The 69,910-nt window shown below is 32.1% G+C and overlaps 2 protein-coding genes across 2 annotated transcripts; one reads left to right on the forward strand and one right to left on the reverse strand.

Annotated features, from left to right (window-relative positions):
- Positions 1–17,677: 17,677 nt before the first annotated feature.
- LOC124362393 (60S ribosomal export protein NMD3) lies at positions 17,678–36,747 on the reverse strand. Its single transcript, XM_046816837.1, has 10 exons — positions 36,583–36,747; positions 33,274–33,408; positions 28,692–28,977; positions 28,178–28,286; positions 27,590–27,740; positions 26,036–26,178; positions 23,015–23,166; positions 21,611–21,723; positions 18,985–19,167; positions 17,678–17,907 (listed from the first exon to the last, which is right to left on the reverse strand). The coding sequence occupies exons 1-10, from the start codon at positions 36,621–36,623 to the stop codon at positions 17,697–17,699; spliced, it is 1,524 nt and encodes a 507-aa protein (XP_046672793.1). The 5' UTR covers positions 36,624–36,747; the 3' UTR covers positions 17,678–17,696.
- Positions 36,748–42,940: 6,193 nt separating this feature from the next.
- LOC124362394 (probable DNA-3-methyladenine glycosylase) lies at positions 42,941–52,078 on the forward strand. The gene is made up of 2 exons (XM_046816838.1): positions 42,941–43,695; positions 51,592–52,078. Exons 1-2 carry the CDS (start codon positions 43,281–43,283, stop codon positions 51,984–51,986), a joined length of 810 nt encoding a protein of 269 aa, XP_046672794.1. The 5' UTR covers positions 42,941–43,280; the 3' UTR covers positions 51,987–52,078.
- Positions 52,079–69,910: the final 17,832 nt, after the last annotated feature.

Genomic DNA, 69,910 nt, shown 5'->3' on the forward strand with positions numbered 1-69,910 from the left:
TACACAGAATATATGCAATGAAAAACATACCTGCAACCCTTTCTGTAGCAGTGTGACCCTTTATCTGAAACAAAAGAGGGATAGGATGCCAAAGGTTGGGTAGAAAAGGGTAAAAAGCTCCTTGGGTCTTATATTTTTTTCTTGATCTCAGTCAAAATGTGTTGGATTTTTTGCTGAGGTTCTTTGAATGTTACAATTTGTTTAGGTTTCCTATTTAATTCTTTTTTAATATTGATAAAGTGCCCAGACTTTAACAGAGGGTTGACAGTGGTTAACCAGATAATTTTATGTATAAAACCTCAATTAGTTTATGTTTGAAAAACTCTCTTTGCAGTTTCCAACTTTACTTCATGTGATGATTTTCAGGCTAACAATGTTTTGCAAATTTTAGACTTTACTACAAACACCTACTACTACTACTTGTATTGTCTTAAGTTGGCACAATCGATTTTGGTTTGAGTACATTTTTTTAAATATAATATTCACAATCCTTCAAAATATTTTTCCTGAAGATAGAAAAAGAACAACAAAATTTTTGTCACTTAACGACAAATTATAGACATTTAAAGTAGTCATTCTGGGTATTTTTATAATCAGGCTCAATGGAAAAACGTCTTATAAGGATTTCAAATTTTTACAGTCAGTATTTGAATTATGGATTGACATATTTTTTATTTTGAAAAACGAGTTAATTTTTCCACCATGTTCAAAATATTATAGAAAAATATTAATTTTATATATTTCGGAATTAAAAATATGTTACTCCCTCTAGGAGAATTATATATAAAATTTAGAGTTTTTAAATTGTAAAAAACACATTCATATGGAATCTGTGTTGATTCTTAAAAAGACACTGTGTGCCTTCGGATTTTCAGTCTGCTTCCTGCCGCACTGCTTGTGAATGCACGAGCAGGAGCGCACTCGACCTTCTCCCACCAACAACCATTCCCTTATCCCTCCAACCCCTCAATTAGTTCCTCTCTTCCTTCACTATGCACTTGATGTCTCAGTTCTCGCTACTATCATAACCAAACAAATAGTTTTACAGCAAGGCTAATCTCACTGAGTCTTGCTTGTGTTAAGTTGAGCACAGACTTATTTATTCACATTCTGAATGAAGATATATGTATATAATGTTATAGTAGTACATTTAAAATAACTAAACCACTCAAAACATCATTAGATGTAACAATTACATTGGATTGAATGACTTTAATGCTTGACAACAAGGGCACTTTTCGAAACCTGGGCTACATGTTTTAAAATTTAGCATTCTTTTTATGATAACGTAAAAGAATAATGAAAATTATCGCTTTCTCTGATAACATAAAAAACACTAATTTTTTAAAAGACACTGATAACATAAAAAATTTTAATTGGAATCAGTCAGGTTAGAATAAATAGTCTCTCCATCTAATTAAAAAATTATCTATCTATAAATGAAGAGGCAGGAAAAAAAACTATAAATTGATCAATTAACGAGGCTATGCATTTGATGCAGAATGTAGAATTATCTTATAATTTGGCTCAAAGTAAAACTGTTGAAGATAACGATGAGATTTTTACGAGGTGTATGGGAAAGATAAATTCATATGAGGAAATAGACATTTGTTTTTTTTTTAATAACTAATTTCTTGAAGAATAACTTTATTAACAAATATAACGTTTTCTAAAATTATAATTATAAAAAATATGATTTCATCTAGACATAAATAATTAATAAAGCGTCACTTCCTGAAGGTACAATAGTTGATTGTATTTGTTACACAACTAATATTGTTATTTGATCATGATTAAATATATATAAATATATATAAAGTTATGAACTCCACATTATAGGGTTATCTTTATGTTAGAATAATAATATCGTTAAAAGAGTTTTAGTTTACGATTTATTATTCTAATATATATATATATATACATATATTATACAAGTAACATAAAATATATATAATGAAAAATCTATTTTTTAATGACATTAGAGTCCTCTAAAACAAAATTTAATTTGCAGGCTGCTTATCGCAGGAAAGATACAAGACAGGAACCGATGTTGCTCATGCGATTTATCGGTCAGAGTTTATGATACTGACGCAAGCACAACCTTAATGTAATATTGGTTCACTGAATGACCAGCCACTGACAACTGATATTTGGCCTGTGATCTGTATTCTTCAGTTCAGTTTTAATAAGTGTTTTGTTTTATTGAGTGCATGTTTTATAGAATGTCTCCATGGCGTTGACACATGTTTATTGTTATTCCTGACTTTTGTGTGCCACAATGCCTTGGTACGATTTGTTCAAGATTCAAGATTCAAACATTCTTTATTCATATTACGTACAAAGGTACAATAAATAGCGTCAAATTACAAATGGTCAAGACTTAATACTAGATAGGACTTTAATATAGATTTTATTTATATTAAAATATATTATGTTATACCAAACATAGAATGGCCCCTCCTACAGTCCTTACAACAGTTAGGTCAGAATTGCTTAATTCTAGCTGAGAAAATATTCATCTAGCGAATAAAGAGATAAATTTATTAAATAATCTTTCGCTTTAGATTTGAATTTACATAAATTATTTTCCAGTAAAATATGCCTTGGTAGCATATACAAAAACTTTGTTCCCATATATTTACTTTTTTTCTTAAAAAAATCTAAATGATGTGTTTCAACCTGTCTATTTAATTGAGTGTTGTGAACATGATTATTTACAGATAAAATCGGGTCAAAGTTCTGTTTTACGTAAGTCATAGTTTCTAAAATATAGAGCCCATATACAGTTAATATTTTTAGATTAGCAAAAAGATGTTTGACTGAGTCTTCTCTTTTTAATTTGCACATAATTCTTAATGATTTCTTTTGTTGTATTAAAATTCTATCTAAATTTCCCTTTTTTGTTGCTCCATATATGCTTATCCCATAAGCAAGATGTGAGTGAACTAAAGAAAAATATATTATTTTTAATGTTTCCAAGCTACAGTACTTTGCCAATTGTCTCAGAGCAAATAAGCCTGTTGACATTTTGCCTACCACATGATCAGTGTGCTTGTCCCAACTTAGGTTTTCGTCAATTAAAAGCCCTAAAAATTTTGTTACTTCAACTTGTTCTATTATTTCATTATTTATAGCTACTTGTGGGTTTATTTTATTCCTTGTTTGTTTTGTACAAAATGATATAAAATTAGATTTACTTGAGTTTAGTAGAAGATTTTTATGATCCAAAAATTCTTTGACAATTGACAAAGTAATAAATGATGAAACTTCAACATTTTCTTTAGTGTCTCCTGATATTGTTATATTCGAATCGTCAGCAAACAAACAAATAGTACTACCAACAGGAATCGCTCCAGGTAAACCCTTCAAGTAGCAAAGAAACAAGAGAGGCCCCAGGACAGACCCCTGCGGCACACCATGTTTAATTATTCGTCTCTGGGAATTGAACTTGTGGATGTAATTGTATTTTTCTGAAAATTCTGATATTGAATGTTCAATCTCAACATACTGCTGTCTATTTTTGAGATAAGATTCAAACCATTCCAATTGTTTTCCAGTAATCCCTAGTTTTTCTAATGACTTTAAAAGTTTTTTATGAGACACACTGTCAAAGGCTCTAGTCATATCTAAAAATACACCTAAAACTTTTTCCCCTTTATCAACTGATTCGATTATTGTTTGGATGAACTCAATTCCTGCAGTAATTGTTGATCGACCTGACTGAAAACCGTGTTGTTCTTTATCTAGGAGTTGGTGTTCGACTAAATAATCTGCTAACTGAAAGTGAACAACTCTTTCAAGTATTTTTGAAAAGATGACACATCTATTTGTATTGACACAAGTATTTGTTGGGAGCATGACACATCATTAGGATTTCCTTTTTTTTAAATGGGAATTACTCTAGCAATTTTTAATGATTCAGGGAATATTCCAGAGATAATAGAAGAGTTTATCACATGCAATTAAGGGTTTCAATATATCAGGGAGGACTTTTTTTTACAATATCAATGGAAATATCATCATTGCCAGCAGAAAATTTATTTTCAAAGGAGTTAACTATTTTTTAAAGATTTTCTTCTGTTATGGTTTTAAACTTAAACCTAGATTGGGTTGAAAAATTGTCTTCTAACAGTAAGTTACTATTACCCTGGGGAATCTTTGGTAAAACAGATTTTTCAACTACTGATACAAAGAAATCATTGAATAAATTTGCTATCTGAATAGGGTTCTTTACTAAAATTCTATCTTGTTCAATGTTAATATTATGCTTTGCAGTTGATTCTTTATTTATCTCAGTTTTAATCAGATTCCAAGTCATTTTAGATTTGTTTTTAGAATTACTTAATTTATTATAAAAAAAATGTTTCTTATTCCTATTTATACAGTTTTTTTATTCTTGTTTGGAATGTTTGATTAAAACTTTAGAATGTTCATCCTTATTTTTTCTAAATTCTTTTTCAAGTTGATGGATTTCGTTTTTCTTACATTTGATTTCGTCAGTGATCCATTGATCAATTTTTTTATCTTTGATATCTACCATAAGTTTTGGGAAACTATTACTAAAATGGTACATAAAAATATTTAAAAAGGTTTCATACTTAGTGTTAACTGTTGACTGATATACCTCCATAAAGGATTCCTGAGATAAACATTTACTAAAGGTAACAATATTATTTGGGTTAAAATTCCTGCAATATTTTTTTGAAATTTTCTTTTTTATATTTAAGTTAAAAATCTCAAGTAATTGAGCATCATGGTCTGAGATGTGTGTTATGAGTCCTGTTACTTGCTGTTCATAATCTTTAATACTACTAATTATATTATCTATAGCTGTCTCTGATTGTAATGTTACTCTTGTCGGAAAGTCAACTTTATATTCTAAATTGTGTGATTTAAGTACACTCACGAAGTCTTTGTAATAATTATCTCTTTTTAAAACGTTAATGTTCAGGTCCCCAGTTAATATTACATTTTTGTATTTGTTAGTTAAAATAGAACATAAAACTTCAAAATTTGACATAAAATTGTGGAAAAACATTGGTATTGGGGATCTGTAGATACAGCATAATACACAGTTAAAATTTTCTAGTAATACCTCAACCAGACAGCATTCAAATATTTTGTCAATCAACAAATTTTGAACTGAAGGAATTATTAATTTTTTAGTATTGAGATGTGTTTTGGATAATATCATTACTCCTCCGCCCACTGAAGATCTAGAATAATAAGAACATATATTATAACCCGGAACTTGTAATATATTTAGTTTGTTTTCACTCATTTTGTACTCAGAAATTGCCATGATGTCTGGCTTTAATTCGTCCAAATTAATTCTTAAAATTTCCAACCGTGAGGGTAAATGTTGCACGTTTTGATGCATAATTGTAAAATTAATCTGAATGTTGTCTTGGTTGTTACGATTTAAAGAGGGGCCATTTCCAGAGCTACATTGGCTAAAAAAGTTTCTGTGATGGTTGGTTGAGGAGTGCTGCACGAGTGAGAAGAGTCATTTTTGAGTAGAGAACTGTTAGACTCGTTTGAGTGAAGTTCTGATACCTCATCTTGAAGTGTTCTTCTTACATTAATTAAAAATTCTTTATGTGTTAGTCCATTTTTTAAATTTCTTGCTGATTCTTCATTGTATGTAACTATGGTAATTTTTGCCTCTGTACTTTAATAATAATTTTATAAATTTAATAATATTTTTTATAAAATGTTCAACTTGTATTTCATCCCTAACACAGCCCACATTGTATATCTTAACCTACATTGTAGTTATATTATTAGGTAAGTGATTCATCTGAGGAAAAGATCGGATTGCAGATTTTGAAATGTAGTGTTACTGATTACTTGTACCATAAACAATACCAAATCTCAAACAAAAATTCTGTTATCTTCACAATTCTTCCAATTGTCAAAAACAAGTTTATACAATGAATAGAAATTATTGTATTTACAGCTACATACTTGTATATGGCTAAGAAGTTATTGAAATATATTTACCATATATTTATATTTATTTACCATATATATATATATGGTCCACATAAAAACTAAAAATATATCATCTTACCATGTCATCTTTAAATTCTGAATCTTCTTCCACTTTGTCTAGAATGTCTATAGACCAGTCCACAACAGGCTTTGTTGCACAATATTGTTCAAATACAGTCCCACAAATATGCTCTGCTCTTAAGTCTGATTTTCTTTTTGCAATTTCAATAAATATTGGCTACAACATACATATATTTGAAAAAAAATGTATTAGAGATATGAGTGATAGAGCAATTTGTAATTTTAAATATGACTTATTTCAAACAAACTGGGGTATTTTAAACTGTTTTAATGATGTAGAACAAGTCTTTGATTATTTTATGGAGTTGTTGACGATTTCTTTTGAGAAAAATTGTAAAGTTAAAGATGTTAAGGTTAAGGATAAGCAAAAGAAGGTAAAATTAAAATGGCTCACACCTGAGCTGAAACAAATCAATGAGTACAAATTAGCCCTCTACGATAGATATAAAATTAGCAAAGGTACAGCCCAGGAACCAGACTACAAAAGATTACATAAAAGCTAAAAGATTGTATGAAATACGAATAGATCAAGGCAAACAGTTGGATAATGAATGTTACATAGCAAACTCTAGTAATAAGTGTAAAGCTGCTTGGGAGACAATTAAAAAAGAGTATAATTCAACAACCCAGAGTTCAGAGTGTATTATAGATTCTAGTACCTTTAATGATTATTTTGTTAATATTGTAAGTAGTTTAAATCTTAATAAGAGTAAAAGTGTACCTGATAATAAAGCTTTAAACCTAGTTAATAAGTATATTATACATAAAAATATTGATACAAACCTAACTTTTAATTGGCATGAGATTAAAGCAGAAGAAGTTTTAAACTGTGTCTCTAGATATATTACCAGAGGTGTGCCTCAAGGCTCGATCTTAGGTCCTTTTTTATTTGTAATGGCAGTCAATGATTTCTCATTCAATGTGACATGTAAGTCAGTGTTATATGCTGACGATACTACTCTGATTAACAGCACAAAATATTTAGATGAATTAATGGACACAGAAAATCAAACCACTTGGTGTCACTCTAGATGAAAAACTGTCTTGGAGCCACCACATTGACGAGATGTGCCACCAACTTAGCTCGGCTATTTTTGCCATAAAAAGAGTGAAAGCTACAAGTACATTTGAGGCAACAAGGATCACTTATTTTGCACTCTTTGAATCAAAGATCAGATATGGCATAATCTTATGGGGAAACAGTTCATGCAGTAATTTAAATAGGATTTTGGTCCTTCAAAAAAGAGCCCTTAGAACAATGGCTAGCCTTCAACCCCTTGACAGCTGTCGTGAAGTCTTTAAGAACTTTAATATTTTAACTGTGACATCCCTGTATATTTTAGAAGTTGTTTTATTTGCCTGCAGACTCAAGTTACCAAAAAACAAAGACATACATGGGCGACAAACTCGCCATGCCGACGATTTCATCCTTCAATCCCACCGGACTGCCTTGTTTGAAAAAAAGCCTTCATATGCAGGGGCAAAACTATTTAATGTTCTACCTGACGAGTTGAAGACTCAAGATTCAGCTACAATGAGAAGACAACTTCGAGAATGGCTAATCAATAAATCAATTTACACAATGGACGAGTTCATGACACATGCTGGAGGGACTCCTCAGCATTGACTACAAAATACCGGAAGAAACACTTTGTAAACCATCTTATTCTGGTTTTCTATTCTACCTGTCTTTCTTACTGTAACTTGACGCTTATTTCTGTTCTTTATGATTATGATTAAAGTATTATTGATTGATTGATTGATTGAAAACATTAAAAATGGCATTAGAATGGTTTGAAGCAAACTCACTTGTTATAAATAGTAATAAGACGGAGAAAATAGTTTTTTTCTTTAAACAATCTATTATTAACTTACTTACATTAAAACATAAAACCAATATTTAATACTTTTATTATTTTGGTCTGAAGAAGATATCCTTGATATCGAAAGGCCTCACAAAATAATAAAAGTATTAAATATTGGTTTTATGTTTTAATGTAAGTAAGTTATCAGTATCAATATAAGCTCCATCTACAACAATCTATTATTAGAAGAGAGTACTTCAACTGCTAAGTTATTAGGTATTTGTTTGGACACTAAGTTGGATTGGGCCTATCATATTGATTACCTTTGTAAAAATCTATCTAGAATAGTTTATCTTTTAAGAAAGTTAAGAAATTATGTATCTATTGAAACATTGTTTATAAACATTAGTTTATAATGCCCTTTTTCAATCGCAATTAAGATATGGTGTAACTTTATGGGGAAACAGTACTAGTGCACAAAGAGCATTCATATGGCAAATAAAGCGGTTAGGTTAATAAAAAATTTATCAGACAGAAAAACTTGTGTTCCTGTATTTAGAGAGTATAAAATTATGACACTGCCAAATCTTTATATTTACTGTTTTTTAGTAAGTGTTAAAGAAGTCCTCCGCAGCTTTAAAATTAGGGAACAAGTACATGGGTGTGATACGAGGAGGAAGTATTTTTTAGATCTCCCTCAAGTAAGATTAGACAAAACTAGAGGTAGCCATATTTTTAAGAAAATTAAACTGTTTAACAAATTACCACAAAATGCATGGATTGTACCTTTAAACAATTTTAAGAGAGTATTAGAGAACTGGTTCAAGAATAATGTTTATTACTCAGTCTCAGATTTCTTAAGCAGCTATATTACATGTTTATGCTTTTAAAATTAATTTTCGTTGTGTGTCCCATTGATTTGTTACATTATAAACCGTAATTTTTTGTTTGTATTTGTTTTATTTATTCGTGATATAGTATGTGTTTTATTTATTAATTTATCTGTATATACATAAATAAATAAGCTGACTTTGTCTATCGCTGTACTTAAGCTTAATGACAATAAAATATTTCTGATATATCACGTGTAATAAAAATGTTTTGACACACGTTATTAATTTATATGAACTTGTACTTTTGCAGTAGGTATGCAGTAATATTTTTATTAAATTTTTGCCACTGTAATGTAAAATAAAAATAAAGTTAATCATTGATGTAGTAACTAATAAGCTAGATGTTCCTTATTCACCTGTTATAATCATTATACAGGGTGGCGCAGAGAAACGGGAAATTTTGAAATTGTTGTTGGTACACCTGCAAGTCTCATAGGAGTTGGGGACGGAAGTCATGATGCCAAGTAGTAACGGTCATTTAGTTGAGATGGAATAGTGGAGTGGTGCGGAGCGTGCCGTTGCCGTGAGAGCTTATTACAAAAATGGCGACATTGTAACAGCTGCACAACGAGTGTTCCGACACCATTATGATATTCCTCCCCGCGGTTGAGTTCCTTCTTCACATGCCATATCATCATGGGTTTGGAATTTTGAAGAGACTGCTTCGGCCTTAAAGACGAAACCTCCTGGGCGTGTTCGAACCTCATAAAATGTTGATGTAGTGCGAGTTACAGTGGAAAGGAGTCCGTGTCGTTCTGTACGAAAAATCGCCTTATCATTGCAACTTGAGAATCGGAGTGTGCAAAGAATATTGCACGGCCTGCAGTTTCATCCTTACAAGCTTCAGAGTGTTCAAGCTCTAAAACCAAATGACGGTGAATTACGCTTACAATTTTGTGAACAGCTACTGACTAAAATCAATGAGGACGCAAATTTCCTTGAAAATCTTTGGATGTCTGATGAGGCTCACTTTCATTTAAATGAGCATGTCAATAAGCAGAACATGCGTTACTGGGCTCGCAGAAATCCCGGTGAACTTCATCAACGTCCGTTACACAGCCTTAAAGTTACTGTATAGTGTGCAGTGTCTTGTCGAGGGATACTTACTTCTTTGAGGATGGTAATGGTTCCACTGTAACTGTCACATCTGAACGTTACATTCATATGCTGAAGACATTTTTTTGCTCCACGGCTTCATGCTTTTCCAGATATTGACATTCAGCAAACCTGGTTTCTACAGGATGGAGCCACCTCACACACTGCCAATCTGTCAATGGCAGCACTGAGGCCTTTGTTTGGGAAGCACATCATTTCAAGGAACACTAACATCACTTGGCCTCCACGGTCTCCAGACCTCTCAGTATGCGATTTCTTTCTATGGGGACATCTAAAGAGCGTTGTGTACCAGACTAGGCCAAGAAATCTTCTTGAGCTCAAGACTCAGATTGAATAACACGTCGCCAACATCCCAGAGAACACATTGCGTCGCACAATGATAAGTTTTCTAAATCGATTGAATGAATGTGTTAGGCGCAATGGACAGCACTTAACTGATGTTATTTTTAAAAAGTGACTTTAGATTTATTATTATTTCCAACATTACTCTTGTAATTTCCACTCTTATCTAACACATTCTAAGCATTAAAAAGCTGTTTGTACAAATCATTGGTTTATTATGATTATTATTTTCAAAATTTCCCGTTTCTCTGTGCCAACCTGTAACTCCATATTCATCTTAATATCAATCACATATACAGATATGTTGGTGTTGTAAGTAAGTAAAATTTACTAAATCTATTTCACCCACTCTCTGCAACACAACTAACAACAACTTACCATGTTTAGATCGATTATTCCTTGACAAACTGATCGTGTCTGTAAGAAGGAACACAGTGTCACCATGGCAGTTTTTAACACTTGATCGGGCACATAATATTTATGAGACGTGATCAAAAAATCAAAAGCGAGTGTACAAGTTCTGCATAGAATATCTTTTCCATAAGGGATGCTGTGTATATCAATGTCTTCTACAGTTTCTACTTGGGAGAGCTCTTTCACAGCTGCACAAGCTGATTCAAACTGTGGTCTAACTGTAAAATATTCAGATTTATTAGGAGAACATCATACAGTAACAGAATTAGTCCTATAAACATGCTGAATTTAAAGGTGGAAGTCATAATGATGAAAAGTCAAGAGTTACATATGAAATTTCTTATATAATTCAACAAAACAAAACAGTTCTTTAGATGCTATGTGTATGCAATATAGAGTATACATATGATATGCAAACTATTCTACACACAGCTTGTGCAAGGTCTAACAAGACATAGTTCACTACTCATAATATCCTATGTATTCAAATGTTCATACGTATATAGTGATGTTCAGGGTCATATGCAGCTTTGACTATAAGATCTTTGGCTATACAACTAAGGGGTTGCACCCTTTTTTCCCTTTGATCTTCTTTATTGTTGTATAAAAATTACCAGGAGATAATCAAGTGTGCATCTTGAATAACCATACAAAAAATCCAAAAAATATACATACAAAAAATGTAATAGCTTGTACACAAAACACTATGCAATCAAGGTATAATGTTTAAATTTTAGGTGTTAAAAATAAAAACTCACAGAACATTGGAAATTAACTAGGCACAGCTACATTACTTATTTGGTTGCAGTCATATACAACAGCCGTTAACACACCAAACAATACCTGCACAAAATAACCACCACAATAAAAGTATAATTTGATTAAGAATACAGTATTTATAAATTTGTATTTACAGTAATATTGGACATACTATCAAAATTAAATTTTACAAATTGTATTTTCGAGTTAATTGTTGGTGGTGTCAGTCTTATGGCCTAAGATCAATTCACAGATAATAGAACATGGCATTGATTTCACTCAGAGATAGTCGTGTAGATCATAATAGATAGATTGTAATATTATGACAGCGCCATAAAACATGTACGTTCAGCAAGAAAAAAAGTGTAACCGATTTTGTCTATTCTTCGTACGTTATTTATTTAATTAAAAATTGATTTTCTTAAAAGTTTACGTATAATTTTTATTGGCTTATTTTACATCATTATCTTAAGAAATTAATTCTTTACAAGTTTTGTTAAAGAATTTTACGTGTTTGTTACACATTTAACAAAGTTAATCTACTTGAAACCTAAATGAAACTTGTTTTTGGACACCGAATTTTGCGTATTTCTTCAGATATCTTAAAAATTACTGCAGCTAGAGGTCTGGTACCAATTTTTCAGTTCAATTTGCATAATATACATTAAATTTTACGTCCTGGGTAACGCCCAAAATAATTTAATAGGGCTCCCTTTTAACGGTGGCACTGAAATCTGGGCGAAATCTTTCACCCTGTATAGCTCGCTAACTAAGCGTTTCTGGACCTATGTGTATATGAACTTTTTTCGTTATTTTCACCGTAAGAACAAGTCCTGACAGTTTCTCCGTTTCTTCATAGGACACCCTGTATATGTATATATATATCTAGGGAGGAAATTTACTATTATTCTATAAATATATTATTAAGGAGGAAATAAAACTGAAAAATATATGTTTGGTTTTTTATTTAAGCAGTATTTTTTTCTCTTAACAATAACAGAAATCCATCATTAAAATACTATTTGTGCATACCTGTTGTGGGAATATAATCTTGGATACCACAGTCTAAACAAGAAACAAGAACACACAAACAATAGAAAGTTACCCATAGCAAAACCATTTGTTCGTTGGAAATCAATAGTGAGCAAGCAATATCAGTTAAATTGTTTATTTTCCTTTGAACTAGTGAAATGTACTTTGTGTTGTCCACATTAACGGTTTTCAGATATGCTAATTTGGGATGGTTTTCATTTACATTATTAAATATCAAACTTTCCCTACTTAGATAAGCAGGCAATGTTACATGCTTGACAAATTTACATAGATATATTTCCTGATACATTTTGGTGACAGTAGAAGAGTTTCGGTAGCTGGGCAGTTTTCCAATGAAACTGTAGAGCTTACTATATGTACTATAAAATTGTAGAGAAAGACATCTTTTAGACAACTTGACTATGAAAACAATAATACTATTCTTTAAATAAAAAATAAACTAACTTCACAAACTTGTAAACATGTTAGTAGTAGAAAGGAATTAAACAATAAAATAAAAATTAATTTGAGCAAACAAAAGTTATTTTTTGTAAGTAGAGTCCATTTCCCTCTGTACTACAAAACGTTTTAAGATGCTTCTAAATTTTAAGAAATATGTATGACAACTATTTTGAAATTGATATCAAATTAAAATCTCTTTAATTGCCTTAAAAATCAAAAAGATTATTGACAAAGTCACATTTTCAGCTACGGTAAATTCTGTTTCTAAATTTTTAAGTAGGTAAAAAATTCAACAAAATTAAATTTTGTAAGTACAGATTCGGTTTCCAATACAATAAATTTCAATCAAACTGATATCCATTGGGTAGAATTTGTTGATCTCTTAGAATTTAGGTCAATAAAATCTAGTGTTAAAGAGTTTGTGCAAAATAATTCTTCCAGTGGATAAAAAGGGTTATCTCAAATCCATACATAATATTTTTTCAAGAAAAAGTTATTGTCAAACTTTTAAACAGATTATATACTTTTAGAGAAGTGTTTGATTAGTCTGTTAAAATTTATTAATACCAAACTCATGCCTTGTGTTGTATGAGTGATTATCAACACTGTGGGGTTTTAATAGTTCTGAGGTATGAAACTTATACTTCATTAAATAAAAAATATTCAGATTTATAACAGTTGGAAAGTTTAAAAAGAGGTTTTACAATATTTCTAAACTATGTGAATTAGTAGTTATTTATATGGCCTTATTTTGGAGAATGAGTAAATTATTAATTTTGTTTGCATTTCTCCACACAATCAGCCCAACCTAAGAATGGATTGAAGAAGGCAAAATAAACAGTTTTGACATATTCATAATAGACACGCTGAGTAAGTCACCTGAGGCGAAACGTTACTCATAATAATTTAGTAGATATACAATTAATATAAATGTCACAATGTAGGTTTTTATTAAGAAATATTCCTATGAATTTTGCATAACTAGATAAAGTACTGTGGAAGTTATAATTTTCATCTGACGGCCTTGAACTGAATAGAAAATGTTGAGTTTTTTATTCATTAAAAAAAACCATTGCTCTTAAACCAATTGGAAGATTCTGAAATAACACTTTATGCAAGTTCATTTAAATTTTTACCAATACTTAAAAAAAGTTATGTCATCAGCATACATGATTGTTGTACCTAAGACTGAAAAGAGTACGTCATACATATGAGAAACATCAGTGGGCCAAGTATGAACCCCTGAGGTACTCAATATTTAACTGCTGCCTCCTCAGACCCATCAAACCATACCATCAACGCATACTTTTTGTTTTCTATTATTTAAGTAAGATTTTAGAAAATAAATTCCTCTATTACCAAATCCATAAAGATAATTTCACTGTAAGATTGTCCACATCCACACAATCAAAAGCTCTGCTCAAGTCACACAATGTGGCCTGAGTAATCCTTTTGCTCCAAAGCTTGAGAAATTGTAGATTTAATTCTCCAAAAACCTAACTGTAGAGGATTCAAGAGATTGTTTCAAAGTAAGCACAAATTTGTCAATATGTTTATTGCCTCTAGTAGGGACATCACTTCCGGAGTCAAAGAGGAAAAGTGATGTTTCCTATCATTTCTAATGTAAGTTTTATTTAGAAATCCACATTAATCAGAAATCTCTGCAAATAAGATTCCCTGCCTTCTTCATATTGTTTTACAAGTAAAACCACTATGGGGCAACCATATTTTATTTTAAAAGACTCATCAAAATCAGTTCAGTAGTTCTGGAAAAAAATGGGTAGACATAAATAAAAAAAAAAGACAGAAACAGGTTGAATTGTAACCTCCTCATTTTTGAAAGCTGTTAGTAACAGAATACTCTTAATGACAGAATCATGATCATGCAGATAAAACAAATTCACATAAAAAACTTCCGTAAACTGTCTGTTGAAATGATGAGATGAGAAATGATAAGATTTATTAATCGATTGATGTGATGTGCGGCATGCTGGTATAACCATACAGCGTGCCCAGATATATGGTGCATCTACATGTAAAACCGATAAGCTTTTTAAAACAAAATTTGTTTTTATTTTCTTCTTCCAAGAAATATAAAAAATTTAACTTAAGCAGAATATTTTTATCTCTGAATGCACACTAACTGAATCAAGGCCAAATTTTCTTTAGCACTTTAAAAATTAATATCCCGTGTCCTTCATATACAATATTAAAAAAAGGCAAGACTTGTCTACCCCATAAGATTTGAGTTGGTGTGTTTAGAACCTCTGTGCATTGAAATCCTGGATACACCACTGGTTAAAATATGGCTAACCTAAACGAAATTCACTTTAGCACAATAACTTGTAGAGTATTTATTCACTCTTTAACTGAGTGGTCGCAGGTTCAAATCCTGGGGAGGTCAATCAAAATTTGCAAATAGGTTGGTCAGTCTTTCCTTAAAAATTCTTAGTATAATCATTGGCATAGAAAGAACAAATCTAGAGTACCTGTGTGGGAAGTTTGCAATTGGGAAGAGTATTTCCATTATGAAGCACCCACTATGATAAACACATAAATTTTCCAAAAGTGAACCTTGAAGAAGGTAAAAACTTATACTTTCTTTAGACGTTATTTTTACAATTTAAAAATAATTTATTAATTAAATAAATTATAATTATTAATTTTGTGGTAAATCTATTGATTTATAACAAATCTAGAAATTTACCGACACAAACCTTCTTCAGCAGCACCCACTATTTTTGGAGTTGAGATAAAATATATTTTATACTACTGTAGAAATAAGATCAATGTAGGTTTTGTAATGTAATTTTGTATTTTGTTCTAAGGAATGCTGCTAAAATACTGACCACTTGTTAGGTACTGGAATTCAGAATTATTTTCAATATATTTTTGTTGGGAGATACTGGATAATTTTGGCCTTAGCTATCATGTGGTGGCCACTAGCCTTTGGTCCACTATTCTTAATGAAAAGTAACAAGAGCACATACATTAACTGGATTAATATTTAGGTCTTTCAAGGAACATACACTGCACAAAACTGTAGCTACAAAGAAATCTTTGAGAGTTGTATTTATGTGATAATAAAATCACTTGTATTAATAAAAGTCAATGTTAAAAGAATAAGTGGGTTTATTTAAAAACTTTTCTGGTCATTAAATTATTAATGTGTTAAAACCAAAAGTTTGTGAATTATTTATAGGCACTTAGAAATAAAAATCTGTAAAGTTATAGTAAAATATGTACTGTTATTGTATATGGTTATATATTTTCTTTTAAATAACACTTTTCAATTCTTTTATGTGATTTTAATTACATACTTATTTTCCAACATTCATCTATCAGATGAAAGCCATGCCCATTTAATTGTACAAACACAAAGACTGAGCTGTATATAAATAAGAGCAGAATATTATGAAACAGTTTGATCAGAAATCAGTAGTTAACATTGTCATCCAAATATTGCAACTAATTTGTACATTTGTTCCGTTTTGTAATTATTTACTTCTAACAATTGAACCATTGAGTGGATTGTTAGATCACGTTACTGATGTTCGATTGTACAAATTAAAAGTTATTCCCTGATACAATGAAAGATGTATAATCGGCATATGACAGCCTTACAGGGGATGCTGCTAGGAAGATCATTTTTAAATAATACAAAAAGCAGGGGGTCCAAAACTGATCCTTGCAGCACACCTGCATAAACTAAATCAGATTTTGGCAGCTGGCTATCCACAAAAGTTTTCTGTTGCCTGTTGCATAGATAGGTTGTGAAGAAATTAAGCTCCTTGCTCCTAATTAAAAAAAATGCCATTCTCTCCAAAAGTATCCATCCCTGTGGGATACACTGTTAAAAGCCTTTTTGAGGTCAATGAGTGCAATTTCAAGGCACTCATGCAATTCAAAGCGATGAATCCAAATTGATGGATGTAACGTACAAGGTGTTTATTTGGCTTGAAGTGTTGGATCTGACTTTTTACATGTTTTGTTTCCATTACCTTGGAGATTACTGGAACCATGGATATTGGGCAATAATTGCAGATGTAATCTCTACTACCCTTTTTGTAAAGTGGAATCACTTTAAACATTTTCTACCAAGACAACACATAGATGGACTATCCTTTAGACTTATGGACTACAAAATACCTTTCTTTATTGGACCAAGAAACCTATTATGTAGCAAGTTTCAAGTCTCTAGGACCTGTCTATCATGAGTTATCGCATAGACAACAACAACATCATAAGTTATAATTCATTGTGGTTAGCCCGGGATCGATTCTAATGACTAAAAATAAAATAAGTTTTATATCCTACCGTCAATTGAGTCCAATTCCATGTGGTCTTAATGGATATGGTGACATGTTTTGATTTTGAATTTTACACCAAAACAGTAAACAAAACTGATATTATATTTTATGATGAAGAAATGAAAATTTTAGACAAGGGCTTAAAATATAATTCACAAAGGCACTTATTATATGTCAATGTTTTCAGAATATTACAAATAATAATAATAATAAATTATCATCATTGACATTTTCTTACATTCAAAAGAATTTCGGTGTTTGAATATTTTTGATAAGAATTATTGACGGTAATTATATAGCGGTAGGATATAAAACACATTTTATTTTTAGTCAATATCATAAGAATGTTTTCACTACTGCTTTATAATTGATTATCAAACAGGATTTGTAATTTCCCATTCAAATGGGTTAGTAGCAGTTTTTTACATAAAAGAAATATGTATTGAGGTTTATAATAAAACACAACTTGCACATTTCCCCTTCTATATTTATTCATACACCTCTGCCATATCGGCATCGTCAATAGTCAAATCATCCAGCATCTCCTCCAGCGTGATGTCAGGCACTGAAGGGTCTGCCTGGTCATCAGCATCCACTGCTATTGGTGGCTGCTTGAACTTCAATGGGTCCTTGTAGATGTTGATCTGCTGCCGGGTTGCAGGCTCCTCTTCCAGCTCCGCCAGGAATTCCTCATAGTCCCTGTGGAAGGAAAATGCGCATTAGTGCCGCAATAGGCTTGCTACTCATACTTATCTGGACCAAATCCTGTCTTAATTACATACATAATCCGTCATACTGTAGTCAAATGTAAGTTGGAGTCAAGTATTTTGTAAGTTTTACAATATACAAAAAATTAAGTTCGTGTTCAGTGCAAAAACTTCCATTGGTTCAGTGCAAAATTTATTACTGGGACAAAGTTGGTTCAGAAGAATATAATTTAAAGTTTCCAATAGTGCCTATGAATCTGTACCATATAACAGAGAGTGATGTCAGAGTAAAAGCTTTAGAATCAGCTTATTAGTCACAGTTTTGTAATTATTAAATAAATGACAAATTTAATATAATTATATTTATTCTTGAATGTTTGAGATTATTGAAAATAAAACAAACTACCTAACCTTAAAATAACATATCACACTTTACTTGGAAGTATATCACTTGTATGTCACATCACTGTGATTAGACAGTCAGGATGATGTATCTGTATGGACACAAGCTGTATGAAGGGTTAAGTTCATCTAGTTTTTTTCAATTCTGATTACCTAGCTTAATTAATATTATCAAAAGCATTTTAAAATTAAATAAAATTCAAAACAAAAAGATAGTTGAATGAAATAGTTTACACACAGAATTAAATTGTCGGTCAATATTAACGCGAATAAATATTTCTTCATTCATAAAAAAATATTTTTTTGTAATGATTTAGATCCTTAATATAAAGGTATAATTTAACCTATTTTATCGGAGAACAACACAAATTATCACAGAATTTGGTCAACTCTTGTTTTTTTCATTTCATATTCAAAAGCTTCAGAGACAAGTTAATGTGCTAACCAAGGCCAAAGAGATATATTTCCTTTTATATAATTTCAGCACAACACTTTCACATTGCTGTACGTTTTTGTTACATTCAGAGATGCAAAGAAATTAATGTAAGATCTACACAAACATTTAAAACATGTCTAATCAAAAAGATTGTCTGAGTAAATTCTCAGAACACATGTTTAACTGAAAATTTAAGTCCTTATTCATGTTAACAAGAATAAAGTCTATTACTTTTCTTCAGTGTATGGATGTGCGTCTTCTTCCAGGGGCAAGTGTTTGAGCTGCCACTTGCGCCTCTTCTTACGAGCAGCACGGTCAGTGTACATTTTCTTCACAAGTATCACGTCCGCAACTCCATCAGTATTGAGCTTGTTGAAATTTGCATCATTTATGTTTGATTCTCCTACAGCATACCTGGTAACGACAAATTAAGTGTTGTAGGCAAGTTAAGATGATCAAGTTGAGTTAGAAGTATAATTATTATTATGTACTAGATCCATTATTATATTAGTAAAAAAAGTTAAGTATTATGTACAATTACTTGTTATGATACACAAGTTGAATTATAAGTAAGTTGATTATATATTATATACTATATATATATCAATTATTAGACTTCTTGATATAAAGTTCCTTTAATATTTCGGCTTTGCCGTTTTCAAAAAGGTATAATAAGGTATAATAAAAAATAACAACACACCTTTATTATACCTTTTTGAAAACGGCAAAGCCGAAATATTAAAGGAACTTTATATCAAGAAGTCTAATAATTGATATAATAGAGCAATTCTGCTTTTATACACCCGAAGTGAATATATATATATATATATATATATATATATATATATATATATATATATAGATAACCCTATAAGTGGAGTTAATAACATAATATATATATATATATATATATATAATCAATATACAACTGGTTAATATACAATATCTACAGTACAGAATATTTGATGTCAGTACAGTTCAATACAAACCTTTATAATAGTCCTGATTACACTTTGGTCCAAAGTTACAGTTAAGTTATACAAATATTATTATAATAATATTAAAACTAAAAACTGATTTTCATTAAGTGCATTTAAAAGTAATAAAATAAGTTTGGTCTACATGTAATTTTCAAATCAAAATACTTAATGTACAGTACATTTTTACCCAATTTTTTAAGTCATAAAATATTGATAAAAACAAAAGCTGATCAAACTTAATTTATACAAAAATACTGTAACTATCCTCTCCTGGTCATGCACTGTTACAAAAAACCTGACGATAAAGACCAAGTTAAACAAACAAACTCAAAATACCATGTTATACTTCTACTTTGTGTTACTACCTTTTAGCATTTATTCACAATTTTTATTATTCGATCCATTAGTAGTAATATTTCTTAAGAGAAATATTTGAAATAAGATTTTTATCTTGGACCATTGATGTACATGTATTTGTCCTGTATTTTCTATCTTTTTCTTCTTTTACTTAATACATATTATACTGCTTACGGGTCTGATCGGAAACGGCAGCACGTGGAAAAAGTTTGGCCATTGTTTCTATATACACTTAAGTTTTTAGCATTCTAATGAGTTCCAATATATTTGTAAGCAGTAAATGCGTTAAATCCTTGTTAACTTATGTTTGATTTACACCAAGTTTTTTTTTACTTTTTCTCACTATTTTATTAGGTTATCGGATACAATTGATTGTATTATCAATCAATTGATTAATTTGAGCTATAGATAATTTTTATACAATACATAAAAAGTAGTAGTTTTGTTCAAAAAACTTGTTAATATTTGCGGAATACAAATATGTATACTCCCCAGTCAGAACAGCCAACTAATTACGGTCCCGTTAAAAATTACACAATACAAATATGTATACTCCCCAGTCAGAACAGCCAACTAATTACGGTCCCGTTAAAAATTACACAATACAAATATGTATACTCCCCAGTCAGAACAGCCAACTAATTACGGTCCCGTTAAAAATTACACAATACAAATATGTATACTCCCCAGTCAGAACAGCCAACTAATTACGGTCCCGTTAAAAATTACACAATACAAATATGTATACTTTCCCGGCAGAACAGCAAAATTAATACCGTCCTGTAGTGTCAGCGACTTTGGTAATAATTTGGAACAGGATAATGTTAATATTATAATAGATAAATTGTCTTGTTTTACACAGAAAAAAATCTTACCAGAAATAAATAAATACATTTTTTTTAAATGATTCTAGAAAATATTATTGCTTTTAAAACAAAATTATATTGGGTATATCTAAAATTGAATTAAGAGAAGGAACAAATAGCAGTAAATTATGGATCAATTTTAACCATGAGTAAAGATTGAAATCATTAAATTAGTCTCAAAGATATTACATAACACTTAACACAGTTTATTTTTATTACATTTTGTTCAATGCACTGTCCATCAGTCATTTGCAAACGGAATAGCTGCAAGGAATTAATTTATTATAACAATTAAATTTCCATCATGATTTAATATTAATCAAATGATCACAATATAATATTCCAACAATACCAGAACTATAATTTATAAATATTATAAGCTTTTGTAATCTTATACATTTTTGGATTTATCTCATTGGATTAATTGTACAAGGCTGCCTTTCACCTATACTAATAGATCAATAGTTTTGAGAATAGATCAATAGGTAACATAACAATTTCCAAATTATAAATGTTTTATAGAGTCAATAAAGTAATTTAGGAAAGATTAGTTTTTAATTTTTATTTATTTAACAAAAAAGGATTTTCCATGTATTTTTTCTCTTTGTAAAACCTTATTTAATGGGGAAATTTTTGTGATTAAAGTATTCTTACCCCAGAACGGAGTCACCAGGTTTCAAGACATGGCCAAGATGAGTGCGAGTGAATATTGTGTTATCAGAGCCTATTTCAGATGCTTTGATAACCCACACATCAGCTAATGCATGCTGCACACAGAACATTGTTTTCATTAGTTAAAAATTACAGTACTAACATGATAAACAACAGTATATCTTAAAATGCCTGTTAATTTATTCAAAACAACTCCCTGATCTTTTTATCTGTAAAAAGAGGAACTTTAGTCACAGTAGTTATGTATTCCAGATCTATTATAATATTTTGGAAAAATTTCAATTATTTATAGGTAATAGAATCAAACAGGATCATTTTTATTTTATACAATATTGTTGATAAATAATTTTATGTTATGCTATCAGATTAAATTTTATTCCATTATGTTAATTTGTTGGTACCAAAATATGATCTGAGTGGAATTGAATGGATAAAAGAGATTGGGCTAAATGGTAGGAAGATGTTTAATACACTGAGGTATAAATGATACAAATAGAGACAAATCTTAGAAAGTAGTATTTTGAAAACAAAAATATTCTGTAAGTGCAAATGATACAATACAAACAATGAATGTTAAATTCTAATAACAAAAAGACCTTTAAGATTAAGTTATATCTTAAAATCAAAAGTTATACTTATCTTCTAATAGAAATTTTGTGAACTATGTCTATAGAATAAGATATGGAAAAATAAAGTGCTATATTTTGACTATGTCTACAATTTAAATGTTGATAACATTTAATAATGTAGTAGAGCCATTTCTAAAATTGTGCTCACGCTGAGTTCACAGGCTGCTTACTGAGGAACACAAAATGAGAAGAATGGGTTGTGTTCTTGAGTTTTTGGTCCAATATCAAGAGGAAGGCGATACAGTTTTAGAGAACATTGTCATAGGTGGAGTGACAGGGTTTCTCAGGTAACCCCAGAAACGAAATGCCAGTATGTGGGAAATAAATCCAGTTTCTGACTCGAAGAGGAATAAGTACAATTTATTCTAATTGTAAGGTACTCTAATTAGTGAAAGTATTTTGTTTTTGTATAATTTTTTCATACAATATGTTATAACAATCTGGAATATTTTTAATTTTTATTTTAATGAGGCAGAGTGGAGAAGTTTCACATGATTTGTGCAGGGCGAACCCCATAATTAATTAATTTCCCTTCACTTTTGGAAACATGCAAGAAAATTTACTTTACGAATTTTAGTAATCAAAAAGAGGTCATGCATTACTTCATTAAAGTAAGTATTTTTATTGGCACAGGTTCATAAGACAAGAAGTGTAAGACTGTTAGGACATTTTTGGTATATTAATCTGACAAAATTTACCATTTTCATTTTACTAATTATATTATAATGTCACCTATTATTATACTGTTGATAATCACCTTGTGAGAAGTAGCACCCATTCCAGGAAAATATTTCTTGTCTTTGTCCCTGATGACCTCGATGTCCATGACAACATACTCAACAAGTCGACGAGAATCACAAATATTGTTAAATGGGTTTCTCCAGTAGCTGGTGTTGTCAATCTCTGCAACTGCGATATCATTTGCATTACTTTCATTTTCTGGCCAAATAATGGAGATGCCAAATCTAAATTGGTTGAATTATTCTACCGTGAGCAGCATGTCAAATGGAGACAGATTCATTCTTATAAACTTTTAACCTCTTAAATGATAAGTGCTATAGACAATGTACTTCAACAGATCAAGTGCCTCCACAACACTCAGATGGTTAAATTGAGGAATTCTGCGATCTTATAAATATAATTACATTTTAAATAATATACATTAAATTATTGTAGATTAAATCTCTGAATTATTGTACGAGGGAAGTTCAACAAAAATTATAGTTCCTTGTTTTTCCCTTCCCACAAGCACAAGCAATCCCTTATTAGAATGTAATCGCTCTCCTGCAGAATATCTTATTGACAGATCAACAATAAAAATCCTGTGGCCTTAAATCAGCCCAATTATTCTGTGCAAGCCAATCACATTAAAGATTCCACTTTATGCTTCTGTCAGTTGTAAAATTCACAGTATTATTCATTTTTTGACTGCAAAATGACGAATTCATATCAAAAATTTAATGAAATGTAATCTTTAATAGCATGTAATAAATTAACACTGTTCATTATTGACAGGTACGCAATTTTCATTATATTTCATTTTTACTTGTAACAGGACAATGATTTCTTGATAAGTTAACATCATCAATGCTATTTCGGGTGTACGACATCTTTAAGAAATAATAACAGAGTTTGAATTACTTTCCTAATATTTTTTTGTTTAAAGTTCTTTATTGACAATGTATTATTCAAAATGTGTGATGTCCGTAAGCAGCAATACAATTCTTTAAAGTTTATATTAACAATGAATTATTTGAAAGTGTATGCAGACATTTGCCATAAAGTATTACAACAAAAGACACAATGTTTTGAGAACCGGAATAATATACAGGGTGGTTATAAATTATTGTACACATTTTAAAATTGAATAAATAAATAACCAATCAACTTAAACACATGGAAATTGTTTTATTAAATAGCAAATTTAAAACAGTTTTATTACCAATGAAGGACAAAAAGATTACTGTTACTCATACTTTTACAAGGAAACTAAACTAATTCCACGTGCTCTCCGAGGTTTGCACGCAAAGTTTGTAGTCTAAATTCAACCTCACACCATGTGTTTCTGAGCATTGCTGGAGTTATGCTTCCAATAACCTCTCGAACTCTATTCTTGAGTTCCTCAATATCTTGAACTTTTTTGGCGAAGACTCTGTCCTTGACATAGCCCCACAAAAAAAAGTCTAAGGGTGTAATGTCTGGGGAACGTGGAGGCCAAGGAATTGGACCATCCCGTCCAATCCAACGACCAGGAAACGTGTCATTTAGGTAGTCACGTACTATCTTACCCCAGTACTGCCCCTTTACTGCCATCTTGCTGCCAGTAAACATTTGGTTGTCTATGCTCAATTTGCGGTATTGCAAAAAGTTCAAGTATGTCGAGGTATACCTCTTTAGTGACTGTCGGTTCTGCGAAGAAAAAGGGTCCTATCACTTCATCTATAGCCAATGCACACCAAACGTTTATTTTAGGGCTGTCTCTTTCTTGTTCTCGAACATTATGAGGATTTTCAGTACCCCAAATCCTACAATTGTGTCTATTCACCTTACCAGAAACATGAAAGGTTGCTTCATCAGAAAAAATTACTTTTTTCAAGAAATTGCTTTCTCCAATGTTTATTGTTTGTTCTTCGAGGTCAAGTAATCTAACAGCAAAATCGTAACGTCGAGGTTTATCGTTAGGTTTTAGTTCATGTAATAACTGAATTTTGTATGGATGGAGCTTAAGGTGTTTTTGCAAAATTTTTAAGACTGTTGATCGAGGTAATCCTAATTCCAAACTTGCACGCCGAGTAGACTTACCAGGGCTCCTCGTAAACAATTCTCTTACTTGATCAACAATATCTTCAGAAACTGGAGGTCTACCAGCACCTTTTCTATGTTGGACACTTCCCGTCTGTTCAAACTGCCTATACCAGCGTTTTATAGAATTGTTACTCAGAGGATTGCGGCCACACTCTAAACGAAACCTTCTTTGAACAGTTATTACAGATTTGCTTTCATGAAACCAAAGAACACACCTTGCTTTTTCTTGCACACTAGCCATTTTGATACTGAGGTTAGTTTAGTGTTTGTTTAGTCAACTGTAATTAACAGCTGGTGTGGAAAGATCCATTGTTGACCAGCTGACTATGTCACAACACAAGTCATTAAGAAGAATCATACCTTACACCCACAGTTTAAGTGACATTTTTACTTTCTTTTTATAACTACTTTTTATAATTATTGTAATGTGTACAATTATTAATTTTCAGTCAGTATATAAAACTGTTTTAAATTTACAATTTAATAAAACAATTCCTATGTTTTTAAGTTGATTGGTTATTTATTTATTCAATCTTAAAATGTGTACAATAATTTATAACCACCCTGTATATTTATAATTTATTTCTAATTTATATTTATAAGTTTAATTTTTTCACACTTAACTTCACTATTAACACTTGAAGAGGATAGATTCCGCAGTCATCAGTATATTGTGTTTCTTTTATTGTTATAATGAACAATAACAAATGTCCTAAATCCTGTTATTCTTATTGCTTTCCTCCCCAAAGCTCAAAACTCATCTTGTCTGTCAATTCTTTGTAAATTACAAAAAAGTGAAACACTAACATATATGGGAAGACATTGAGAATTGTTGGATAGTTTCATAACCATTAAGAGAAAATATTCTACCAAAACATCAGTTAAATTAAAATTAAAATACAATTTTAAGGGTTGCTTAGTTGTCTAAGCAACATGCGATAGACTAAACACTTGACATTGATGAATGACTTACTCTGACCAGTAGACGGGTCGATGAGATGTATGTGGGCCGTGTACTTGTATATCAGACACAGGGGACTGATGCCACCAAGCTGATTACACAGACTTCTGCTGAGACAAACTAGGCTGTCTCGAGTCACAGGCACAATCTCCACACTGTCAACAGTCAGACCAATCACTAACATCTGAAGAAATTAAGCAAAGAACAAGTTGTGAAGATACGAGTGTGCAGACATAATACATGTGTTATTGTATTGTGCAAAAACAGCTTATATTATTATCACTCTCAGTTTGAATTCTACCTTCGTTATGACTAAGTAATCTGGGGCAGAACAACAACGGAGACCTTCAAAAATTTTTACTATTACAAAAACACACCATCAAAACTACTGCAGACCTTATTAACCCTTTAAGGAGTATGGACGCCATATGACGTCTCCTTGTGATAGGCTACAATGAGTAATGGATGAAATCCAAAAAATACCAAAAGGAGTAAAAAATTAAAATCTTTAAAATCTCGTTTATTTGCATTTTGAAAGCTTAATAAAAAAGGACTACATGTTCTATAAGTCAATATTTCAGTACTTTTCAAAATCAAATGTCTTATTTCCTCACTATGGCAGACTCAATCAATATTGCCTGCCATGCGCGACGCAACCTTGAGTCAGGGGCTTCTACCGGGTGGCTATTGCGATCTGGTGGTAAAATCAGATTACAAGTGAATGCGAGCACATACATAGAAGTTAAGTATGTTGCCGATAGATGGAACTATTTTACAGACAAATCTACATAAACTCAATCAGTAATAGCAATGCATTTACAATAGTACAAAAATATAGAGGCTAAACGTCATATGACGTCCGTACTCATTATGTAGAGTTTACACACACTCCTTAAAGGGTTAAAGGTATAACATCCAGAAAGCAAGTTTAAAGTTGATCAGAAAATTCTAGGTCTAAGCTTCACACCGGCTTGTGTGAACCAACACTTACTGGAAGAGTTCTTCTAGTGGATACTCAACCCAATATAAGTGACAAATGTCAAGAAAATATCCTCTAGACATACTTTTAACAATTTAATGCAGTTTTGTATAAATTATTATTAAGTTAATGGAAAAACTAATTAATTAATGTTCTTGAAGAGCATGTACGTTAAAATATGTCATTTTCTGGATATCATTTTAATTTTGTATGACAGTATTATTACAGTTATAACATTAATTGTTATGCTGTAGATGAAGCTTATATTGGTTACTGTTAACTTACATTAAAACATTAAACCAATATTTAATACTTTTATTTTTTGTGAAGCCTTTCGATAGCGAGGCTATCTTCTTCAGATACATCACAAAAGACTTTTGTGATGTGTCTGAAGAAGATAGCCTCGCTATCGAAAGGCCTCACAAAAAAATAAAAGTATTAAATATTGGTTTTATGTTTTAATATATATTAATTGTTATATTTATGCGGTAGATTTTACACAAAACTTTTCTGTTAGATGCTTGCGAGATCTCTAGGTTATTTATTTCTTACATTACACCATAGTTAATGTATTACTGTTATCTAACCTGTAAGTGAACTTGTAGCTGTATATGTTGCTATGCATATCATGAGACTGAAGTTTCTTGCTAGTTTCAGTACGGCAAGGTAGCACAGCTGTCAGAAAAGAAACCATTTTTCTTGCATGTTGCTCAGTTGCAAAGAAAAAGTCTAAACCATCTGGAAATTAAAATATAAACTACTGTGGATTAACAAGTTTAATTATTATTCCAATTTAAGAACTGAGAGTTACACTTTTCTATATGAAATATGATGCAGTTCTTTAATTCTTAAAATACGAATTTCATTAATCAATATACTAATAAATTACAGGCTTGTATTTGTTTACAATTAAAATTTCTTTTTTTTAATCTGCAAAACTGAGATAAAGGTGTTTACAAAAAAAAGCCCTCAGAGAACAATACTAAATAATTCTTTATAAAGTTACATTATAAATAAAGTTTAAACATTATTTCATAACTACTAGAACTGATTAAAAATAGGTTTTCATAAAAAGTTGTTAAGTACTGGTATCAATCTATTATTTTAAATTTCTATGTTTGCATGTCAATAGAAACATTAGTTTTTTTTAATAAACTTTTTTAATGATAACTTACCATGAACTGGTTTAATTCCCAGGGTGTTCTCATGAGCTTTATGTTTTAGAATCAACTGCTCCAAATAATAAAACGTTTTTTTGGAATTCGCTTTCTGACGAACTTGAACCTGCACAGACGTAAAAGTAGTTACAGCCCTGATTATTCACATTTTAAATTATTCACACTTTAAATTAAGAGTATGATGACCACAGGCTAATGTTAGGATACAACCATTAAATGAGTTAAAACACGTACAAGCAGCTTATGATTAAAATTACAGATTCTGGTGACTCAATACTTTATTGAGATAACATCTTGCAATACATTTTAATTTAGAAAATTTTTGTATAATAGAGAATTTATTTTTCACCAAAACGGTTGTTTGTAAATAAAACCCTTTTTAAAGTAGATTTGCAATAAGAAAAACAAAAAATCTAATTTGAGGCCTTTACAACAAAAACGAGTTTGATAATTGTTTCAACCACCAATCATTAGGCAGTTTTAGCCAGTGAGCTAATGAAATTTTACTTACCAAACACCTCCAAAAGTCCTGAGCCTCACTGCGGTGACAGTCACTACACATCTGATGATTGATCGTGAACTCAACGACAAACACCTGCTGCAGGATTGTGGCTCCAATCACCTCGCCTTGCACTGTCAGTTTCACCTTGACGCGGCGTGAGTGCGGCTCAGTCCACACGAACCCTGCGTCCACTAGCTTCACACGGTTCAAGCCCTTTACTCTCCCCAGGCACAATGACAACATCTCGCGTGACTCCAGGGCACAGGCCACCCACTCATTGGGCGGCTTTAAATACCTGGGAGAGGAAAAAGGAATTTTATGTTTTTATTGTGATAAATACAGGACTGAACTGCCAGTTTAACCTAGAAGTACTAATTTATGAAGCTTATAAACAATTATTTATTTTAAAGCACATTTCTAATAGAAGATCAATTTAGGGAATTATAAATAAAAGAGTAAAAAACTAGTTCTAAATATCCAAATTATGATAGGAAGTCAAAATTTTCCTCCATGCAACTTACAAGAGAACTAGAAAATTGTTTTGACACTCTTAAGTATTTTATACCATTTCCAGTGAAACTTTGTTTATTATTTTTCATATTTATTTAATGACAGTTTTAGTAAAAGAATAGTATTATGCTCCATGGTGTATGAAGACATGTGAGAATGAAACTTTTGAGAAATTAATAAAAAAAGGACATTACCTTTTCGAAAATGGAAGTTTTGATACAAACAACATGCATAGTTTTGAAATAAATTATTTGTAAAACAAATTAAAATGTTTTTTCTACACATATAAACAAATTGAGCCTTTGACAATTGATGTTGTTGTGCAAAAAATGCTGAAGATAATTAGAGAGCCCTTGTAAGGACTATTATTTTCAAAAAAGGTGGAAGAAGAAAGATACACAGCAGATAGAAATAACCAAAATTTTACCCACGACCTTTGGTCTTTACAGTCAAATCAAATAATTTATTTGCTTTAAACAAATATACACTGCAAAGCAAATGTCAATTTTTTATTTTAAAATTTAAAGATACATGCCTCATGGAGGCCACATTCGAACTACAACCATTTGCACACTCAAGTTACAGTCATTCTTCAACAATTCTAACTTTTCTACAGTGCCGGCATCAGTCTTCTCACTATTATTATGATCTCACAGTAGAATGCCAGAAACTCATCAACACTATAAAATGCGTTGCACGCTTAAAAGCATTTGAGGCAAGTTTTTAACACCATAAGTATCAATGCATTTTTAATTGAATTGGATAATCTGTTTATAAGTGTTATAATTACTTCCCTGTAATGGCAAAGGTTCGCAAACCACCGTTCTGTGTAAAACAGTTCAGTGGTTATCTCTCTACATGTCATCCCATACTTATGTATGTCTCTGGTTAAGGCACATTTAGACATACACAATAACATTTTTTTCTCAAATATAAAGACATGGCAGAGTCAACAGATATTAATTTTTAAAATTATCCTTCACAACTCTATACAATTCAACTATACAATAATGCAAATTGCCTTTTTTGTAATTTTAACACTTTAATAAAATGGTTGTTTACACAGGCTCCCTATAATACCACTCCATAAGAAAGGTGGGGATAAATTAACCCATGATATGCTGGAATCAGTACTTTACTTCAGCAGTATTTTGCCAAGGACTAAATATATATATATATATATATATATATATATGTATGTATGTTTCGAGGATAATTTGGCGAAATAATTAGCAATGTAATTATTTCATGTCAACCCTCGATCAAAGTTAATTCCAAGAAACTTCACAGAGTATACATCCACCAATACTGAATCTGCCAACACAACGGCAGGACCACTATCAAAATCTACTGGGCACAGTAACAAATTTCGATCAATACAATGATTTTGTTTTGTTTTGAAGATTGATGCTATTGAAATGCTGTGCACAATATTGTTAAGATCAAGAAATGTTTCAAGCTTCAAACGTCCTTCTGTTCTTTCTCTGAAACAGGGAGACGTATGATCAGCATACACCACACATTTTCCATGCAATAATGAAGAACCAATGTTGCTGACATAGATCAGAAAAAGAATCGGACAGAGTATTGATCCCTGAGGTACTCCAAACCTCAGCTCAGTAGGTTTAGAAGCTGATTTGAAGTTTGGCAATGGCTTAGATATGAACTGTGCCATAGCAATAGGACACCTCGGATGCATAGGATTTCAATTCATCAAGTAACATTTAGAGGTCAACACACTTGAATGCTTTAGAGCGGTCAATAAACACATTTAATATTTCATTCTGATACTCTATTTCTCTACAAGCTTTACTACTGCATCTTATTCTTCCTAAAAACAAACTAGTTTTCTGAAAGTTGGTTGTGTCTGTTTTCAAATACCTTGTTGAGGACAAGTAAAATAGAAAAAGCCAATAATTATTAGTTGAGCAGGGATTCTTTCTTTAATAGGATGCACTTTTGCAATTTATAGAAAAGAGGAAAAAACTCCTGTTTGAAAAGATGGGTTGACTAATTTGGTCAGTGGTTTCAAAATATGCTTTGAACACTTCTTTATGAGTCACATGGACATTAGATTGAGATCATGGGGTTTTTTGGGTGTCAGTTGATTTTTTTATATAAAAGAGAGCGATCCCCTTTTAGTCTTATTCTGCCTGTTCTTATGGGTCACTGGCCTGTGTGAGGATCTTATCAAACAGAATAAGGGGAGAGTCGATACAATACAAGGTTGATGGTACTGATAACAAGTGCAACGGTCACAGACAGGACTTGAACCTGCGCTATCTTAAACTCAGACCCCAAGTCCAACGTCTTAAACCGCTCGGCCATTGGTACTTCTCACAACTGTACTTGATTTAGTTCTCCCTCAACTACATGCACCAGTGCCAATTGATGTCACTGGCCTCTGTCTGCATGGGCGGTTCTCCTGTGGAAGTGGTGGATAAGGGCCTTACTCATCAACGATAGATACAAAAAACTTGTCAGCAACATCCAGGGCATAATGATTTTGTATTTTTATGACAATTGGTTTGATTTCTTCATTTGAAGTTTGATTCCAACTACCTTATTTTAAATTACATTAAAAACATAAAACCAATATTTAATACATTTTATTGTTTTGTGAGGCCTTTCGATATCCAAGATATCGAAAGGCCTTCAGACACATCACAAAAACATTGGTTTTATGTTTTTAATGTAATTTAACAGTGACCAATATAAGCTCCATCTACAGCATACCTTATTTTATTCTTTTATTAATTCTTTTCAAACGTTTCTTTGATTGAATTAAATTTTGTTTTTTCAAAACATTGCAATCTTTACAGACTTGCTGCAATACACGTTTGACAATTTGTAATTTGGTATTTTGCAGAGATCAATGTTTTCGGTTACAAGAAAATCTGTCTTCAGATTTTTTTCTTCACACATGAGCTGAACTTCCTCCATTTTATTGGTTGCAAATTGAGATTTTTATGAAGCAGTCATAATGAGTTATGTATGTATAAGTTTGAATGTATTAGTTTCTCTTAGTTTGAGTTTGCTACCTCAATTTAATAACCCAAACCCAGATGACCACTGATTAGTCAACAGAATCCACAAATGATTTGTTATGTCCCAAATTGTGATTCCTTAGCCAGACAGTAAAACCACATTAAATAGCTTTCCAGTAAGACTTTACAACCTATCTCTTCTGTGATCCTGAGGCAATATTATGTTGGCCTTAGTTCTCATGCTTACAAGGCCAGTATCATGACAATCTAAATTTCCTAGTTCACACTGTGACGAAACATTGATAGTAGGGTCCCAAAAACTCAGCACTTGTAAATCCGGCAGTCCGGATAACTCAGCCACACCCTGATGAGGCAAAGCACATAGTGCAGTGCATAAAACAACAGGATTATTTGGACATTTTATTCTCTGTTGTAATCTCAAGTAAATAATACATACAATTCAATTATTGTATTTTTCTTTTTTAGCCCCCGTCCCAATAACCCGGAATTTTCACAAATTTGGCTACCTTTCGGTCCACATTAGGCCAAGTTTTCGGGACTCTACTATAATTGAATCAACATCTTATGCTGATTTTGAGATATTGAGGTCAACCGTCAAGTTAAGCCCTTTTTTTAATTGTATGGTTAACTTGATGTTCAGATGTATGAAAGTTATATGTAAGAATTCATCTAAACTGTCTTTACCAACAGTCAACATTTACCCATAACTTTGGCTTCTTGTAAGCTTTTTCCAGTACAAACTAGCTTTTTTAGTCAATACACTCGATATCCGGCTAGAATCCAAGGATAGAACTGATGCCAAGAGAGATGAGGGAGTGTTTATTAACAAGTTTGACAACATAAGTCAATCCTGCAGATGAATAGTGGATGCCTAAGGGTGTCTAAGGGCAGTTTCCTTCCTCAGCCACTCCAAATATTAAAGTACCTTGTATTTTCTTTGTAGTCAAATGTACCTTAAAGATATAATGGTTTTGCTATTGCTGTGTTTTAGGTTATTATCTTAAATTTAAGATACCTAAATAATGTTAATACATGTAATATAAACACTGGTGTGGTTAATGAAGTCATTTTACCTCTCACATCCTCGACAAAAGTACAACGTGGCCTGTTTAGGAATGTCTGCAGTAATATCAACTCGGGATCGAAGACAGGCCGCACACATGTATGCGGGATTTGGTTCGATGACATCTCCACAGCTGCAGCATAACCTTAAACATACGAGTTTAGAGAAATTATTCATTTGAGTGCTACTGATGGTTGATGTTTGGTTCACTTTATTTTAATCAAAATAAATATAGCAACATGGGGGAAAAATGAATTCTTTCTAGGTTCGTTGTATAACTTAGGCCCTACATAGTATTTTAGACAAAACTTATTACAAGAGATTTACACGCCCAATATTCTTTTTAGTCTTTGTAAATCAGAATATACTTTCATTGAAACCCTTTAACATTAACATTACTATCTGATATATCGACATTGTTAAAATATAAGTCCTTGAAGATTAAAACTGTCCAATAAACAGGATATTTTATGGGATCTGGAGATGGACAATGAATTTTTAACAGCTCAACAATGTTAACGATGTCTTTCTGTAGTTTTCATATTCATGGTTGGCTTTTAATATTTATGTTTCTTAATTTGAAAGGACTACATTATCATCATATAAAAAAATTAAAGTAGACTCAGTAATTACTCAGAATTATCTGGGGAAGCATTGTCGGGGAGACTTTAATAAGCGGCCTACACTCGTTATCCGGTTGTTTTTATCTAACAATTCGATATATTATCCAACTCCGATATGTAAAAATCGTACACAATAAGAATTATAATAAATTACTGTAACAAGAATATTGTACACTACAGTTTTAAAAACATAAGTTTAACAACATTAAAAACATTACAAAATAACAAACCAAGTATGGCCTGGACTTAGATATCAAAGAAACCTTACAATAATTATAACTTACCCTGATTGATATCAATGAGTAACCGCTTTTGTGAAATGGAGGAAAGAATTCTCCCCATGTGTTACCAGGAGTCAACCCCACATGTTGAAGCTACTTAAACAAATCTCGTCACTTGTAAGAAATATCTCACATATATTCCTCATATTCATCGCCATTTTCTAATTCTTAAAATTTTAGTTTCTTCTTGTTGTTTATTGTTGACATTACAATTACAACAACTAATAAGTTAAAAACGTATACTAAGTTAAATAAATTGTAATATTGAATTATTTCTTCGGATAAAAACATTGAACCATTCGATAAAAACAACCAAATAATGAGTATAGGCCGTGTATTAAAGTCTACCCACATTGTCCTTATCTGCCAGCAGTGCGGGTTGTCACCACAGTTGTGGCCAGGGGAATTTGTGATCAGATCTTTCCCAATCAGATCATGGTGTAGGGTACGATAAGCGGACCCGGTTTTATATATCGAAGAATGTAATCATCGATATATAATATTCGGGTAATTCTAAGCAATATATGGGTCAACCTCGATTTTTCTCATATTACAATATAATGTTCCAATAGTCAATTAGAAAAGGAAATGACTAGAATTTCTTGCCGGAAAGCAGTTATAGGGAGCAGGCAACCGCCAGACGGTCATATATTGCTTAGAGTTACCTATTAGTGATCAGGGGCACTGACGTGATCTGGGCTTCAAATTTGGAACTACTCGAGTTAATTTTTTTTTCTAAAAGAGCAAGCAGCGCGAAGCGCTGCGCAGCGGGCAGGCATCGTGCTTGATCCTTTTTTTTTTATTACAAATTTCTGATAAATTGTTATTACATATTACAATATAATGTAGGTAATGTATGTAAAACAATTTTAAACACATATTACATGATGGAAAGCAAAGTAAACCAATATAATCCGCCCAATACAAAATCTCCGTAAAAATCTGGTAAAGGAATCTGCGTCATTCCTTTGGCCTGAATCAATTCAGTATATACGAAGATCACGCACGATGCTTGCCCGCTGCGCAGCGCTTCGCGCTGCTTGCTCTTTTAGGAAAAAAATTAACTCGAGTAGTTCCAAATTTGAAGCCCAGATCACGTCAGTGCCCCTGATCACTAATAGGTAATTCTCGCGGTTGCCTGCTCCCTATAACTGCTTTCCAACAAGAAATTCTAGTCATTTCCTTTTCTAATTGACTATTGGAACATTATATTATAATATGAGTTGCCTGCTCCCTATAACTGCTTTCCGGCAAGAAATTCTAATCATTTCCTTTTCTGATTGACTATTGGAACATTATATTGTAATATGAGAAAAATCGAGGTTGACCCATATATTGCTTAGAATTACCAATATTCGCATCTCAAATCCTAGACTATTAATCGATATAAAAGTATCTATAGTCCTCAATAACAATCATATGTTTTAAATTAAAATATGAATTTAATATTTACAGTGATCAAACAAATTATTATAACCAAAACTAGGAAAACTGAAGCTCCCATATTTGCTACTCTTGCAGTTACAGAGTTGTTTCTTTCCCACAAATTTCACATAATGGGTTTTTCGGTACGAGTCCAACATATTGAAGCCACGAAAAACATGTCTTATCATCTTTCAAAGCAATGTCGTGTGGTTTTCTAAAATTGATTGCCATTTTTATTAATCAAATTTTACTTACGTAAAATTGAAATATCACCTTACGTGTATTATTTAAAAGTGTTTACAGCTGTTGACGTAGATTATTTAAGTTAATTGTTCAAAATAATTAATCAGCATCGATTGATTATATCGATGGTTATGATTAGGCTAAGTAATATCTAATATCGTTTGCCAATTTCGATATAATAAAATCGGGTCCACTTATCGTACCCTGCCTGGATCATGTTCAACGATTTAGTACAGGAAAGTACAGATAACAAATGGCCCTAGCTATTAATGAGGGCTTCAGTGGTGCGTTTTACCTGCACTGTTGATGAAATAGTGAGGCATCTCTTGAGATAGTTAACTTCAAGCCCAAAGGAATGCATGATAGGCTTACAGTAATCATAATAAATTTAAGTTGGCCTAATATTAGCTCAAAATTACCTCCACAATCATTTGAAGTCTAAAATTTTAGTTTATGTGGTCCGATTACTCTATGAGATAAGACCATATCTGATGGTGAATATACAATGGCAATATGCCTCAATGACCTCATTGATTTCAACGTTGTGCTGTGAATTTTTTCATTTGTAGGATACATGACACATAGGATATATACTGAAAACAAGCAAATTAACATCAAATTGTTAGTTTAATAATTTTTGTAACCAAAACAGTTTCTGGAACACTATATGTAAATAATCATTCAGTTTCACAGAAGCTGAAACAATTTTATATTAACTATATAAAAAAAGTATCATATAATACTTACACGTTAGCACTGGAACTTTCTGCAGGACTAATATATTCCATTATATTTTAAATAATTAAAACTGATGTAAAGAAAAATTGTCAAAATCACGTGTTCTTGACCAACTAAGTGTTTAACCTAATCTACACCTACATTCTTCCTTACGTATGTAACGTGTGTGACGTATGTGTTTGTTCTGAAATCTCAATAAAAGAACAGGAGACAGGACAGAACAGAAATGTTTTTGTTAGTGATATGCAGCCACGTCAGACTATTCCAGTATTCTAACAAGTCTGAATTAAAGGGTTAAGTAGAAGAAGGGGGCAAGACCCATTTGGTACTTTTGAGGAAAATGGACCTAAAGTTTTGAAGTTATAACGTTAATAATTTTGTATTTAATTTAGATCTGAAAACGTTATTGGGAGGGAAAGATGCATACAATTTTTGTGGCAACTCCTAATAAAAATTAAAATACACCTTCCTATTAAATTTGTAACTTTTCTAACACTTACCCCCTTTTTCTTTTTCTACTTAAAAAGGGGGCAATTAGGAATGGAAGAAGAGGTTAAGTGCTGTAAAATAATACAAAAATATTATTATGTAAAAACCAGAACTTTATTTGAACATGTTACCCTATTGAATACCTTTAGATAAGATTGTTGCACAATAACAAACTCTTAACAGTAGTAAATACTCTTATAAAAGGTAAGTTATTAGTCTGTTTGCTTTGGTAATAAAAACTGTTACTAAGACCTAGTTTTATTTAAAAATAGACAATAATATTATTATTTTAAAAGCTTAAAAGTAGTTAAAAAAAGAACCGTCTATTTTAAGTTGTTATCAGTCTTACCTCAGTGATATACTTAACATAGTAAAAATACTGTTGTTAAAAGCAACGTCTTAGTATTTTTGCTTTATCTTAAAACAGTTCCATAAACAATAACTATAATCTACTAATACAAAAAATTACAATCTTATTATTATTGTAAATGCTTGAAAAAGGTTACCAGTCTTCGTTAAATTATTTTATCAGCCTTTTCTCAGTGGTTCTATGTTAACCTTTTTACCCTGTTTCTTTCTCTATCCACTCTTTGTTCCTCTGCTCTTCCTAATTTTTTTCCGCTACTTGCTCCTTGTTTTCTTGTTCTTTGATTACACTCTGATAAAACAACTGATACCCTCTTTTAACATATTTAAGTTGTGTTTTCAGATTGTTGAGGTTCTCTTTGGTTACAGTCCCATACGGGGTTTCCTTTCTTTCAATGCAAACATTTTCAGACAATGTTCAATGGTCATTCTCTTTCTTATACTTAGTTGTTGTTTATTTTCTTTCCTGCTTTGGATGGTTATTCCCTTTCTTAATCTTAATTAACTTTTGTGCATTTCCTTTTCTGCTTGACATGGTCACTCCATTCCTTATTCTTAGCCTTTGTGTCTTTTCTTTCCTACATTATAAAAGACACCTTTTTAAATGGTCTTTTCATCATAGGTCTCTTTGTATAAGTAACTTCCGAATTCGTCCACTCTTATCCATGTTATACCGTCACGGAATCTGACATTTTCTTTCAGAAGATCTAGCTAACTTTTTAAACCAATTTTGTCAGCAAATCCTTCAAAATCTCTAAAATAGGATGATATGTCCACAACAAAAGTTTTTATCCGCTGACTTAGATATGATTTTCCGGTACTGATTTGGCACATACAAATTTTCGTGTTTTTTTCTTTAGTTCTTTTTCAATGCATTGAAAATCACGGTCTGAATCCAGATAGCTATTGTTAACTTCAGGGAAATTATGATACATTAGTTTAAACATTTTTACCACCATGTACTGAGAGAGTAGGATTACCAAGAATTTTTTATTTTGTCTTGAGCAGGAAACCGACCATATTATTAAATATTCAGTATTTATTACGGTTGTATTTAGCTCGAATAAGGTGAGAAAGGAACTTACCACTTCATGACTGCCCCAATTTGCAACTTCTTCAGTACAAATACAAAAGTAAGATTTTTCTATCTTTTTAGCAATGACATGTACTCCTAGGTTATAAAACCAAAGATGTCCCAAGTGAAATGCTTTTAACGTTGTTATTTTAGGTAGTGGCATGGTTTGCTTTAAGTCCACAGTCATATAACACATTTTTCAGTAGTTTCTCTTTTTCACTGCCCTTTTTGTAGTGCAAATGCCTCTTTGTAGTTTTCTTGATGTTCTTCAGTATTTTCTCCCACATCTCATGTGGAACAGGAGTCACTTCGTGGATGACTACATGACAAATTAGAATCCCTGTTGAATATTCTTCATTGCCTACCTACATTCACAGGTACGATAGATTTGAACAAATTATTTTTTTGAATTAATATCTTGCTTATAGAAACAAGCGAGAATGTCTTTTCTGTCTTTGTTGGAAATTTTTCACTACACTTAACCCTACACTTTTCATTACATAGGATCCTTTCATTAACTAGCTTTTCTTCTACAACTAATCCTAAGTGAAGCACTTATCTCCTTCATCCACAAAATTTGAGCTCAGTTTCTGCACTTACCCCTTAAGTTCAAAAGCCATCTCAGTTGTTACTGCAGTCAGGACAACACCAGGGCTCATATCAGGGAAGTGTATGATTGTAATTTCGGTTATTTCAGTTAATCTCAATAATTTCAGAGATTAAATTTAAAGTTTCAGGGCTTTAAGAGATGCATCAGATTGATTTGACTTTTTCAGGAACTTCAACTATGATCATTTGGTGGATCCATTTCCAGACCATTGAAATGTCTCATGACTGTATATTAATGGAAAGATCACATCAAACTCTCAGAACGTTTTTTGGCTGCCAGAGGTCGGGGAAAAGAATCTAGCTTTTAAGTACCAAAATTGAATAACGGCAATAGTGAAAAAGGCAAAAAGTCAGCTAATTTTAACGGTCATCTATGTTTTTATTACCAGAAAGTCAACTGAATGAAACGTAAGTTGCGTGAGTTAAATTCGTCTTTAAACATTTTAGATCTTGACGGTATTATCCTAACTGAAATTAATCTATCTGAAGATGTTGAAAATTCTGAAATTATTACAAACAATTATAATATTTACAGATCTGATAGATCCTCAGTAAACAATCCAGTATATGGAGAATAATACTGGCCTTTATGTACTCTATCCATTCGTAACATCAAATACCGTAACAAAGATTAGAACATACAATAATTGTGATAAAGCCATCCAAAAATGCGTCATGGCTCTTAATAGCAGGTTAGATTTCACTAAAACAGTCGATAACTATAAGGTTCTATCTTCTGTTAAAGTAAATAATGTCTACCAGGTGTAAAATGCATAAGGTAATTGTTGTTAGTTATTTTAATCTACCTGGTATTAATTGGCACAATCCCGTTTTCTCTACCCACAACCCAGCTTCTATAGTAATCTTGCCTCTAAAGGATTTATATAATATTACGCCGGTAAACTGCATCTCTAACAAAAGAAACGCCATTCTGGATTTAGTTATATGCTCAAATGGTAGCACAACACTATTTTTAGGGGATGATTATTTGTTATCAATTGAAGAAAAACACCACCCTGTCCGTTTCTCAAGAAAACACTCCAAGTTGATCGGAAACTCCAAACAATTAATTCAAGACCTAAAACGTTAAAACATATTAGATATTCACCGAGCTCTTGTTTCAGCGGGTTTCTTAACTGTCTTGGATAACCCCGATGTAATCGCATAACCTGAAATTGTATCACGGAGGATGCTTTAAAAACACTACGAAAGATGGAAGACTCGGTAGGGTGTGAACCTGATGGAGTTTCGCCACGTGTACTTAAGTACCTTAGGAGCTTATTGACACCCCTCATTTGCCAACTTTTCAATGGTTTCCTTAAATCTAGGATCTTGTGGTTGTAACGTCAGGTTTTTTCGTCCCAAACTACAAGTCAGGACTGACTGATGTTGCCTTCAACTACAGACCAATATCCTCCTATCCGTTTTGTCAAAGGTATTTGAGGATCTCTGCCTGGACTGCATAAAACACAAAGTGTTTACCTTGACTTTACAACAATCCTCAACAGCATGGATTCGTAACTGGTTGTTCGACTATAATTAATTTAGTGCACTTCCAAAATAAACTCAAGAAGTCTTCGATACAAATTCACAACTGGATTTTATTTACTTAGACTTTTCTTAGGCATTCGATTCAGTTGACCATACCACACAGTTAGATAAGATGATTGCTCTGGGCTTCGACAATCCATCAATTCGCTGGACAACAAGCAACCTATTAACCGTCACCAATCTGTATGAATTTCTTTGTCAGTCTCCCTGAGTTCACTCCTTATCTTGATTCCTTGGGGGATCGAATTTTGTATCTTATAATTTTTGTCCGCATTAACGATCTTCCAGACATCATACCAAGACATGAGTCTTTAGTGTTTGCAGACGACGTTATATTTTTCTAAAAATATCAAGCAAAGAAGAGTGCTTAAGAATAAAAATATCTGAATTGTCTGAATAACTTATGCTTGGCATATTATACTTAATGTCAAAAAGTGTCAAGTTATAACCTACTATAGTTGTCTCAGACCAATAGTTTTTAATTGCACATCTCTGGTGAAGCTTTTAACAGAGTATTTGAAGTGAAAGATCTTGGTGTCTTACTAACTCCCAAGCAATCAGAGTGTTGGTCTTCGTATTTCTTTTTCTAAACATACTAATGATGCAATTACTATAAGAACACTGCACTGTGCCCTAGTATGCCATATTTTAGAATGGAGCTCTCATTAAAATATCTCTCTGGAGTACTTGAGTGAATTCAGCGCTGTTTCGTTTGAGCGACTGGAATGAAACTTGGATTTTTATAACATCTTGTCCCAGTCCTAGACCTGAGAACCCAGCTTAGTTTGTAGGCTCTTGCATCACGGAGGTGAACTGCTGACCTTGTTTTTCTCCATAAGTTAGTGAACGGTGAAATAGACTGCCCTACTATAGTTGCTTTGATTGCATTCAGGACTCCTCAACAACTCGCTCAACTGAAGTTTTAACCCGACAACACTATATATCAAATTATGCGGCAAATACCACAATTACACGTCTATATAAATTGAGAAACAGCGTACCCGAGGACATAGACTTCTCCAGAGACAACTCGGAGACTTTGAAACATAAAAGGCACATCAAAATGTTTCTAAATATCTTACTACTCCGTGCGGTCACACGGTATTTGGTGGCGCCTTTAAAGAACAAGTTCCACTTTCGTTACAGTACAGTAAATTTATCACCAGTAGGTAGCTTCTTTAAATGGCCACACCGGCCTGCAGTGTTTTATGAAAAAGTGATACATTATACCAGGTAATACAATTTTGTGGGTTGTCTGTGTGTTATTTCGTAGCGCTGCCAAACATGTTTCGTTGTTGCTTTACTTATTTGTATATAAATGTTACGTACAACTATTTCTTTCACCTTCCCTCTCCCTTAACCCCCGTTACTGGTATGGTTGTTTTATGTATATTGTCTAATGCATATTATTTATTTTTCTATTTCTTACTAGTGTTTTTCTGTTTTATGGTTGTTGCTGCAAATGTTATTAGCTTCTATATTCTATTAGTGTTATTTATACTAATTCATCCATTGTTATTATTATTCTATTTATTATTAGTTACCTCAATCTAGTGCCAGTTAATTCGCATTAATTGTTAGTTACCTCATATTTATTATTAGTTACAACATAAATTTACATTTATTAACACTTCTCAGCTATAGGTTCTGTTTAAAACACATGTCGTATCACTTGTTATACATGTATAATTTTATTGTAGATGGCCATTGGGATAAATAGAAAAAAAGAAGACACAGTATTTCTTACCTGATGGTACAGATCTCAAGTTGGTATTTAGTCAATATGAGTATATTAATATTTAGACACTCGACCTCATAATCCTACAATGTTCAGCCTAAAAATTGCAAGAGATCAGCATTTCCAGTCCATAAAAGTTTTATTTGATCATGTAGTATAGACGTAATTAGTTTATTAAAAGTCAAAGATATAGAGAACTAAGTAGATGGTTTATTAAAAGTTAAAAGCATATAATTAGAAATGTATTACCGCTACATTACACATTAAGTCCTCCTGGTGTCGAGTTGTATATCTGAGGCGGATTAGGAAATGCTTTTGAATGGCCCCTGGCGAGAAGACATTCGATGACACCCGATCCATCTACCATTAGACTCCTAAGAAATCCCTCATAACTAGCCAAATACAAACAGTGTAGGTACCGTCATACCAACAATAGATTGACTTTAAAAATAATATTACAATATTATTCATCTCATTACATAAAAGAAGTTTAATCGATATCGAACTGAGGCTGCATGACATCGCTCTCGAGCCAAGAAAAATGCAAAAAAGAGTTAAGTCAAATCTATACATTACATCTTTCAAACATTGTGAAAATAATAATATTGTGAATTATTACAGTTGATAAGGCAATAAGTGTTTCAAAATTAACTGCTGTCTTTCTTTGGTGTATCTTTACTTTGATATTCATTTCATATTGAGTAAAGTTGAAAACCTGAACAGCCTAGTGTCCTTAGAAATTTAAATTAACCCTAATAACCTCATATGGGTCTAAATGTGACAGGAAATATTTGAAATAAATTGTGAATTTAGATTAAATAGTGTTAGGAAGATTGTGTTACATATTGATTGAAGAATTAAAAGGAATATTCTCCTAAAATGAACGTGATAAAAAAGACTAAAACTAAGAAATTTGTAACATCACCTTATTTTCGAAACAATCAAGTTAAAACATTTTCAAAAACTTCTGAGTTTAATGATTGTCCTAAAAAAGATTCAAATTCAGTTTTATGTTTTCCAGATAAAAGATTGAAATTTCCTTTTTTTGATATTCCATGTATAGAATTAGCCAAAGCACTATTAGGAAAGATTTTAGTTCGAGTCTTACCCAATGGCATTGTTTTAAAAGGACTCATAGTTGAAACTGAAAGCTATTTAGGTAATGAAGACAAAGCTTCAATTTCATTTGGGGGTAAAATTACAGAAAAAAGCAAACCGATGTACATGAACCCAGGAACAACATTTGTGTATTTAACATATGGGATGTATAGTCTGATCAACATTTCAAGTCAAGGTAAGTTTATCTATTTGTTTTCCACGTAAACTATAGTTTTACAATGTTTACATAAAATTCCATATGTACAATAATATTTAACCCTTTTAATGCCAACGTCCATTTATATGGATGTTTGAAAACTGCAGAGAAATGCCAAAATTCATATAGAACAGTGTTCTTTGATAAAATTCAACCACAATCACTTTTTAACATATTATAAAAGTGTTTGTACCTATATAAAAAATCAGAATGAAGGAAATTACAAGAAAAATATCTATTTTTATAGCCTATAGTAAGATTAATCAATTGTTTAGTTTTTAATGTAATTTAAAACACACAACAAAGTGAAAAAGTAGTTTTGTAAAAACTTAACATTACTTTTAGTTTTTAAAATTCAAAACTTATGTAACTTTGTGTTTTGGTTTTATTTTTTCAATCAAGTGACATTATGTTGTAAAGTGAAATATTTCTAAGTGTTTTTAGTTTAGTGTGAAAGTGGAAGAAAATATATAGGCTATATTTTAAGTAAATATTTATCATGGGTAGGGTACGATAAGCGGACCCGGTTTTTATATCGAAATTGGCAAACGATATTACTTAATCATAACCACCGATATATTATCAATCGATACTGATTAATTATTTTGAACAAATAACTAAAAATAAACTATATCAACGGCTGTAAACACTTTCAAATAATACACGTAAGGTAATATTTCAATTTTACATATAAGTAACATTTGATTATTAAAAATGGCAGTCAATTTTAGAAAACTACACGACATTGCTTTGAAAGATAATAAGACATGTTTTACATGGCTTCAACATGTTGGACTCGTACCGAAAAATCCATTATGTGAAATTTGTGGGAAAGAAACAACTCTGTAACTGTGAGAGGAGCAAATATCATTCCGTTTTCTTAATTTTGCTTATAATAATTTGTTTCATCACTGGAAATATTAAATCCATATTTTAATTTAAAACATATGATTTTTATTGAGGACTATATATATACTTTTTATATCGATTGATAGTCTAGGATTTGAGATGCGAATATTAGGTATCGATGATTACATTCTTCAATATAAAAAACATGGTCCTCTTATTACCCTACTTATGGCCCTACTCTATCTTTTTTAAATTTATGTTATATTTAAATGCCATTGTTTTTTAGTACATAAGGGTCATTCGTTGTCAAATCAACCAATAAAAATAGTTTTCAACTAGACCTTTTCAGATTTGGTTGATGACTAGGCTAAAACTTGGTTTATTTATACTCTCTGAGATCCTGAACTAAAATATAGTTTTAAAACAAATCTATCCCTCATAGTTTTTTAGTAACAAATTTTCAAATACCACAAAATGCAGTGTTTCTAACGTGCATGGGAATAACGTTAATGGGAATCCCATTACATAAATCAAGCAAACACAGATTTATTAAATCAAGAATATGGACCAATACAAAATTCAATATTGCTTTCACGAAGATACAAAAATATCATTCAAAATTTATATAGTATAATTCCATTAATAATTTAATTTTATTTTACACACTGCCACATAGGACAAATTATTATTAAAATCACATATGTTTAACTGTTATTAAAATCAAATTTAATTTTTGTATTTACTTTTGTGATGTGTCTGACAAAGATAGCCAGTTATCGAAAGGCCTCACAAAAATAAAACTTTTAAGTATTGGTTTGTGTGTTCTAAATGTAAGTAAATCAAAATATGAGTATCAAAATATAAATGTTGCATGAAATAGCTTGACAATTTTATAATAAGTGTTAGTTTTCATTTTTGTTGTGAAATAATACCTTTAAATACCTTAATACCTTGTAAAAATGTTGAATCTTTTGATTTTTTAAGGCTAGCTAACTAACTTCTTCAAGCAATGTGTAAGAACTGTCTTAGTAGCCATGTTTCGTTTGAATTGGCTAGAATTTACAGCAATTATAGCGTTCAATGTTATTTCCGCCATGCTGTTATATACGTTGGGCTGTTTCTGTCTAAAAGCATTATGAGACAAACAAAAATATGTAAAAACATACTTAAACGCAAATGACCTGAGAACTTAAACAAAAAACAGCAGTTATTGTGTTCACTATTATTCCTGCAATGTTGTATACTACTCAAAACTCTGGACGGTTGTCATCTGGAAATCTTAAGCAATAATAAAAAACATGTAACAACAACCAATTTTATAAATTTTCTGAGAATACTAAAACACTTTTTAGTTTTTCTCTATGGTGCATAATATTTAAGATTATACTTTTTCTTTTTCAAAACTGTGAATGGCCACCATTCTGAAACCATTAAAGATTTGGAATAAAGTGAAAGAATAAAAATTGTTTTTAATTGGCTAACATGAGATGTGTTCAAAAAGTAAAAACATTTAGTTTCACGGGTTTGCAGAATCCAATTGTTAAGATTTGTTTTATTGCTACTGTACTCATGCTCCTGAAGTATATTAAAATTTCCAACTGTATTTATTGTTTACTTTTTCAGTGGTATCTGCTAAGGATGGGGAAAAAATGGATCAAAGAATTTGTATCAAATTTTGTGTGAAAAATGAAATAGGGTGTAGCAAAGTGTGGGAAATGTTAACAAATGTCTTTGATAAGTCTGCTATGAGCAAACAAGTTTATGAGTGGTATAAACATTTCAAAAATTTCAAAGATGACGAATGTTCAGTACACCTCAGTACATGGACAACCGATGAAAGTGTGAAAATGTGGAAGAAATGGTTATGAATGATCGCCTTATTATGATTAGAAAGGTCACTGATGATGTTAGCATATCACTTGGCTCATGCCAAGAAATGTTTTCAAATATTTTGGTTATGACATATTTAGTAGCAAAATTTGTTGAATAAAAAAAAAAAAAACAGTGGTGAATGGAAGTTGTCCAGAATTCTCGGAATTTAGTCAACAATGATTCAGAATTACTGAAATGAGTTATAACAGGCTAGGAAACTAATGCTCAATCATTCTAGTGGAGGCATTCTGGATCGCTAAGTTCGAAAATGGCTTGACAAGTGCAATCGAACGTGAAGGTTATACTAACTGTGTTCTTTGATTTTAATGCCTTAGTGCATTATGAATTCTTGCCACAAGCTCAAATGGTCAGTAAGGAATACTACCTGCTAGTTCAAAACTATTTGCCTAGAGAATATTTTTTTATGCCCAGATTTGTAGCAAAACAATTCATGGCTTTTGCACCATGACAATGCACCTGCCTACACTGCATTACTTGTTAATGAAATTTTGGAAAAAAAAACTACTGTAACGATGTTCCAGCCTCCATATTCTCGACATGGCTCTGTTCGACTTTTTGTATCCCCAAAAATAAAGGGCCCTCGTTTTACAAGCATAGATGATATTAAAAGTGCATCGCTGAAAGAGCTAAAGGTTATCCCATAGATCAAGTTTTAGAAGTGTTTCGAGGATCGGAAAAAGTGATGTATAGAATTAAATACCTTCCAAAAACTGAAAATTCCCCGTTATTTTTTAATGTACCTTTTATATTTTTAAAATATGTCGTTTTGGATCTATATATGGCAATAGACGAGTTAAACTTTTGCTCACATTTGAATGACGACCATCTTAAAACGTTATATTCGTTAAGACGGGCTAATGAACTTATCCGGGCTATGTGTAAATACTGCCTCTATAGTAAGCTTAGCCTGGATCTATTAATACTTATAGCAGCTATAATGATCACAGGCTTGCATTATATTGCATAAACACACACACACACTTATTTACAGTTTTGGGGGAAATGCAAAAAATCTAATTGAAATTCTATCATGAGGGTGATTGCCATAGAAAGGCTATGAAATTTACCTAAACTTCTGTATATGGTAATAACAAAAATATTGTATAAAAGTAGTCTTTGTTATCAGCATTGTATTGTACAAGCAGATTATATTTTAGATACATTTTCTTATATATATATATATATATATATATATATATATATATATATATATATATATATATCCAAAAATATGCAAAATAAAATATAAATAAAAAAAAATATAAATAAATAAATAATAAATAAAATATAAATAAAAATATAGTCTGTTGTAGGTTAGGTATGTTCTGGTGTATGTGTGCTAGGTATATTAAAAGATTTCCACACTAAACAAATAGTCTAATATTGAAATATCAACCAGTAAGGCTAGCTTTCTCATAAAAAATATTGTTGAGGATAATAATCTTTTTATTGTGAATGATCTTATCTTTTGGCACAAACTAACATCACTTTATAATGAAGCAATGGAGTTCTAATGCAATTTGCCAGTTGCTGAGAACAATCATGAAAAGAGTCCTTTATGTGAGTTGTATAAATAGATAATCACTAATAGACCATGTCACTAATGGATACTATAACACTCTCATACCAAAATTGCAAATTTACTTCTCATTTAATTCTCAAGAAATCCTGTGTACAGACATAAAGAAAATTACGCCAATCTTTGAGTGATAGCAAAATATTCCAAGTTAACAGCTAGCTCTATCTGTCTTTGAGATATCCTGAGGATAGTTAAGCATCACTTTTGCTAAGCCTAATCCCATACAGAGAGTTATGAACCATCATCAAACTCGATGGTCAAATAAAAATAAAATAATTGGCTTTATTGGCTTTGAGTGCCGTAATAGCATTAGTTGAGAATAACTGAACCAGTTGCCTATTTTTTGTTTTAAAATGTTCTTAATAATCCAAATTAGATTTTTATGGAAATAACAGTTGGAAATTCTGTAGATTCTGCAGATCCAGAAAGAAACATTGTAAGTGTTTTATAAGGTTCAAAGGTGTTTCCAACTTCTGATTCACTGCCAATGGCCTATGTGTCAATGAAGATAAGACAGAAACCATTATCTTTATTTTAAGCACAAGTTCTGTAACTAAATCAGCCAAGCTACTTGGGATTTACCTAGACTCAAAGTTTACTTGGAGACACCATGTAGATGCACTTTGTACTCAACTGTTTTAGAGTTCTATTTCTATTAAAAAAATCTTAAAACTAGCTTGATGATGGAAGCATACTTACACTCACACACCTTTGGTATGGAGCTTTCCTATGGAGAAATCCAAGTAGAGCTATTCTTACGCCAAAAGAGAGCCTAGTGAAGGTGTTAACAATATATAATATAGCTACAGAGGTATCATAGTTTAACACATTGACTGCGGTGGAATCACATTACTACTATTCTGCATGTCCTAAAGTCTGTACATGGCTCATGTCGCAGTGAAGACGGTAAACATTGGAATAAAATTGAATACAGGGTTATCCTAAAAGAATGGTGCAGTTTTCAACATTGTTTAAAGAAATACTTAATTACTTACCGTTAATCCTGTTTATTCATCTAATTTGTCATCTCAAACAGTTTTTTTACATAAGTTTCATATTTGTGCCCTTAGTTACCTGAAAAATGTTGAACAATACTAAATTTCTCCCCAAACATTCATTAACATTTATTTGGTTATGGTCGTCATTACTTCATTAACCCTGTGTTTTATGTGGTTCAGGTCACGAATTTTTTGTGAATAAACAGCGCTTTTGATGTACCCCCACAAGAAAAAATCACAAGGTGTCAGGTCTGAACGCCTTGGAGGCCACAGCAAAGGTTCTTGCTGGCCTATCCATCGGTCTCCAAATTGTTCGTTCAAAGCATCCGTGATCAATGCACTGAAGTGTGGGGAAGCACCATCTTGTTGGAAATGAAGTTAATGAATGTTTTCGAGTTCATCTCGCTGAGGTAAGCAATAATTGGTTAAAATGTCAAGATACACAACTCCATTAATTGTTTTTTCAGCAAAGAAGAAAGGACCTATTACGTGATTATTTTTCATCACTTTAACATTAGGCAAATCACATTGTTTCCCAACGATTACGTGTAAGTTTTCAGAGCCCTATATTTTGTGAATTTTGTTTAACACATCCATTCACATGGAGAGTAACTTCGCCTCTAAAAATTATATCATCTTAAAATGGTTTGTTTTCACTTCTTCTGTCCAACATTTTAACAGTGAATTTTTAATGATTTACAATCATTGGATTTAAATTCCAGCAGTATCTGGATTTTATAACTGTGTAATTTGAGTTTTTTATGTAAAATTTTGTAAACTGTTTGGGAATACATAATTCAACCCTTTGACGAAAGATGGACTTATAATTGCTGATTGTTTAATTGGTTCAACGGTTTTTTCTGGTACACCTGGTCTGCCGGTTGATTTTTGTTTCTTAACTGATCCAGCTTCTTTGAATTGTTTAATCCAGCGTGTTATGTTGTTTTTTGTGTGGTGGATCTCTTCCTAATTCACGGCGGAACGCATGTTGAACTAAAATTACGGATTTTAATTCAGCCAATAATAAAACACATTTTGCTTCATCTTTATCCGAAACATAGTAACTCAATAAACTCACCGCAACAACAATACAAGAACTGATTTTGAGGTTAGAACAGCTTATAAACAAACTTTTGGGTTGGAGGCTTTCAGAGATAACAATATAAAACCTAGAAATGTCCCTACTATCTTCCTATGAATTACTGTAACTGCACCATTCTTTTATGATAAACCTATAGTGAACAAAATTGTGAATGTGTTCTTGTAAGGTTCTCAAAATTGGGTTCCTTTGACTTTGCTGCACGAAATATTTACAGTAGCTAGAGGAGTAAAAACAGGTTCTTGACCATTGCACATAGAAAAAAAATAATGCTCCAGACAACAGTGCATTTCTGTGATGATAGCTGAAAAAATCATAGAGGGGACAGGGTGTTGAGGGAAGGGATATGATACTGATATGCATATGAAAATTGATGTACCTAACCTGAACCAAGAAAATAGGATGATAGAGTAAATAGAGATTGGAAAGCAAGGAAATTCATTGTATTGTGTCAAGTCTAGATATTCATAGTTCCTGTAAGTGAATCAATTACACCAAGGAAACGAACAAAGACAATGAACTGGATGGTCTGAGAATTGAGCATATTCTTTAACGAAATTCAACTAATCGTAAAAGTTATGTTTATGTTAGTTTAGATGTTCTGATTCTGTAATGCAAGATCTACTACTGTCAGTCAGTGAATCACGAGAGGTCCTCTGACTCATGTTCGAATACACCAAAGCATTCATACGGTATCTAGTAAATAGATGTTTATTGCCAATGTTTCATCACTATTGGTATTATTTAGTTATTATTTGCCTGACTTCATTCACATACTTTAAATTTTTTGTTGCTATTATTTAATTTTAATATAAACAAAACAACATATTGTTTTTTATTAATTTATATTAGTAAAACTCAACAAATAAAGCTCTTTGATAATGATTAGTTATTGCTCCAGATATTATATCCAGAACATACAGGAAATATAGTATCTTAAATATAAGGTGGTCAAAATCTTTATACCAGTGCCTAGTTAATGATAAAATCATGTATTTGTATGCAGTTCTATATCTCAAATAAGTTGTCGGTAACGCCATCAATGGCCAATTGGAAATTACCAGAGGACATCTTGTGACTCGCTGGTGTTTAAATTCTGCATGAACAGAGTGATCAACGTGAGGCAGAACACGCCAGAATGGCATTCTGGTACCTCTTTCTGAATAAATAAGCATTTTAACTTTGTCCTGCTATTTAACCTGTCCTCCTATTTCAAAATAAATAAAAGCACTGTTTTGAAACCACATTTTCAAATTTTTCTGCTGAGAAGGCTTTTTTACCAGACTTCCTTCATTTATAAATTCTGAAAGGTATTCCATACTTTCTGGAACCCCGGAGAACAAATTATAATTGATATTTTGTTTATCAATGAGTATGGTATAGTGCTTTCAAAAGTGTAAAACTGTGGAAAAATGTTATACTGGGTACAGCTTTAATTCACTGTTTTTAAATTGTAGGTGATGGTGCAGCAGTGCTTCTAAGGGCCTTGGATCCGTTAGAAGGAATGGAGCAAATGATTACAAATAGAAATGAGTTCCAGCCAAATAAAAACAAACCTAAAAAAGAAAACAAGGATATACCCCATCATCAGTTGTGCAATGGACCAGCTAAACTGTGTATATCTTTAAACATTACCAAAGATCAGTGCAACAAACAGGATCTGTCAAAATGGTCAGAAATGTGGATTGAAGAGGGAAATACCATACCCGAGGAACAAATTGTAAAATCTCGAAGAATAGGTATTGATTCAGCAGGACCAGAATGGGCAAATAAACTCCTGCGTTTCTATATATTTAATAACAAATCAGTTAGTAAAAGAGATAAAGTTCAGGAGGCAATTCTTTGTGGTTAATTGTATTGTTTCTCAATGATAATTAAACTATTTTATTATATAAAATACTTGTTAATACCATTTTTATGCAATAAATTACTTTATACATCTCATGTCTATGAATGCTGTGTTATCCCAAACACCCTTTTTAATTCTTTCCAAGCGAATTATAATTTTTAAATAAAATTTGAACTATTCTGCAGGAATTCAATAATGTGATTAAAATAAAGAATATATTCTCATACAAATAAGACATGCACTCATGCAGTACTAGATTATGTGATAAAAATCATCAAGCAGATTAACACCATTGTTACAAGTAAATCATACTATTATAATAGACTTGAATAATAAAATATTTAAAAAATAATTTTTTATTTTATTTTTTGTTACATTTTCTGAACATAAAAAATATATCATCTCCTAGATAAATTTCTAAAGTTACATCTGTAACCTCCTGGCATTCTAGTAGATTGCTTATAGTGTCTCTATACTCTTTGTAAAACTAATTTGAAAGGCTTGGACTGTTTTGGGTAAAGGAAGGTAATCCATATGACAGACAGTAAGGAAATTAAAAAGATAGAATGTGTGGGACATGTAATGAAAAGAATGGACACGATTTGACATCCCGCTTGGAATCTTATGTCAAAAATAGGCAACACACTTCTATCCGATGGTAAATCGATAAAAGGAGCATGGAACACTCGCTGACAAAATTATTGATGAATTACAATGCTATTACTGCAAGACAATTAGAGATAACACCACCAACTTGGATGACATGAAGGAGGCAGTGTAGGCATCTTATCTTCATCGATTGGAAACAGACAACAACCCATTTCACCAATTGTGCCCTGCATCCACTGAAACCTGGTGCAATTTCAAAAAAGCTAAAGATGAAAATAAGACTTACAGTCACAAAAAATCTATCGCTGATCCAATAATGACTGCCATCAAAGCTATTTGTCAAGCTCTCTCACATCCTGACCTGCTCAGGAAATGATTACATGGAAGGACACAAAATTTAAACGAGTTCTTCAACAATTTTGTGTGGAGCAGAATACCTAAAAACGTGTTTATAGGCCTAGACACTCAAGAGCTAGGTGTCTAGGACGCAGTTATAGTAATTATGGGAATGTAGGTAGAGTTAAAGTGCTGGGAATGAATGACGTGTTTAAGAACATGATTACTGCTCTACAAAATTCAATGTTGTCCATCTACACCAAGCTGAACTTGTAGCTGTAGCAATGACCAAAGGGAGACAGTGGAGGATGATGACCAATATGTCCTAGGAGGATTTTAAAAGTGTAAGTGGTGTTTTATTCGCAATTTTGTACAAGTAAAAGATTTTTTGCGATTTCCAAAAAATCTTATTTTTACATAAAAAAAAATATTTGTATTTTTGTTTTTTATTTTCAAAAAGTACTTATGATATTAAGCTGAAATTTTTACGCTTGATTCAATAGGTACACTGGACCACACTGATCTATTTTAAGCAGTTTTGTCTTGTAAAAATGTAATTATTTAGAAAATAAATTTTAAAAAGTGATTTTTTATATTTTGTTTTTTAATTATACATTTTAAAATCTTAATAGTGAAAATATATCAGAAGACTTTTCAACAACATATAAAAAACCGTATAAATGTCATATTTTTATTAGTGTTTGAGAAAAAGGTTCCTAAAGTTGCCTATACCTGAAGGAGAAATATGGGCCGTTCAAGTTCCCTTAATTCCAATTATAACTCGATACCCGTCACTAGTGTGATTTTGTTTAAACAAGGTGAACCTACTTGACTACGCAAAGAAAATAAATTGAACCAATCTCTAAAGAATGTTGTCTCTATAAGTATTTACTCTGCAGTAATACGTGTCATTGTACTTGAAATGTATCTTGTGTTGTGCCTTAAAGTCACATGGGTAACTAAAAATAATGGAAATGTTTAAATACCTCTAAGGCAAGGTTGTAATATTATTGAGAGAAATTATTTTTGTCTAATTTCAAAATGATCCCTTAAAATTATGGATAATAAGCAACTTAAGAAGGTTTACCTAGTGAAATCTTAAATTACATATCAATGTTACAAATACAATACCAATGAAATGAATGAATTTGGGACCACAATAATTTCAACATTATCAATTTTATTGCAATTTTCTTATTATGATGAATCCCTCCCCTTTTCCCTTTTTTTGGCATGCCATTGTGGTGGTGAACAATAAAAAGAAGTTTTGTTACAATAAAAGCCAAAATTTAATAAAGTGAAATAACTATGACACAATTATCTCACCTCTTTAAGTCACAAACATTTCCCCATTGCTGCATATAAAAAAATCACTGCTTGATTACAATAAATAATTATTATTTAATAAACATTAATCCTTGTGACAACCAAGATAAACTTTATTGCAATGTTAGTCTAACATAAAAAAAGTTTTGATATAGCCAACAAAAACTTACGTACAAAGGAATTTTGTTTGCAAAATTATATAAAGTTAAAACAGTTTTGTGAAAAGTAAAGAACTAATCAATACAACATATACAAAATAGATAATACTGTTTGTACGGGTTATAACCCCATTAGTTACAACAAACATTGTAACTATTAAGCGAAAAAAAGTTCTTGGTTATTGTTTATAAATGAATTTCTCCATTGAGAAATGTAGAATGAATACAAATAACAAAATAGCATTAAGACAACTAAATACATTTAGGTCCAGACCTACACTTAGTCTATAACAAAGTTATATGATTTTCATAGGAGGACAAAGTACAAAAAACCAATTTGGCATGAGCACAAGAATCCCATGTAAGCACAAAGAAAACCAATTTCACTCGAGCCAGATGTGACCTATGAAACTCCTAATTGGAAAGTATACGCTAAAGGACTGATCCTACCTCTACCTTCATAATGTAACATATCACATACATCTTAACATACAGATACCTTTAAATAGGCTTAGGCTCCACGTCTACTTTCTGTATATTTATTATTTTTAAAGCTGCTAGTGCATCTCAAGCCCCCTTTTTTCTCCATGTAGCTGCTGCCCCAAAATATTTCAAATAAAATGTTAAAATATGTAGACTACAACCTTATTTTATCTTCCAACTTAGCGCACCGTCTGTGGGAGCGGAAGTCTTATGTTTAGGGGTATAACTTTTTCAGGTGGTGGCCCAGGCATCGGTACCGGGAGTACAGGCCAGGTTTGCTCCGAGGACCCTTCTGACCTTACGAGACAGCCATCTGAAGCTACTCATACATCTTCATTGTATTCTATGTTTCGACAAATTGTAAAGTTACGTTTATGTTTAATTTTGAGAATTGTTCCAAATGTTATACATTTTTAGCTCATGAGTTTGTACTAAGTATTCATTTAAATCCCCTTCAAGAACATTTGATACGTAAAAAACATGAAAACTAAAATAACAGTTCCTTTGAGGATTTTTGGTGGTCTATAACACTTACTGTTTGTCTCTCTATGAGCAAGTTTAAATAAACTTATACTTAAAACCACTTGAACTGCAACCTGGAAACTATACACTTGTATTGTAATTGTCAGTAATGAAAACATCTGGAATGTAAATGTTTCGTTTTACATGACAAATGAACAGTTAGTTTAAGCTTTAGATTGCTTACAAATGTCTCAATTGTAATAAATGTTGTAAAATAGCCCAGACCAAAATTTTGTACAATCACAAATGGCCGCTATCCTCAAACTTTCTATTGGTTGAGACTACCAACAGAATTTACCCAAACATTGTATTAATACAGTTTGAATTGACTATAAATTATGCTAATCATGTGTTCACTATTATTCCCGTGATTGATACTGTACTCGTATATTATTAAAAGGTAAAGGTTAGTACCACCGTTATCTGAACAACTTTATGAAAGAATAAACACCTCATAAACGTTGTGAATGACCTGAGAATCCAAAAGTCTTTTTTGTGTTTTTTACGATGAACAGAAAGAAACCTAAATATAAAAATTTTGGAAGTATACAAAGCATATATTTCATCGTTATAAGTAAATATGTTAACGAGTATAATTTCTGGTTGATTGTAACTAAATCAATTTTACGTTTTACAAACAAATGTATGTTCCTAAGGTTTAAAGACGATAGAGTTCCACATGTATTTTAAGCAGATCCAACTTGTAATGCAGATATGTCATACCCGTACTACTCTTTTTTTATGTAGTAAGAATAAAATCCAAATAATTATAGCACGTGAGGACCTGGTTTCCATTATGTATTATAAAATTAGTAAATATGAATATAATTCGTCTTATAGATATAACTATTCCAATAGACACGATAAAAAGTGTCACGTGATCCAAGATGGCGGTTCCCACATAATTGTCACGGCGACCCGGAAAGATTTTGCGTCTGACGGGATTTGAATCCGGGGGTTCCTGCGGTTGCATGTCAGACGCTCTAGTCATTAGTTTGTGAGACCAGTTGTGGGGGGAGGAATTTGTTGTTCAGTGGGGTATATGGTGAGCGAGGCTGTTTTGGTCGGGCGGGTGAAGGTCGCTTCCTAAATGGAATATCTGAATCTACGGCAAGTTCTTTCTTCAGTTGGAGAACGGACGCTGTATGTTAAACAAATTAGGACTCACGAAGTGATGGCTGCACCCCTCAAGCACAAAAGGGGGCGCGGCGTGACACCGGTCCTCGAGAGGCAGTTAATTGCCCCGATGAGCTTGACAACAAGGTGGGTATCCTGAAAGAGATTCTGCTCGGGGTTGTTGCTAGAATCCTGTTCAGTACCACTTTAACGGATGGACACTCGCATGAGTATATCCTGTAGCTCTGGATATACACAGGTGAAAACTGGATTTTGGTTAATGGTTCCGATAGTTAGTCTACATAGAGAGGTGAAACTGTCCCGGGAATTGGCCAACAGTATGTTTTTTTTTCTCCCATGGTTCCTGGTCTGGCTTTTGGTAGAACCTGGCCAGTATCATCGCAGCGGAGAATCACACGCATTGGGTATATAGTGTATCTTTGGGCCTGAGAAACTGACTTCCCGGTACCCTATCCGAGGTCCGCAACACGTCTGGGCAACGGATCATGCAGCCAGGGGCCACAGAGAGAGGAAGCTTCGGCCCTCACGACCTGTATCACTCGGTGCAGGTGTTGGGGCTGGTAATAGGTAAACAGAAAGGATACACAATAAGAGTGATACATCCCAATGAGCTATAGTGTAAAAGGACACTATGGGGAGGAAGCACGGCTAAAAGTAGTTAGCCGATACGCCCTTCCATTATATAGGGGCGCCAAGATACAGAAGATAGAGTATCTAAAACATCTAAGCTAACTGTGGAAAGAACAATATGACAATGGTCGGTTCGAGGTACTGAACAAGGAGGCCCTACTGCCTATAGTCAGGAGTGGAGGTGGGATTCCAGGGGTAGCACCAAATCATCCGTGTTAAAAAAATAGGAACTATGGCGAGTTTTTTGTGATCGGTTAATAGGCGGCGGACGCTGCCTGACAGAAAAATCTGGAACTAGGACTGGTGTTTTTTTCTGTGGCCATCTGGCGGCTGGTCATTTTCTGACGGGGATATTGGGAACTACGAACGATGGATGCACGTGTGCATTGCGAGACAGTGACTTTAGTGCGGACAGGATCGGGTGAACGTTTACTCCAAACGGTGTTCGCACTGCGACACTTCAGAGCCCTATAAAAAGGAAACTCATCCACTTTCTCAGTCTGATTAGTTACTCCGTTCTACTTGCATTTATTTTATAATATTATTAATATTTCTTTAGTTTCGAAACATATTATAAGTAACTAGATTACATATATGTTCCAAAAACTATCTTATTTACTTATATCTATCGTCGTTCGTGGTTTTTCCACATAATAAAAGTGGTCATCTTAATCTGTCGTTAGAAAAATAGTTTTTCTTAGTCATACTTATATCCATTGTATATCGTTAGTGTTCAAATAGTTGATAGATTTTTTGTAATGGATCCTGTAAAAGTGCGCGGAACTGAAGAAATGTCAGGAAACTCGTTCGGGTTTAGGGTCTTAAAATATGTTTTCTAATTTAAACTTTTTTCGGAGGTATCTGAATTCTGAAAGGGCTCTCTCACAAAATCAGTCTTTTGTACCATGAATGACATTATAATGTCATATTCTGTTTAAACGCTGCATTTGCTTGTGCATACATTATTGAGGCTTATCATGAGCATTATTACCCACGCATTAGACACAGATGCTTGAACCCGGCGTGTCCTACTGTGCTCCACCTTGCAAAGAGTGGCGTGGAGAAGGTGTCCAGACTGTAACATGTTAAAAGATCTAATTGCCTCATGGCTCACAATAGTGAAGCATTGCAAATTGCCAAAGAGATGTTTTGTCTTTCAGAGACTTGTTTTTCGTAAGAAACGTAAATCCAAATACGTGTGCGCGAAATATTTTGTAAAACCTATACATATTTCATAACCATTATGTGCGGGTCGACACCGTAAGCCGAAAACGAAAGACTTAATTTTCTTTGATCTGGAGACTCGCCAAGATAAAAAATTTAATATAAAACTAAAGTTCAAAATAGTGAACTTTGTATCCCAGCAGATGCGCTGGGATTGCATGGGTGGTGTAGAATGTAAAAAATGTAGCGATACTCGCACAAGAAGTTTCCTCCAAGACCCTGTCATACAGTTTATGAATTATGGACGTGTTGACAAAATTCAAGAACCCGTGTGTGATACTGCACAATTGCCAAGGCGGAAATTGCGTTTATTCTAAAGTACGTTGTACTACAGACTAAATTCACCTCGATTGATCACGTGAGAAACAAAAGTGATTCCGATGGAGCTGGACAACCTACGTTTTATAAATTCGTCGAGTTATTTCTCTCATGGACAGCTGGGGGTTACTTCTCTCACCTGTTCAACACTTTGTCGAATCAAACTTAACGGAGGGCACATACTACCCAAGGAATACTGCAATTCTTTTTATGTTACCTGAGTGTGTTCAGGAAATAACACATATAATAGGTACAGTTTTTTTAGCCAAAATCAATTTGGATTTTTGTTAGGTAGAAGTACGGTGGACGGTGGGTGCTTTAATGCAACCATATTTCTTTAAAGTATACAATGTAATTAACATAGGAGCGTACGTTGTAAGCCTCTTTATAGATATAACCAAGGCTTTCGATACTGTAAATCTTAGATAATTGTTACATAAGATGTTAAGTGTTGGAAAAGACATGTTGCCCTTGATTAGATTACAAGCTGTGTAACAGGTAAAAGCAGATACTGAGGATTGAAAAGGAATTTAGTTTACTTTTATCAATTAAAATAGTATTAAATGTTAATAAAACAATACTTTTCCAAATGGTTTATTTTTGGACGATTCCTTTCGAAACCAAAGGTTTCATCATCAAGTGACTTAATTTATTTGTGGTAACCGATTAGTTGTGGCATTCCGCTGGGCTCTGTCTTAAGACCAATATTTTTGTAATAATAATATAGTTTATTGTGAAAAGACAATGTAAACATTACATCACAATCGTCCTAAATCTAACCTAACCAATCTCGTTGACAATGACTCACTCACACATACATGATCTCATTCTAACTTCTCTCTTACAGTTTACAGGTACGGCAATACGATGTTGTGAATTTTCGTGCTCTTAATTGTCCCAGCGATTAATCATAAACTCGTCAACAGTAAAAATGCCTTTGACACCAACATGGTTTTCAACTGAGCTTTTAATTTTGTTTCATTTTGTTGTTTAATACCTTCAGGGACATTGTTGATTAGTCTGACCCCAACTTGAGAAGGCAGGTTCAGAAAACATGTGTTTTGTGTTGTTGGACTCGAAAGTTGTCTTTGCCTCTAGTCCCATGATGGTGAATATCTCCGCCTCGAACCAAAACGCAATTTGATCTGGAGTAAAGGATCACCTCGAGATCATAGAGACAGGGCAATATCAGTAACCCTGGCTCCCTAAAAGCATCTCTGCACGACTCTCTGGCTCTCAACCCTAAATCACCTTCATGGCTCTTTTTGGAGTGAAGACCTGTTTCAACTTGTGTTTTGCACAGCTAATCTAGAGTTTAATTCCATACTCTAGATGAGGATAGATTATGCCAAAATAGGCCATACCATACTTCGATGGAGCAATGAGGTTTGGTACAGCATCTGCTGTACACTTTTTTCTTTGGCCCCAAATTGCGTGGGACTGAGAATTTCAAAATTTTCCAGAAAACAGTTGAATTTTTCAAGAAAGATTTACTCAAAGACTGCTCAAGACTGGCAGAATCGAAATCGAACGGTAGTAGCTGGTGAGCAAGATTTCGTCCTTTTTGAAAATTGGAATGATTAATTTTGGTTTAATGTATTATAATAATGTTTACGTGGTGAAAATTGTTTTATGATTTGTGAACAGCTTTTACGGAGGACATTGCATCCTAATAATATTACAAATGCGAAAGTGTCTGTTGTTTACACGTAAACTATTCAACCGATTGTACTAAAATTTATATGGACAACCGTACGGTCCTTGATAGGAATATTGACCTATTCTTATTTCAAAAATCTCTGCGGCCTACGCTCCGCTAATCTTTAAGGTAGTAAAAAGTCCCATCTTGGTTTCTAAAGTTGTTAAAAATTAATTGAAAGAGTCTGGCAAATGATTTTATACATTTCATTTAAGCCTCAGCGTCAGGCAAATGTTCTGTGAAAACATTGTTTTATAACAGCAAAACATATTTTTCATTAATTTAAACACTATTTTTAATTTGTTTACATGTATATATTGTGTAAATTACCTAAGGAGTATCTATTATAGTTTTCATGTCGTATATAGATTTCAGCGGTTAGTTAAGTACTCATCTACCTTATAAAAAAATATCATGAAACATAAAATGGTAAAAATTATACTCCAAATACTTCCTTTGAAGCAATCGGCAAGAACTGTGCTAGATGAAATTTTGCTGGGATGTGCTTTTGCACTCTAAAGAAAGTAATATACTATTTCCAGCTCTAAATGTTATAAATATTAAAACTATTTTCAGCCCGCTAAGAAACAAACATGTAAACAGTCATTTTAAATATGTACTTTTAAGTATGTATTTTAACACATTTATTATCTAAGTTTTTCTTAATAAATTTAAATACTGTTATAAAACCATCTTATTTATCTTTTGACAGCAGTAGGCTTCTCAGAGATGTTTATGTATTGTATATTTTCTTGATCGGAAAAAAGGCAAAATGAACACTAGAACAAAAATAATAAGATCGGAGTAAATTACAATGGCCATAAATATAGACTGTTCAAGATATTTTCCTGATTGTGGCGTGAAGGCAAACTCAACAATATAATTCAATCAAAATAGATGTTCTCATACAGGCGAAAACCCTTTTAAACTGCGTGCGAAACCGCGGGTAACTGCTAGTTAATTACGTTTATGAATCTAAGTAGAAGTTAAACTTGATTATGTAGAAATATTTTAATAAATTAACGTTCTGGTTAAATTAACGTTAAATGGTTTTACACTAAGTATTATAATATATATATATATATATATATATATATATATATATATATATATATATATATATAATCTTAAAAACCCCTAGTAAATCTTCTTACTAACAAATGTTGTTATTGTTTGGAAAGCAATGACTTGTTTCATATAAATTGCTTATGTATAGAACAGGTATATAGTCAAAAATATCTGGGAATAGTTTTGGATGAGAGATTAGGTTGAGAACTGTTCACACTTAGATCACCATATCCATCTGAATTTTTAAGATCTGTTTGTTTTGCATTATATCATTTCAAAATTCAGTATGACATTGTTTGTTGGGAAAATGCAGAAGAGGATAGTACAGGTACATATTATAATGAAAAAGAATTATTAGAGAACCATCTTTGTCACTTAGTCTCACAAGTCTCTATGTAGTTTACCTATTAAACATAAACATTAATATGTTTATAAGGTTATTTTTTTACATTCAGGTTTTGGGTAAGGAATGACGTATTATAATTTGAGAACAGAAAAAGGTATATTTATTTTACAACTATGAGACTAAGACGAAGCTTTCAAGCAGTGATTTTATTACACAGGCTCTACTTTGTTTAGAAGAATCCCAAATGAAATTCAGTACTATATTAATAATTGATATAGCAAGTCTTGTTAGGTTATTTGAATTAGACTATTTATATTAAAAAATTAAGAATTATGATTATTTTACTTCTACTTGTTTTTTTTATGTTGAAGTAAATATGTAGCATAGGCCTTTGTTCTTAAAAGTTGTCTATGTATTTATTTTCTGTATGGTAACTGTTCAGTTGTAGATTTGAGACTTTAATTTTAGTATTATAGCGAGTTTATTGTTAAGTATTGAGTAGTATGGACAATTTTCGATATAAGAATTTATGGCCACCATACTTTTATATACCATGTTTATGTTTATCGATAGCATATTCATATTATTTCTCATGCGATCTGCTTTAATATATAGATGGTGGTAACTCCGAAATTTGTGTTCTTAAGGGGTACCTAATTTAACAGCAAGATTAACTATAATTAAGACTAATTTCTGTATGGTTATAACAATGTAACTTCTCATAGATAACAAGATTGTTTTTAATAATGTTTGTCTGGTTTTTAAGGAACGTTATGTATAAAATTAGGTGTGTATAATCTTTAGTAGACGTTCTTTATTTCTGTTAAGAAAATGTATTTTGATGTTGTGAAATACAGTAAAACATATTCTATTCTATAACTTTTATCTTACTTCGAGTTTGAGGTGATCGTACAGTAAAACTATGAGCTCAAGCAGAGTGAAAACTCAATTGTGGTCACTCGTGTTTATCATTCCTCACCAATAATGTTTTCACTTAGTGGATTAGCTTCACAGTTATCCATCTTTCATTCGATCTACTTTAGCGATGGAAAGTAGTTGGTATAATTGATCTATTTACGTATTATACAAATTTAAACATTAAAAGGAAAGTGAATGATACGTTTTACAACAGTGAAGACGATAAAGAAAAAAACTACAGATGAGGGATCCAATGAGAATAAGAACATATAAGAAACATCAAGTCTCATATACTATAGCATCAAAACGTACTATTTTTTGTATCACTTACTTAGATTCAAATATGGCACGTCTGGCAATAGAATCTCCCGTACAGTATGATGAGGTTATAACCTGATTGGAATATTACTTCCGTAAACTATACGACACGCCAACGTGGAAATATAATGACAAGATCTGAATTCCTATCATCACCACAGAATTTAATAACAGCACCGTTTGAAAGCTGTATATACATCACTGTAAAATAGATTGCTAAAATGCAAATTGAGCTGTGAGAACTATGAAACTCATAAACAAAACAGTTGCGTTTTTATTCGATGGTATAATATACAACATTGACTTAATAAAAGTTGACAGAACAAAGAAATGTTGGCATAACCAACAAATTAAAATATCTTCCGTCAGAGAAGAGGACAAGACAAGATTTGTAGATACTTGCTGAATGAAATCCAGTAAAATGAGCTCGGAATTAGAATTTACATGTTTCTTAGCTCTTAGACACTTGATGGACTTGGCCGAGGATTCAAAAGGATTTTAGCACATGTTAATAAATAACTGGGTTTCTTGAGGTCTGCTACGGATCTCTGAAAGCTGCTGTCTCAGAGGACGCAGTCAACCGTGGCTTTCAAATAACCTCGCTCTATTGGCGAGTTCTTCAAGTTTTGGTTTCAGTCAGTTAGAGACCGACATTATTGTGTGTTACTGAGAAAGATACTCAGATACACCTGCCGTTTAGTTCATAGGGACTGTACTACCTCTAACTACTCGTCAACTTTGGATAATAAAAACAAACTCTTAAATTTGAAAAAAGCCCTGTATGTAGTTGTGGAATTCCAGACAGGAAGAAATCAGTCTAAATGTGGACGCCTCTTCATTTGATCGTTGCAATTTGACAGATGTCAAACCTTATCTGTATTCACATTACCCATACGCAGTGGTTAATTTCAGTGGGAACGCAAGGGAACGGCGTTCCCTTACCTCCCAAGAGTGCCGGAAACGCAAGGGAACGCTTTTAAAACTACGAGTACAAGTTTTAGTTAAAAAAAATTGTAGGTAGGATCAATATTATGCTATGCTTTGTTTGCGAGTGACTCGTAAGCAGATAGTAAGCGCCCGTACAAGCAGTTGTGAGCTGTGCTGTGATGAGTCTTGCACGGAATCAGGCAGGAGGAAGGTGACGGGCGAGTCATCCTAGTTCGCGCATGTGCGGCTGCGCCTCTCAATAACAAAGGAATACCCACCCCCAACCCCCTTCCTTTCCCCCTCCATTCCTTCACCGCGCCACCGCCCCAGTGATCACAAGTGTGTTGACTAGTTGACTTGACCTTGGTTGTGTTTCGCGTTTAAGTTACAAGTTGCATCGCATCCCATCACGCTTAAAGTTCGTTTTGAGGTGCAGGTCGTTGATTGTGTTCGTGTTTATGCTTATTAGTACTGGTGCAGCTAAATAGTTTCGTAATTGGACTATGACTACCAGAAAAATTGTTTATTTCTTTAAACCTAACCCTAAGAAACAAAAAGGTTATGCGAATAATGAGAACTGCAGTTCGGAAGCATTGACTACAACTTCAATTGTTGATCAAGATAAAAAAGAAGACGCAAGATTCAAGATTCAAGATTCAAGATGTCTTTATTAGTCATTAAGTAACATAATTAGTTACAATAGACTTCGTCACATTATTGGGCAGTAATACTTAAAAAAATTAACAATTTTATAATTGGAGACTTATTTTAAAATTAACAGGAATGTTGCAAGATATAGGAACTTACAAAACTAATAATTGGTATAAATAGAGAGTGGTTGTATAAAATTATTTAAGAAATAAGAAAGCATTGTAGGGTAAATATATATAAAAAAAAACACAGACTGGACAAGAAACACAAATAACACACACAATTAAAACCCAATGAAAAATGTAACAATATAAATATTTAAAATATGTAAGTCAGGTGGTTAAAACATAAAATCTCCAAACTATAAAATAAAGGTTAAAAAACTTAAAACTTGACTAGACAAAATTATAAACTTAAGGAACTAATATCACAGGCCAAATATTCATTCACAGAGTAAAATGCCTTTTCTTTAAGCCATTTGCTTACAACTCGTTTAAAACCTATTTATATTTACAATCCATCCTCCTTTTGGTAATTTATTAAATAGTTTTATTTTCATATAGATATGACTACATTTTGTTTTTTTCAAGCCTGGTCCTTGGCAGCTCTAACATGTACTTTTTTCTAGTTTTATAAGTATGTATGGTTTCTCTAACAGTATAACTTTGCAGATTTGCTTTCACATCCAGTAGAACAATAATATATATACAAACAGGGCAATGTCATGATATTTAAATCCCTAAAAGCTTGCAGGCAAGATTCCCTTTCATTAAGATTTTTTATAATTCTTATTGCTTTTTTTTTGCCAGACAAACACTTTATTTGAATGGCAACTATTTCCCCAATAAAGAAATTCCATAGACTAAGTGGGAGTGGAAAAAGGCATAGTAGAGGTTATTAGCATTTCTTCGGTGATGCAGAGGTTTCAATTTGCGCAATAGGAAAATTACTCTCGCCAATTTAGTACAAAGATTTTCTATATGACTTTCCCAGCTTAGTCTACTGTCTAAAAAGATTCCTAATAGTTTAACAGGCTTAAAACATTTGTAAATTACATGGTCCATTGAAAAATTATATTTTCTGTTTTGCTATTGTTTACAACAAGCCTGTTAGCCTGAAACCACTCAGTTGCTACCTTCATTGCATTTTCTTGTATTTTTATTAAAAACCATTAAGTGTACTATGGTGATTTAGAAGAGTAGTATCATCAGCAAACAAAACTGACATACAGGGTAAATTGAAAGGAAAATCATTAACTGCAACGATAAATAAAAAAGGACCTAAAACTGAGCCTTGTGGCACACCAATTTGAATTGTTTTTATGAGAGACGAAGTAGAACCCTGAACAACCATTTGTTTTCTATTTTTCAAATAAATACCAACAAATTCAACTCACTACCTGCACACCATAGCAATAAAGTTTACTTATAAGTAACTCATGAGGTATGCTGTCGAAGGCTTTAGACAAATCAATTAAGGTTGGCAGTTGATGTTGTTTTATACTCAAAAATTATGAATAACATTACCAACTAGAGTTTCTACAGCTTTTTGTAGTATTCAGTCCTGGTAAAAACCCAAACTTGCTCTTTACATAAGAGACCATTTAGCATGAAGAAGTTTTGTAATTGGTTTTTTGATACAATATTCAAATATTTTGCTAAAAATAGGTATTAAAGATATGGGACGATAACTGGAAGGGTTTGTTTTTATCACCCTTCTTATAGATAGGAACTACTTTTGCTATTTTTAAACATTGAGGAAATGTGCCTTCAATTAACATTCGATTAAATAGATAAGTTAGTGGTTCAGCTATGACACTGATAATCTGTTTAGTAATCTTATTCGAAAAACCATAGTAATCTTCACTACCCGATAGATTTTAATTCAGAAGCACACTTTAGGACATCTTCAACAACAATTACTTTCCAATATAACGTATTTCTTGGAGTACAACTATTTACATAATTATTTACTAGGCTAAGAGCTACACTAAAATCATCAGGTACTTGAGTTTTATTCATATCTAGTGCTACATTTATAAAATAATCATTAAAAACATTAGAATCAATATAAGACTCATTAGATTGCGATTCTGTGCTTTTTTCAGCTTTGATAATATTCCATGCAGCTTTACATTTATTTTAGACCTCTTAATGTAATCTTCATTTGCCAATAGCTTTTCTTCCTTAATCAAGGCTTTATACCGTTTTTCTAGCTTCCTTGTACACTGATTTAGCCAACAGTTCTCTTTCTGTACCTTTACTATTTTTTAAATTGTCATAACAAACTAAAACAAAACTTCTAAAATTCTTAAGTTTTGGCGTAAACCATTGAATATTTGGCCTTTTTGAATTTTTAACTATAACTTCTTTTAAATAACATGTTTCTTCATATAAACTAGTCAATAAATTAATAAAATAAGAAAATGCCTCGTCAACAGTATAAAAAAAACTTAAGCCTAGTCCAATCTACTTCAAGAAGTAGTTTTTTAAAACTATCAATGGTGATAGGCGTCATCACTCTTATTTTTTTGTACATGTCATTCGTTTTTACAGCACATTGTATGTTTGTCAGATTAGATTTATATAAGCTAGCTAAGATGCCAGCATGGTCAGACAGTGAGGTTCTACTACTTTACATTTAAGTTTTCTTGTATTTATATTAGTGATAATGTTGCCTAAACATGCCTCTCCTCTTGTGTTTTCTAGGTTCAAGCAATACATATTGTAAGTGCGTAATAAATTAAGAAAAGGACTCCTTTTCAAATCTCCTGACAAAACTATGGTTTCTTTGTATGTTTTTGATAAAAATTGTAAAAGTGTATCTAGTAAACAGAAGAAAATCTTAATATCAGAATCAGGTGTGCGATAAATAGTTACAATTAAGAAATTTTCTTTTTTTAGTAAAATTGCTGAAGCTTCAAATACAAGAGGAAAACAATAATTTTTCCAAGCTAATTATTTGAAATTCCATCCCTACCCTGGCATATACACTGCTTCCTCCTCTTATAAGGGGAGGTGTTCTACAATAACTACTGGCTAAATTAAAACCTAGTGGAGGATATAAAAGTAATTCCTCCTCAACAAGCCAATGTTCATTAATTGTTATTATGTCGATAGTTATATTAAGTTCATTTATCCAAATATTTAACATGTCTAGTTTATTTTTGATCGACTGGATATTCAAATGAACGATATTAAATCCCATGAAGTCTGTTACTGTATTGTCATCAGTGGCGAGGCGGGTGGCGACTTGGGACTGGAGATGGTGAGTTTCCCGAGTTGTTGACTTTGTTTGTTTGGGCTGACTGCAGCACTGGCGATTCAGTACTTAGAGATGATGTGGGTCGCTTTTCTGGATTGTCTCTTACTGCTTGTATTATTTCATGAGCCAGCCACCTTTTACCACTAACACTAAGGTGTAAACCATGTCTAGTATGCAAGTGTTTATTTGCTTTACTGGCTTCAACTAGTGTCACATTAGGATACTTCTCAGAGAGCTTCTTCAGAATTTCATTGGTTTTCTTTGTCTCTTCATTAACACACGCCCACTCAGCCAGGTCATACCGATTAGGCAAGTCACCAAAACTACATTACTTGTGTAACATTTTGCCATTTCAAGAGCTTTTGTAATGTTATTAATGGCAACTTGAGATTCGTTTTTTAGCAACATCATTTGCTCCACACATGAGAACAAGTACATCGTCATTTGAACAATTTTCTTTTTCGAAGTTTATCATGTTCAGGACTTGTTCACTCTTTCCTCCAGGTTTTACATAACCTATAGCCTCAAATGAGTTTTGAATATTATTAATATTCCAAGCAATATCCCTTCCATGACTGTCTGAACAAAGTAGCAATTTCTTTTTTGTAACAATGTTTTGTACTTTAAACTTGAACATTCTCAGCATCAATATTCTGGAGTTCGTCTTCATAGTCGTCCGTGTCAGAAGAAAGTACTTCATAGTAATTGAAGGTTGAAATTGTACTTAATGGCTGCTTTTTTATATGCATTTTGCCTTTAGAAGGATTTCTGATGTTCTTGCTCACGACATTTGAGAAGAGTTCTTTTTCAGATGTCGCTACTGGAGTGTTGTGAGGTGTTTGAATATTCTTTACGAGAGGCAAACTTTTTCTTCCAGACTGCCATTCTTTTCCTACATTTACATTCATTTGGTCCAATAAGGCCTTTAATTTTCTTTCAAGTAACAAGTTCTTTTCTTCCTTTTCTAAGACCAAAATTTCTAATCTTGAACTATGACTTCTTAATTCTGTAATTTCTTCCTTGGCAAATGTAAGCTCTTCATTCAATGTCTTAATTACTTCATTCAAGTTTTCTATTTCTGAAGTTAGGTCCTCATTTATATTTTCAACATCTTGGTCTTCTTTGTAGCTCAAGTTAATTAAGTTACATTCATTACAGAACCACAATGTTTGTGTTTCTCAATTTGTTTAAACCCTTCTTGTTTTAAGTCTGTACACTTCAGATGAAACCATTTTGAGCAGGTTCCTTTACACAATACAGCGTGACATTTACCAACATTTCTTGTACATTTTCCACAAGGATATTTAGGCATTTTTGATACTTTATTTTTAATCTTGTTAAAAAATAAATAAATAAAATATAAAATAACAACAATATTTATTTTTACTATTTTTGTATTAATATAATCAATATAAATTTTTTAAATTAAATTAATAAATAAGAAAAGCAATTTATTAGTTTAAAAAAATTTACAAATAATAAACACAAAAACAAAACAAAAAATATATTAATTATTAATAATAATTTGTTATTTTGACTATCAAAAAGATTCACCACCTCCAGTTGGATTCGATCTAAGGACCTCAGGTTTACTGAATACAGACTCAAGCACTGAGCTATACAACTTGATAAGAGTGTCAGGAGATAAGAGTCTGTTTTCCTTCAGCTACACAAGAACAAGTATATACAAGAACTCTTTAGCAGGTTTTATTTAATCCAAGCAAAGAAGTTGTTGTTATTATTATTATTAGCACACTGATAAAAATTGATATCCTTGCACCAAGCCTATTAATAAAATGTGCTTTGCTAACAAAAATTTTCACAAATTACAATTAAAAATTCACAAACCAAATTTCTTGTTTTATAGTTTTTAGGTTATCAAAACAGTCTAGAAATAATTATTGAATTATGTTTAACAGTTTTTGTAAACTATTACTCAGTAAATTAGTTTACAGTTTTAAAAAATACATTAACAATGTTTTAAGCACTTACA

The sequence above is a fragment of the Homalodisca vitripennis genome, chromosome 5 (genome assembly GCF_021130785.1).
Source record: "Homalodisca vitripennis isolate AUS2020 chromosome 5, UT_GWSS_2.1, whole genome shotgun sequence".
NCBI lineage: Eukaryota > Metazoa > Arthropoda > Insecta > Hemiptera > Cicadellidae > Homalodisca > Homalodisca vitripennis.

What these genes read in the sequence shown, in the direction of transcription:
- LOC124362393 (XM_046816837.1), bottom strand. Translation starts at nt 36,623, where the DNA reads ATGGAATATATTAGTCCTGCAGAAAGTTCCAGTGCTAACGT. An exon ending in GGGAATTAAACCAGTTCATG is followed by an intron (nt 27,741 to 28,177) that starts GTAAGTTATCAT and finishes TTTAATTTCCAG; the next exon opens with ATGGTTTAGACTTTTTCTTT. An exon ending in TGGGTGCTACTTCTCACAAG is followed by an intron (nt 21,724 to 23,014) that starts GTGATTATCAAC and finishes TTCTGTGTGCAG; the next exon opens with CATGCATTAGCTGATGTGTG.
- LOC124362394 (XM_046816838.1), top strand. Translation starts at nt 43,281, where the DNA reads ATGAACGTGATAAAAAAGACTAAAACTAAGAAATTTGTAACATCACCT. An exon ending in GATCAACATTTCAAGTCAAG is followed by an intron (nt 43,696 to 51,591) that starts GTAAGTTTATCT and finishes TTTAAATTGTAG; the next exon opens with GTGATGGTGCAGCAGTGCTT.